The following is a 72,089-nucleotide window of genomic DNA, read 5'->3' as shown; positions in this document are numbered from 1 at the left end:
TGATTCTGCTTCAAGAACTTTCAAGCCATCCAAGGATCCTTTGAAGCTAGATCTATTTTTTTCATTTCTAGTAGTTTTATCCAGAAAACTTGAGGTAGTAATGATATTCATAACATCATTCGATTCATACATATAAAGCTATCTTATTCGAAGGTTTAAACTTGTAATCACTAGAACATAGTTTAGTTAATTCTAAACTTGTTCGCAAACAAAAGTTAATCCTTCTAACTTGACTTTTAAAATCAACTAAACACATGTTCTATATCTATATGATATGCTAACTTAATGATTTAAAACCTGGAAACACGATGAACACCATAAAATCGGATATACGCCGTCGTAGTGAAACCGGGGGCTGTTTTGGTTTGGATAATTAAAAACTATGATAAACTTTGATTTAAAAGTTGTTATTCTGGGAAAATGATTTTTCATATGAACATGAAACTATATCCAAAAATCTTGGTTAAACTCAAAGTGAAAGTATGTTTTTCAAAATGGTCATCAAGATGTCGTTCTTTCGACGGAAATGACTAGCTCTTTAGTAATTGACATGTAACTTAAATGTCCACTATAAACCTTTACTTTTTCTGTTTGGATTCTTAAATTAGAGTTCAATATGAAACCATATCAATTTGATTCACTCAAAACACATTTAAAATGAAGAAGTTATGGGTAAACCAAGATTGGATATTTTTGATCTTTTTAGCTACGGGAAATGTTTAACAAATCTATACAAATCATATCCTAACTAACTTATATTGTATTATACATGTATTCTAATATATTATGTAATCTTGGGATACCATAGACACTTATGCTAATGTTTTGACATATCATATCGACCCATGTATATATATTATTTGGAACAACCATAGACACTCTATATGCAGTAATGTTGGAGTTAGCTATACAGGGTTGAGGTTGATTCCAAAAATATATATACTTTGAGTTGTGATCTAGCCTGAGACGTGTATACACTGGGTCGTGGATTAATTCAAGATAATATATATCGATTTATTTCTGTACATCTAACTGTGGACAACTAGTTGTAGGTTACTAACGAGGACAGCTGACTTAATACACTCAAATCTTTAAAACATAATAAAAATGGTTTTAATTATATTTTGATCATACTTTGATATATATGTACATATTTGTATAGGTTCGTGAATCGATCCGTGGCCAAGTCTTATTTCCGAGGAAGGAAATATCTGTGAAAGTGAGTTATAATTCCACTTTTAAAATCTAATATTTTTTGGGATGAGAATACATGCAGGTTTTATAAATGATTTACAAAATAGACACAAGTACGTGAAACTACATTCTATGGTTGAATTATCAAAATCGAATATGCCCCTTTTTATTAAGTCTGGTAATCTAAGAATTAGGGAACATACACCCTAATTGACGCGGATCCTAAAGATAGATCTATTGGGCCTAACAAACCCCATCCAAAGTACCGAATGCTTTAGTACTTCGAAATTTATATCATATCTGAAGGGTGTCCCAGAATGATGGGGATAATCTTATATATGCATCTTGTTAATGTCGGTTACCAGGTGTTCACCATATGAATGATTTTTATCTCTATGTATGGGATGTGTATTGAAATATGAAATCTTGTGGTCTATTGTTACGATTTGATATATATAGGTTAAACCTATAACTCACCAACATTTTTGTTGACGTTTAAAGCATGTTTATTCTCAGGTGAATACTAAGAGCTTCCGTTGTTGCATACTAAAATAAGGACAAGATTTGGAGTCCATGTTTGTATGATATTGTGTAAAAACTGCATTCAAGAAACATATGTCGATGTAATATATTTCTATTGTAAACCATTATGTAATGATCGTGTGTAAACAGTATATTTTAGATTATCATTATTTGATAATCTACGTAATGCTTTTGAAACCTTTATTGATAAAATAAAGGTTATGGTTGTTTTAAAAATGAATGCAGTCTTTGAAAAACGTCTCATATAGAGGTCAAAACCTCACAATGAAATCAATTAATATGGAACGTTTATAATCAATATGAACGGGATATTTCAGTTGGTATCCGAGCGTTGGTCTTAGAGAACCAGAAAATTTGCATAAGTGTGTCTTATCGAGTTTGTTAGGATTCATTAGTGAGTCTGGACTTCGACCGTATTTTCTTTAAAAATGATTGCTTAACATTTTTGTTGGAAACTATATATTATTAGCATGTAAATATTATGTGGTATATTAATCTCTTAACATGTTTAATATTGTGTGATAGATGTCTACCTCTAGCACAAATCCCATTGACTCACCTAATAATAACGAATAGTCGAATATATATTGGCAAGATTCACAAGTTCCCGAATAACCGGAAGAAGAGGAAACGGAACCGGAAGAAGAGGAACCGGAAGAAGAGGAACCAGAAGAAGAGGAACCGGAAGAAGAAGAGGTTCCGGAGGGGGAATAGTAGGAACCACAGAACACCGGTCAAATAAAAGAAAATCCTCAACCAATGGACCAAAGTTAATAATGGTCAATGGTGTTTCCGCTAAGGAAGCAAAATATTGGGAAAATTACCAATTTTCCGATGAATCAGATCCTGATGAGGATTCTGATGATGTTATAGAAATTACCCCAACCCAATTTAAAGAGGCAAAATAAAATAATAAGGGAAAAGGCATCAAAATAGAGAAATCTGATTCCGACCCCGATGAACTTTATATGTACCGTCAACACCCGTATTTTCAATATCGTGACAATAACCCGGGAACCACTAAACCACCAGGTTTTTCTAAACCAATGTGGAAAACGACGGCTCGTATTAGAGGAACATCATATATCCCTAGAAAATTAGGAAAAAGAACCAAGTCCGAAGAAGAAGAAACCAGTGATTCAGATTAGAGGGGTGTGAGCATGTTGTGTAATAAATGTATTGTAGTGTGCTTGTACTTTTATGTTCTATGTAAAAATTGCTTGTATTGTTTGTTATTACGAATCTAAACCTTGTCTATTTTACAGTATAAAAAAAATGGACGTTAAGGGTAGACAACTGAACATTTTAGAAGACCTACCAGAGGATATGATTGAGGAAATCTTGTCTAGAGTCGATCAGAATTCATCAGCACATTTAGTTATGGCGAAATTAACTTGTCAAACATTTGAAAGACTTTCCAGAAATGCCTTAGTTTATAAAAGGCTTTCCTTTGATAGGTGGGGTATATCACTGATAGGTCAGATCATGTTGAGATTGAGAGAAATGATAAGATAAAGAGAGATTCGGTATGTAAGCATGAGACTCGATATTAGAGAGAATCGGTACAATTACATTCCACGGCTTCTAGAACTCAGTTACAATGCAAATGGCTATCTAATTAGGACTACTTAGGTTCCTTATATAGCCCTCTTCTAAGGAACCTTCAATTAAGCTTATTTCACATTAACACTATACAACTTCAGGGTCCTAACAATCTCCCCCTTAGTGTTAAATGTGAACTTTACAATATAATCCTATTTTGTAATCTAAAGGAACTTTGTTCCTCTGAAGTGAACTTTGGATTTGAATCCCTTGAGATTCTCATATCTTCGTATGTTCACTCTTGTTTTGAGACGACTTTTTAATCTTGTGAGAATGTATTTGACAATCTCAATATCTTCAGTTGAATAGCAGTTATTGATCAATCTCCATCTCATGTACTTGAAAGCATACATCAACATTTCGTCTGAGTATCTTCTGAAATCTGAGACTCTGATAAAGATCTTTGTATAATGAGAATTGACAAATACAAATCCATATGGACAGTCGCTCACTTCAAGTAAGGACATGTATCTTAGCTCTTCAATCACTTGATTTGGTGGTTTGATTCCGAGCTTTTTGTGTCCAGATTCCAATCCCAACTGAAAATCATGAACTGACATCCATCTCATCGAATCAAGAATAAACCTGTAGACTGCCTTCATTGCAGTAGCATGATATATTGTTGCAGATTCATTCAAGTTAATCAGATAGTTGTAAATGAAAATAATGTCATCCATCTTCAGTTCATCAAAATCCGCTTCTGAGAATTGGTAATCCTCATTATCCATTCTTGTAACTTGAAACAATGGCATCTTCACTCCATCCTTATTAATCATCAAAATCTTATTTATGCTTTTAATCTCTGAACTCCGCTGAATTTGAAGTTTCTCTTCATTCTTCAATTTGAATTTGTCACGAACACTCAGATAAGCTTTGAGATATTCTGGCTTCTTATGAAATTTCCATGCACCTAGAACACTCATTGATGCAGAAAGGACGAGATCAGAATCACCATAAATTCTATATGCTTGTTGTTCAATGAATGGTGAACGAAGAATATCTTTCTCTTCATCCTCACTCAGTTGGTAATTAGCATCACGTTCAAGAACAATCTCTCCAATTTGAAAAGGAACATTCAAATCGGGAGGAGTCGTGGTATCTTCTTTGCCATTAGAGAAAATCTCCTTTTCGAAGTGTATTCCAAATTCGTCAGTTGGAGATGTCAAATTAACAAATTGATGATCATTGAATTCATTGGCGACACTTGATGACCCCTTTAAAATATCTTCAATGTTGTCAAAGTTTTGATTGTCCTCTTGAGTTAACTTTTTCTCTGATTCATCAGCTAAATCCATAGTCATTAACATTCCTGAATCACCCTCTCTCTGACTTTTCGATTCATTTAGAAAACTTTTACACTGAATTTCTTCAATTTCATCACTGGAATCAGATATATCAACAACATCTTTTTCCTTCTGTTGATTGGATGTACCAGCTTCAAAAGTTGATCTTTGAAAAACACTGGACCGATAACCACCTTGTCTATTCTCCCCCTCATGAAGATTGTCGAGATCGAAATCATCATGATCAGGCATGTGAATTGGTCCAGGTGACTTGCATGGAGATAAAGGATACACTATCCTTGATTGCTCAAGATAAATCATCATAGTTTCGCAAACTTCATCAAGATCAGTTCGTTTAGCAAACTCAGCAAGATAGAGCTCCTCCACCTCATTGTCAGAGAGATACTGTAATCCATATCTATTTGAACTTCGAGAAGGTGACCTAGTTGGTGAAACAATAGTGTAACCATGAACAAAAGCAGCATCAGCAGCAACTGTTGAAGGCGACGTTGGTGGAAGTGTTTGAGTTGTCGTGAGGGCAGGTAAGGATGAGTGTGCGGTATTATTCTTATATGTAGGGCTATACATACTACTAGTCAGATTCGTGATATCCCCTTCTGATGGAGGTTGGGTAACAACCGGAGTTGTCACCGGCGAAGTTTCTTTCGAAGCATCCACCTCCATGACTTTGGTCTCATGGGACTCTGACAAAGTAGCAGGACTACCCGTCGGTTTAGTTCTCGCAGAGATATTGCTATCCCCGACTCCTGAAATCATTGATATACCATGAGGTGGCACATTTCTTTCAGTTAAAGACTCTTCCTCCAGACCCTGAGATTCAGAATCCGGAAGAGAAGTGGTTTGAACCAATGGATCACTTTCATGAACCAAGGGAACAGTCTGCTGGAAGTCTGATAAATATCCCAAAGGATTCTCATGTTGACTCGTTTCCATGGGACGCGGCAGATCTTCCTCATCAAGATAAGCCGGAACTCGAGACCTGTTGTACATTGAGGTATAGGAGGATTTCCAGTCGATACGCAGGGTGCCTTTTCAAGATTTTTCGGCTCCCCTTCGGCTGTTCTGGACTTCAATGATTGAGTTTCCTCAATCGATTGAGTCAACGCAGACTTTACTGCAGAGGAAGACTTTACTTCCTTAGATGCCGAAGCACCTTGCTTTGTAGGATTTATTATTAAGTCCTGTTTAGATTGGATGGGCTTAGTGGTCTTTTTACCATCCGTACGTTTAGATCTCTTGCCTACCGAAGCTTGTGCTTCATTTAGCGTAGGGCTTACTGTTATTCTTGGATGTGATACGGAGATAGGTGAGGGTGACCTAATTGGCTCTTGGTCTTGATCCGTATCACCAATGGTTGGAGTAACTGTTTGGCGGACGATGGGTGTCGAAGTCCTAGATCTAGTTACTCGATGGGTTGGCGGAGTCTAAATCATCTCATCAGGCATGTATCGAGTTCTCTTAGGAGAATGTTCAGGAGATGATTCAGATGCTGTTGCTGAAGTATCACTGTTTACTTCGGGTGTTGTGGAAAGGGTTGGTTCAATCCTAGTTGGACTAGGTTCCCTGATCCTCACTGGTTGAGCTTGGTGTGCTACCCTAGATCGTTTGAGGTTCACCCTAAGTGGAGGATTAGCTAGCCCAGGTGGTTGAACTACAGGTTCCTCTACAACCTCTGGGGCTGGAACCACGGCAGGTTCAACTTGTTCTTGTTGTACCGGGTTCGGAAGAGGTATTCCTACAGCCTGAAAATAAGAACGCATACGAGCGTCTTGGGGTTCAGCTAGCCTTACTAGCCAATTTGAAATTGGCGCAGTGAATTGATTATCAGACACCATAGAGGTGTTCATCTTCAGCTCTCCAAACCTTTTCATCTGTAATCCATGTGTACCTGGTACAAATATATTTGCATTTCTGCAAGCATTTATAGCATCATGGATAAAGATACAGAAAAACCTTTCGCAAGGGATGTATGAACCCCTTGGCTTATCAACTTGAGCTTGAACCAGATCCCATAAAAGCTCAGCATAGTCAGGAGTCTCTACTCTTATGAAAGAGTAGAATACTTTCAGCATTGGCACAGTCAAGCTATCAGATCCACTCCTTGTCATCAGCAAGCATCTGTTGATGATTGAGAAGATCACATACCACCTTGAGTGCAGATATTTCTTCTGAAACTTAGCTGGTGGAATGTTGGTAGCTCCAACATAACCAAGATCAAAGACAGAAGTCATCATTTGCTGAGTAGCAGGAAAAGCAGGAGCATTCTGTACAAGAGGAATTCTGAAGACCCTCCTGAAATCATCTTTAGTGAAACTCCTCCTCCCTTGAACTCCTCTTAGTTGAAATTCAAAACGAGCTTGTGTTTCCTCTAGATTTTCAGTAGTAGGTTGTGTAGCTTCCACAAACCTAATTGTTCTGTTAAGTAACTCCAGATCTGTTACAGCTACACTGGCAGTAGTATTGAGAGCAGGCCACAGTGTGTGCCTCTCTAGAATTGTTGTCCAGTAGTTGCAGGGTATGCTGGTTTCAGAGTTGATGAAGTGATTGTTCGCCATTTAGCTGTATAAATAAGAAATAGAAGACCACAAGATATTTAACAAAAAGCATATATCTCTATTCTTATTTGCCTTTGAAATCCTTTTTATATTTTTAAATTTTAAGATTTTTATGATTTTTCAAGAATATAAAAGTCTTTTATTCTCAAATATGAACAAATAATTGACAACCATGACATTCATATGATATTCATCTTAGTACAAAATCATCATGCAAAGTCAATTATATAACACAAGGACTTAGAACAACACTTAGTCAATTATTAAACACATTTCAAGCAGATTCGGTAGTTATGAAAACTTTAGATTCTGTAACCAAATAAGCTTGAGTTTTCATATCAGAAAGATATAGAATAAACATGTTAAGTGTTTGAAGATAAAAATCAGAAAATTTCAAGGTACTAAATTTCAGACTCGGTATCAAGAAAGAAAACCAGATTCGGTATCTTCAACAATTAACAGAAAGTCACTCAAACATGCATATTCTATCATATATCAAGTAATATCACAACCATGATCAGTTAACCATTCAATTACAAGTATATTAACATGTTAATTGTATGAACAAACTCGTTATCAGGATAAGAACACATTCGGTAGATACAAAATTCATCAAATAAGCAATTAAACATGTAATCAGACTCGGTCAAATAATAGATCAGTCAATTTAACTCAGATTAGACAAGATTTCATGTTGATTTTACAAATCAATTAAGTTTAATCAAAGATTAATTGAAATCGACTCAGACTCGGTATAATCAACAAGATTTCAAAAATTAAAGGTCATAATCCAGTTATTTTGATCTTTTCTGGTTGATAAAAACTTAATTATCTCAGATCTACAATTATATATCTTAAACATTGATTAAAATGAACAATTACCAAGAATTTGAAGAAACAGAATGACGAACTCGGTGGAATTAGGCAGATTCGGTATAATCAACAGACTCGGTAGGTGATTAATAACAGTAAGAGAGTAATGTTTGACTTTAACTCTCCTTTTATAGATACCGAAAGTAAAATACCGAATGGGCTTTACAGAATGGGCCTAAAATACCGGATACAGTCCAATTTTTCAAAACTTTAACAATTTAACTCCAAATTTTGACAAATTGATTTTTCCTCTTGAAATCCATTTCAATCTTTTCATGAAAAACAATTCTGAGACAATTTCTGAAAACTTTAAACTTACCGAATCTGTACTGTTGGTTGTCAGATTCGGTAAAATTCTAAAAATAGCATTTATTCAGTAAAATTTAAATATTTTTGGATTTTATCTTTTCCAATTTTTATGAATTTTTCAAAATAAGATTTGTACTTAAAAGAACTTTGAATTTTATACAAAATACAAATCTTCAGTGATACCAATTGTTGACACGGGTTGCATACTGAGATGTATACAAGCCATAGTGAATTATTTCAGTTAAAAACAAAGAAATTTTGAATTCACTTTTGAAAAACAATATTTTTGAATTATTTTCTCATATTCTCCCGTTTTCTCCCCCTCAAAATGTGATATACAAGAAAGTAAATCAGCATTTTGATTAAATTCCCAAGAAAATGAATTAACTCCCCCTTGAAATAGGATATCAATGAGTTACCTCCCCCTTGCGTAACCATTGATCAAATATATCTAGGAAGTTATCATTAATCTAAAGGCAGTCTCTTAAAGAAAAATTATCTAAAGCACTGAAACTTAGTGGCTCCCCCTAGAAAGTATCTACTCTCCCTAAACACAAGATCCCAAAAATAAGTTCCAACAGATCTAAGGAATATCAAGCACTATACTCTACCATGCCAATCTCTTTGATCAAGAAAGTTAGCCTAAGTTCATCTAAAGGTTTAGTGAACATGTCAGCTAATTGCACTTTAGTAGGCACAAAGTATAACTCTATATCCCCTTTCTCTACATGGTCCTTAATGAAATGATAACGAATATCTATGTGTTTAGTTTTAGAATGCTGAACCGGGTTGCTTGTTATTGCAATAGCACTTTATGAATCACAATAGATCGGGGTCTTAGAAATCTTAAAGCCATAGTCCAAGAGTTGAGTTTGCATCCACAAAACTTGTGAACAATAGTGAGCGGCAGCAATGTACTCAGACTCAGCTGTTGATAAAGACACACAGTTCTGCTTTTTGGATGACCAACCAACTAGTCTATTCCCCAACATCTGAATTGATCCAGATGTGCTCTTTCTATCAATATGGCAACCACCATGATCCGCATCAGTATAAGCAGTGAGATTGAAATCGGATCCATGAGTCTACCAGATCCCAAGGTTAGGTGTACCTTTAAGGTATTGAAAAATCCTAACAACCGCATTGGAGTGAGATTTCTTAGGGTTGGACTGAAAGCGGGCACAGACAGTTACGGCAAGTGTAATGTCTGGTCGACTCACAGTTAGATACATTAAAGAACCAACCATGCTTCGATAAAGCGTAATATCAAAGGGTTCCCCATTAGTATCAGCATCCAGTAAAGTCCCCATTGGGGTTGTCATTGGTTTTAAAGCAGTCATTTTAAAACGTTTTATCATATCATTGATATACTTTGTTTGACTGATAAAAATCCCATTTGGTAATTGTTTTACTTGTAACCCCAAGAAGAAAGTTAACTGGTCAAGCATGCTCATTTCGAATTTGCTGGCCATAAGGTCACCAAATTCTTTGCATAAGGCCGGGGACGTGGAACCAAAAATTATATCATCAACGTAAATTTGAACCAAGAGAATGTGACCGTGGTTTTTACGGATGAATAACATTGTATCAATCGTTCCCCGAGAGAAGCCATTGTCCAGCAAATACTTTGTTAAGGTCTCGTACCATGCACGCGGTGGTTGCTTCAGACCGTATAAAGCTTTCTCCAAGTAATAAATGTGGTTTGGATGAATGGGATCGACAAAGCCTTCTGGTTGATCAACATAGACTTCCTCTTGAAGATAACCATTCAGAAAAGCAGTTTTGACATCCATTTGAAACACCGTGAACTTCATATGAGAAGCAAATGCAAGGAAAAGACGAATTGCCTCAATCCTAGCAACCGGAGCAAACATTTCATCATAATCAATGCCCTCTTGTTGTCGATATCCTTTGGCCACAAGATGTGCCTTATTTCGAACCACAATTCCATCAGAATCCTTCTTGTTCTTGAAAATCCGCTTAACCCCTATTGGTCGTTGACCCGTTGGTCTTGGAACTAATCGCCATACTTTCAATCGTTCAAATTGCTCGTCTTGCATTGCAACTACCCAGTATGGATCTAGTAAAGCTTGAGCAACCATTGTTGGTTCAATCTTACTAAGAAAGGCTGTGAATAGACACATATTCTGAGTAGCCCTTCGAGTTGAAACTGGAGCAAATGCGTCACCAATAATAAGATCTATTGGATGAATTTTAGTCCATCGGGTGTGTGGAAGAGATTGTACATCAATTGTATCCATCGGAACATCAACCGTTGTCGATGTTGAGCCTTGATCTGCTTGATCTGATGTAACAATATCTAATGGATTCAATAGAGTATCTGGAGAAACAGCTGGAGTTGTATCAAATGATGAATCTTGATCTTGTTCAAGATTATCAATAACAGGAGGTTGGAGGGAGGATGAAGAAGAAACAGGTGAATCAGTTGTTGTTGAATCTTCATCAAAAAGACTTTGAAGAGTCTCCACAGTAGTTGACTGTGATGGTGTAACCGGTACGGCTTGAACATTTGAATCCCGTTGAGGAGTATAAAGACTATCAAACAAGATATCCAGTTCCTCTGATGTAACCGTAGGAACACCCTTCTTCGAGAAAATTGAGTTTTGAGCGAAAGAAGTAGTAGCCAGGTTAGGATCGGGTTTTGAACTGAGTTGTTCAAAAGCCATTCCCGAAAATTCATCGAACTTGACGTTAATGCTCTTTTTAATCATCTTTGTCCGCTTATGATAAACACGATAAGCAACTTTGTTCGAGGAATAACCAAGAAATATGGCCTGATCGCCATGAGGATCAAACTTTCCGGGGCTGTCAAAATCGTGAAGCACATAGCATATACAACCAAAAACACGAAAATATTTGACATTCGGGCGTCTACCATATAATAACTCATATGGAGTTTTATCAAAACGTTTGTTTACAATACAACGATTTTGGGTATAGCATGCAGTTGAAATGGCCTCCCCCCACATTTTTGGAGGTAATTTGGAGTATGCAAGCATCGTTCGTGCTGATTCGCACAACGTACGATTACGTCGTTCGACTACTCCATTTTGTTGGGGGGTCCGAGCAGCAGAGAACTGATGTTCAATGCCTTGGTCTTTCAAATAACTATCAAGCGGGTCATTCTTAAATTCCATCCCATTATCAGTTCTGATGCTCTTAACACGTTTGTTAAAAGAGCGTTGAATCTTTTTAATGAATTCAATGATAATGGCGGGGGTTTCTGAATTAGTTCGTAAAAGAAAAATCCATGTAAACCGGGTATAGTCATCAACAATGACAAGCACATGTTTCTTGCCACCGAGGCTAGAAATACGCATGGGTCCACATAAGTCCATATGCAATAATTGCAAAGACGATGAAGTACTGGGGTTTTGCTTAAGCGGATGATTAGTCCGTTTTAGCTTACCCATCGCACATAATGGACACACATGATGCTTATCATATTGAAAGGTTGGAATACCATCAACTAAATCTTTAGAGACTAATCGATTGATACCCTTGTAATTCAGGTGTGACATCCGATGATGCCATAACCATGAATTTTCTTTGGTAGAACGAGTGGCCAAACACATGGTTGCATGTGATGGTGCATCATTGAGGTCAATAGTATATAGTGAAGCACAACGTTTACCAACAAGAAGATCATTCCCTTCGGTGGATTGCACCGAGCATTATCGACGTTCAAACAAAACTTTGAGATCTCCATCGCAGAATTGGCTCACACTAAATAAACTGCACCCCAAACCCTCAACATATGAAACCCGTTTGATTGTTATGCCATTTTGCACAAAATCTCCGTAACCCGTTATTGTTGCAATCTCATCATTTCCGAATGTAACCGTTCCTAGGAATTTGTCAATGAAGTTGACAAGCAAGGATTTATCGCCCGTCATGTGTCGAGAACAATCGGAATCGATATACCAAACACAGACATCGAAACCCTGTAAATGTAAATTCCCTAGAGTTTAGGTACCCAAAGTTTCTTGGGTCCTTTTTGGTTAATACCAGCAATAAACTTTTGATTAACAACAAACTTTGGATCAATGATGAAATAATCACGTAAAGCATCATGCAGTTTAGACAATAAAGCATCATTTAAAACCACATTACATGAAGCATCATATGCAATATCAATCTTTACATCATTATCAGAAGTCTTAACACACAATTTATTCCAAGTTGATGTTTTGTTCACAGACGAAAATTGAAAAACATGAGATGATTTCCTAGGCCGACTAGCAGATTGCTTTGGTTTGTTGCTACTTTCTTAGTCGTGGACTTAGGAACCTATACAGATTTGTAATTCAAGTTTGGATTATGACCTGTGACACGAGAAACACCTTTGTTAGTTAGACGTCCAAACTTTTCAGTTGACACATGAGATGACTGATTTTGCAGAATTTCCAATTTGATTATACGTTCTTTTGCATCATACTCACTTAAATTAGGTTTAGAACTTGTGTGTGTTGTGGACTTAACTGATTTCTTTAAAAGACTCGCTTTTGAAGTTTTTGTCATAGGAATCATAGGAATCTTTTCAGTTAACACAGAACCATTTGGAGAATGAACCTTTTTAACAATATACTGAGTTGTAGAAACAACTTTCGAACCATGACTGCCAAATTGAGAACGTAGAGGATTTTTAAGAATAGTAATGGGTTTTACATCCTTAGATGTTGTTGTTCCCTTCCCCTTCTTAGTAATCCCACCAGTACATTCAAGCACATTGGTTGCAACATTAGACGTTTGCTTAAGTGTGTTAGCCTGTTTCATTTGAATTATCTTTTGTTTTAAGCTTTTAATCTCAAGACATAATTCTTCAGCAGAAACTATCACTTCACCCTCCTTAAAAGCATAAGTACATTCTTTCTTAGGCAGTGAAGGCAATTTATCACACAAAGCAAGCATTTGTTCTAATGATTGGCACTTAAGTTGCAAGTCAATATTCTCCTGTTCAAGTTGAGCTACTATACGATTCAAATTAAGTACAGCAGGCAAATGCAAGTAATAATCATGCAAAGGATCAAGTTGACTTTCAAAATCTATCAAAGGTTCAATGTTCGGTTCATCCTGAGGTTCTACTTTTTCATCTAAAGAATTTTGACCTAGAGAATCTGTCTCAAAGAAGACAGTTAGTTCATGTGCTAGGTCTTCACGGAAAACATCATCTGGACATGCAGGTAAAGTTCGTAGAATTGGTTTCACATCAAAAATTGGTTCATCAAACACCTCATCTATTGCAGTAATGCTAGAACTAGGTTTGTTAAACACTTCATTCTCAAGCATTAAAATGTATTTCTCTAGCATGAGTGTTGGGATATAAACCAGTCTACGCTTAGGCACATAATCTTCACGTTGCATGTTTTTTTCAGTTTCAACAAGATTTTTCAAGAAATCAGGATTCGATTTACCTATCTTAGCATTTATTTTTTCATACATTAAGCTAATTTTATGGTATTTCCTAGATTTACGATTTACAATAATATCATCAAAATCAGCATCAGAAGCATGTACAAAATGCGATGGTAAACCGGCTTGAAAATAAACAGAATGATATAATCCTGGAATCTTTTTGGAAGCATCTTCCAAATTTTTCGGATCTTCGTAACCCAACCCCCACTTTTCACCATGAATCGTTTTTGGTCTATTCATGAAAATTGTTTGTTTTGAAAGTTCCATATCCATGATAGCTTTGGATTGCTCTGTTCGATAGAGTTTTTCCTCATATCGAGCAAGTTGAGCTTTCATTTGAAAAGATTCTTTTGACAATAAAGAAATTTCAGTGTTCTTTTCAATTATGGTGTTTTCCAATTGAACAATTTTCTTGTTTAGTTTTGAAAGTGTGGGTTCATGTTGGTTTTTCAAATCAGAAAGATCTTTTTCTAAAAATTGAACTTTTTCTGCAAGTCGTTCCGATTTTAAACGATAATCAGTTCTTTCAACTTTAATTGGATGAATTGTCTTTTTTTGATCTTCCAACTCAGTTTCTGTAGAGTTGAGTTGGAGAGTCAATTGTTGCACATCCGTTTGCAATTTGGATGAGGAAGGTCTGGTCTCATTCATTTTGATTTTATCTTTTAAAACCTTGTTTTCAGATTTTAAGCCTTTGAATTCTTTTGACATTGAGACCAGATTCTTCATCAAGTCATTTTGCATTTTTATAAAGTCAGGTGAGATTTTAGTTGATTGTACCTCATCATCATCGGATGTTGAGTCAGAATTCTCCATTACTTCCTTAGCTTTGATGAGCTTTGTCACCTTGCAAACATTTGCATGTTCCACCTCTGAATCTGAATCGTCAGTCCAGTTAAACCAAGTATCATCAACTGGTTTTAGCTCTCCCCCAGTTTCCACAATCTTAGCCATCAACATTTTCTTCTTGTAGTAAGCTGCGTCCTTCTTCTTAGGCATCTTGCACTCACGAGAGTAATGACCAGCTTTGCCACAATTGAAACAAATTGAATCTTCCTTCTTGGAATCATCAGCACGTTGTTGTTTAGATTGATCAGCTTTCTTGTAGTACGAGGAAGATGACGAGTTTTTGCGTTGATTGCTTTATTTGCCTTTAAACTTGTGTTTGTTCAAGGCTTTTGTGAACATGGCTGCCATCTTGACTAATTCAAGGTGAGAATCATCAATATTAGAAAGATTCAAATCTTCTGAATCAGTTGATTCTTCTACAAGCACTTTCTTGGACAAGCTTTTGGAAGACGTCAACGATTTACTCTTCTTTTTGGCAATTAGGGCAAGTGGATCACCCGGAGAAGACTCTTTCCTTCCTTCTTGAAGTTTAGACACTTCAGGTTGGTAATGCATAAGAACTCCAACAAGCTCATGAATAGTCAACTTGTCAATCTCTTTAGTAGATCGAACAATGGTTCCATAAGGAAGCCAATCAGCATTGAGCTTTTTGAGAAACTTCATGTTGACTTCAGCACTTACTTTTATGATCTTGCACCTTTTCAACTCATTGAGAACACCATTGAAACGACGATAGGTATCCTTGAGTGGTTCATCAGTTTCCTGCTTGAAATCTTCATAGAATCACAGAGCCTTATTCAATTTAGTAACGTCTGACATGTCATAACCTTCTTGCCTTCGTTTGATCTCATCCCATATATCTTTTGCTATTGTGATGCTATCAACATTTTCAAACAATTCATACGGGATAGCTTGCATAACAATATTCTTTGCCTCTATGTCACCCTGAGCTCTCTCACGCTTATCACCAGAAAGTTCATAGACTGGAATTGGCATACCAGTATCCGGATGATAATCAACAACTGGACCATCTCTCAGAGAAGCCCAAATGTACTTTGCTTTCTCACCCTTATAGTCTATGTACTGAGTGATACGGTGAAGCCACTGAGTGTACTTTCCATCAAACAACACTGGAGGATGGGAATCTGATCCAATGATCAAAGTATCTTGAGTAGACATCTTGAAAATGATGTAGATTCGGTAAAGATTCAGTATTACACAATTCTAAGATGAAAAATCACAACAATCTGATCAGAATGTTAGATTCTGTGTCAGATTCGGTACTTTAGCAGATTCGGTACTGTAGCAAATTCGGTAAAGATTCTGTATATCAGATTCTGTAAAAGAAACTGATCAGAAATACAAGAGACACACCCAGATTCAGTATAGATTCAGTAATCACAAGAATTGTAGCCTGTAACCACTTAAAACAATGGATTAAGTGATACAGAAACTCAGATTCTGTATTTGATTCGGTAGTCAGATTCTGTATGAATTTGAAGTTCAAACTCAATTCAATCCTTTTGAATTAGATTCTGTAACCTTGCTGCACAAGGAAACACGTTAGTATCACACAAAATATCAAAGATACCGAAAGTATAGGATACCGAATGTCAACTGTAGCAGTTGACAATACCGAGTCTAAGTTTAAAACTTAGAAATATGATAGAATCCTTTCTCAAATCACACCAAGTAGCTGCGTATAATCAAACTGAATGTGATAGAATCACAATCACACCACAATCTGCAACACTTAAGATGAATTTAAGTAATGAAGCAGACTCGGTATGACAGTTACGATACCGAGTGTTGATCAAATCTTCAAAACTTGATGAATTGAAGAAATTGAACCGTCAGAAATGTGATTTAACACCTCACGAACACAACTGAAACCTTAAATCTTCACAAAAATCCAGAATCAAGCTTGAATTAAGCAATACCGAGAGTTTTAGCCACAAACTCTAAAAATTAACTTGATTCTCCATAATTAAAGTTAAAAAGCTGTAATGATGATCGAAACTCTTTCTAAAATACCTAATGCACCTTCGCTGAACTTATCACAAGAATCTGAACGTCAGATTATCAAATTCGATAATACCGAATGTGATTCAAAATACCGAGAGTATTCAGATTCTGTAATCTATAATCTCTGGATCGATATAGTGATGTAGAATCACTTCCTGGAAGCTCTGATACCAAATGATAGGTCAGATCATGTTGAGATTGAGAGAAATGATAAGATAAAGAGAGATTCGGTATGTAAGCATGAGACTCGGTATTAGAGAGAATCGGTACAATTACATTCCACAGCTTCTAGAACTCAGTTACAATGCAAATGGCTATCTAATTAGGACTACTTAGGTTCCTTATATAGCCCTCTTCTAAGGAACCTTCAATAAGCTTATTTCACATTAACACTATACAACTTCGCGGTCCTAACAATCACATTGGGGAGACTTTAAGTTACGACGTGTTTTCTTTAAAGCGTTAAATGCGGGGAACCCAAATGCAATTTTACGCTACGGGTTAAGAACCTATTTTGACTCAACATATCCCAACATAGGATTTCGTGAATTAGAAAGAGCTTCTAACATGCAACATAAAGAAGCATGTTATGCTTACGGGTTAGTGATGTTCGCTTCTTACCTAAGTGAGAAAAAGAACATCGGATTTCAGCTTTTAAATAAAACTTTCCCACAAGTGACGGATTCAGTAGTTAGGGTGAGAAACAAGGTTTTAAGATTATTACGAGGCTTTTGGACATTACGAAACCCTCGTCCTTTTGACGACATTACAACATGCTGCCTAGCCAATGGTCATAACGGTTATTTTCCACAAGACCAAGGATGGGAAGTCGTCTTAGTAAAACTAAAATGCATGACTTTTTTCTGGACTTATGAATTACGTGTCTTTATTTCCTTTGCTGAACAACTTGCGTATTAACTAGATTTATCTTCAAAACTGTCCTGTATCATAGTGTACTATATTTCATGTTATATGTAATATAGTGAAGTTGTAAGTTTGAAGAATATTTGTATGTGATATATTATTATAATCAGTTTTTCATATGGAATTGTAGTAGTTGAATTGAATATTAGCTACTAAGTATGAACTTAACGGGTAGGTAGTACCCGAATTTAAACTTATAAAACACTAATATGAAGAAAAAGCTTTTATAAATGAGTTCATATTATGCTACGAGATACTATTGACTACTCTTAATATTCTGTATGATTAACTTGTTTCATTTGACTATTTTGAAGGAAATGGCACCGACTACTCGACACACCTTGAATATGAGCCAAGAGGAATTTCGTGCCTTTCTTGCTTCAAACATAGCCGCAGTACAGGCCGCGCTACATACCAACAATAACTCTGAATCTAGCAATACAGCTAACGGCACAAGAAATCGTGTAGGATGCTCCTACAAGGAATTCACTGCCTGCAAACCTTCAGAATTTGATGGGACCGAAGGACCAATCGGATTGAAACGGTGGACCGAGAAAGTTGAATCGGTATTTTCCATAAGTAAGTGTGCTGAAGGAGACAAAGTGAAGTACGCTACGCATACCTTCATAGGTATTGCGTTAACATGGTGGAATACCTATCTAGAGCAAGTGGGACAAGATGCTGCTTACGCGCTACCGTGGTCAGCATTCAAGCACTTGATGAACGAGAAGTACCGTCCCAGAACCGAGGTCAATAAGCTCAAGTCAGAAATTAGAGGGTTACGAACACAGGGATTCGATATTACTTCGTACGAAAGACGATTCACAGAATTGTGCCTATTGTGTCCGAGAGCGTTCGAAGATGAGGAAGAGAAGATCGACACGTTTGTGAAAGGGTTACCGGAGAGAATCCAAGAAGATATAAGTTCACACGAGCCTGCCTCCATACAAAAGGCATGTAGAATGGCTCACAAACTATTGAACTAGATTGAGGGAAGAATTAAAGAACAGGCGGCCGAAGAGGCCAACGTGAAGCTAGTCAAAAGAAAGTGGGAGGAAAACGGTAATAAGAGTCACCAATACAACAACAACTATCCCAACAATCGCAACATCAATCGCAACTACAACAAACGGCACAACAACAACAACTACCACTACAACAATCATCCCAACAACAATAACAACTACAACAACAACAACAATCAGAAGCAGCTATGCCAAAGGTGTGAAAAGTATCACTCGGGGTTCTGTACCAAATTTTACAACAAGTGTAAAAGAAATGGTCATAGCGCGGCGAAGTGTGAGGTCTACGGACCAGGGGTTAACAGAACGAAAGGAACAAATGGTGTCGGAATGAGTAATGGCGGAGCAAGTAGTGTTGGAGCAAGTTATGCCAATGTAGTTTGTTATAAATGTGGAAACTGGGCCACATTATTAGAAATTGCCCGAACCAGGAGAACACGAATGGACTAGGCCGCGGAAGAGTTTTCAATATTAATGCGGCAGAGGCACAGGAAGACCCGGAGCTTGTTACGGGTACGTTTCTTATTGACAATAAATCTTCTTACGTTTTATTTGATTCGGGTGCGGATAGAAGCTATATGAGTAGAGATGTTTGTGCTAAATTAAGTTGTCCATTGACGCCGTTGGATAGTAAATTTTTACTCGAATTAGCAAACGGTAAATTAATTTCAGCAGATTATATATGCCGGAATTTAGAAATTAAACTGGGTAGCGAAATATTTAAGATTGATTTGATACCAGTAGAGTTAGGGAGTTTTGATGTAATAGTTGCATTGGACTGGCTGAAGGAGATGAAAGCAGAGATCGTATGTTACAAAAATGTAATTTGCATTGTACGAGAAGAAGGAGAACCCTTAATGGTGTACGGAGAAAAGGGCAACACGAAGCTACATCTTATTAGTAATTTGAAGGCATAAAAACTAATAAGAAAAGGTTGCTATGCTGTTCTAGCACACGTCGAGAAAGTACAAACTGAAGAAAAGAGCATCAATGATATTCCCGTCGTAAAAGAATTTCCCGATGTATTTTCGAAAGAATTACCGGGATTACCTCCACATCGATCTGTTGAATTTCAAATAGATCTTGTACCAGGAGCTTCACCAATAGCTCGTGCTCCTTAAAAACTCGCACCCAGCGAGATGAAAGAACTGCAAATCCAACTGCAAGAACTATTAGAACGTGGTTTCATTCGACCAAGCACATCACCATGGGGAGCTCCTGTTTTGTTTGTCAAGAAGAAGGATGGTACATTTAGGTTGTGTATTGACTACAGAGAGTTGAATAAACTTACCATCAAAAACCGTTATCCACTGCCGAGAATTGACGACTTATTTGATCAACTACAAGGCTCGTCAGTTTATTCGAAAATCGATTTACGTTCTGGATATCATCAAATGCGAGTAAAGGAGGATGATATTCCAAAAACTGCTTTTAGGACGCGTTATGGTCATTACGAGTTTATGGTTATGCCATTTGGATTGAATAACGCACCAGCTGTGTTCATGGACCTTATGAACCGAGTGTGTGGGCCATATCTTGACAAGTTTGTCATTGTTTTCATCGATGACATACTTATTTACTCAAAGAATGATCAAGAGCACGAAGAACATTTGAGAAAAGTGCTAGAAGTATTGAGGAAAGAAAAACTGTACGCTAAGTTTTCAAAGTGTGCATTTTAGTTGGAAGAAGTTCAATTCCTCGGTCACATAGTGAACAAAGAAGGTATCCAGGTGAACCAGGCAAAGATCAAAACCGTTGAAAAGTGGGAAACCCCAAAAACTCCGAAGCATATACGTCAATTTTTAGGATTGGCTAGTTACTACAGAAGATTCATCCAAGATTTCTCCAAAATAGCAAAACCCTTGACTGCATTAACCCATAAAGGGAAGAAATTTGAATGGAAGGATGAACAAGAGAAGGCGTTTCATTTATTGAAGAAAAAGCTAACTACGGCACCTATATTGTCATTGCCTGAAGGGAATGATGATTTTGTGATTTATTGTGACGCATCAAAACAAGGTCTCGGTTGTGTATTAATGCAACGAACGAAGGTGATTGCTTATGCGTCTAGACAATTGAAGATTCACGAGCAAAATTATACAACTCACGATTTGGAATTGGGTGCTGTTGTTTTTGCATTAAAGACTTGGAGGCATTATTTATATGGAGTCAAAAGTATTATATATACCGACCACAAAAGTCTCCAACATATATTTAATCAGAAGCAACTGAATATGAGACAACGCGGGTGGATTGAACTGTAGAATGATTATGATTTTGAGATTCGATACCACCCGGGGAAGGCGAATGTGGTAGCCGACGCTTTGAATAGAAAGGATAGAGAACCTATACGGGTAAAAGCTATGAATATAATTATTCGTACTAACCTTACTACTCAAATAAAGGAGGCGCAACAGGGGGTTGTAAAAGAATGAAAGTTGAAGAATGAGATACCCAAAGGATCAGAGAAGCATCTTAATATTCGGGAAGACGGAACCCGATATAGGGCTAATAGAATTTGGGTACCAAGATTTAGAGATGTGAGAGAAATGGTACTTAAGGAAGCACATAAAACCATATATTCAATACATCCCGGAGCGGGGAAGATGTATAAAGATCTCAAGAAACACTTTTGGTGGCCGGGTATGAAAGCCGATATTGCTAAATATGTAGGAGAATGTTTGACGTGTTCTAAGGTCAAAGCTGAACATCAGAAACCATCAGGTCTCATACAACAACCTGAAATCCCGGAATGGAAATGGGAAAATATTACCATGGATTTCATTACTAAATTGCCAAGGACTGCAAGTGGTTATGATACTATTTGGGTAATAGTTGATCGTCTCACCAAGTCAGCACACTTCCTTCCAATGAGAGAAGATGACAAAATGGAGAAGTTGGCGCGATTGTATTTGAAGGAGGTTGTCTCCAGACATGGAATACTGATAATGCTAAAAACGAACATATATTTCATAGCATTATTCCTCAAGAAAGACAAGCTTTTAGTTGCAATTGTTCTATTTAAAAGTGATATTCGTTTAAATAATAAAAGGTGAAGACAAAAGACAGATTCGACGAATTGAAGACGCAAACGACCAAAAAGCTCAAAAGTACAAAATACAATCAAAGAGGTTCCAATTATTGATAAGAAACGTCTCAAAATTGCAAGAGTACAAGATTCAAAATGCAAAGTACAAGATATTAAATTGTACGCAAGGACGTTCAAAAATCCGGAACCGGGACCAGAGTCAACTCTCAACACTCGACGCAACGGACTAAAAATTACAAGTTAACTATATATATAAATATAATATAATATATAATTAATTCTTAAAATTAATATATATATTATAATATATTTATAAATCGTCGGCAAACAAAGAGCCAAAGCTGGGTGAGCTGTAATTTCAAACTCCGCGAGTTGCGGAGTTTGAAGGCAAAAAATTACCCGACTCGCGGAGTTCACCTGGACTCAAATTCCTATAAAAGCTAACGCAGTTCGACGAAAAATATATCCAAAAATATCAATCTCTCTATATCTATACGTAAATATTTATATTTATATTTTAATTTTAATTTTAATTTTAATTTTAATTTTAATTTTAATTCTAATAATAAGGGTATGTTAGCGAATGTTGTAAGGGTGTAAGTCGAAATTATGTCCGTGTAACGATACGCTATTTTTAATCATTGTAAGTTATGTTCAACCTTTTTAATTTAATGTCTAGTAGCTAAGTTATTATTATGCTTATTTAAAACGAAGTAATCATGATGTTGGGCTAATTACTAAAATTGGGTAATTGGGCTTTGTACCATAATTGAGGTTTGGACAAAAGAACGACACTTGTGGAAATTAGACTATGGGCTATTAATGGGATTTATATTTGTTTAACTAAATGATAGTTTGTTAATTTTAATATAAAGATTTACAATTGGACGTCCCTATAAATAACCATATACACTCAATCGGACACGATGGGCGGGATATTTATATGTACGAATAATCGTTCATTTAACCGGACACGGGAATGGATTAATAACCACTAGAATTATTAAAACAGGGGTGAAATTATGTACAAGGACACTTGGCATAATTGATAACAAAGTATTAAAACCTTGGATTACACGCAGTCGACATCCTGGTGTAATTATTAAACAAAGTATTAAAACCTTGTTACAGTTTAAGTCCCTAATTAGTTGGAATATTTAACTTCGGGTATAAGGATAATTTGACGAGGACACTCGCACTTTATATTTATGACTGATGGACTGTTATGGACAAAAATCAGACGGACATATTAAATAATCCAGGACAAAGGACAATTAACCCATGGACATAAAACTAAAATCAACACGTCAAATATCATGATTACGAAAGTTTAAATAAGCATAATTCTTTTATTTCATATTTAATTTCCTTTATTTTATATTTAATTGCACTTCTAATTATCGCATTTTTATTTATTGTTATTGTATTTAATTCCACTTTTAATTATCGTACTTTTTAATTATCGCAAGTTTATTTTATCGCAATTTCATTATCGTTATTTACTTTACGCTTTAAATTAAGTTGTATTTATTTTTAATATTTTACATTTTGTTTTAACTGCAACTAAAGTTTTTAAAATCGACAAACCGGTCATTAAACGGTAAAAACCCCCTTTATAATAATAATATTACTTATATATATATTTGTATTTTTATAAAATAAAACTAATATAGCGTTAAGCTTTGATTAAAAGATTCCCTGTGGAACGAACCGGACTTACTAAAAACTACACTACTGTACGATTAGGTACACTGCCTATAAGTGTTGTAGTAAGGTTTAAGTATATCCATTCTCTAAATAAATAAATATCTTGTGTAAAATTGTATCGTATTTAATAGTATTTCCTTGTAAAATTTAATAGTATTTTATACCCCTTAGCATTAACATCAAGTATTTTTGGCGCCGCTGCCGGGGAACTCAATTTCTAGCTTAAAAGCCGGAAGCGCAACGCTAATATAAAGAAGAAAAAAAAGATTTTTATTTTTAGTTTGCTTTTGTAAAAATACGTTTTAAATATTCGAAAACATAAAAAGAAAACAAAAATATAAATATTTTTAAGAATTTGTTAAATATTTAAGTTTTATAAAGTTTCTTTATTTTTATTTTATAAAAATATAAGTTTTATTTATTTTGTTTTTATTTTAAACATAAAATCAAAAAACTGAAAGAAAAAAAAAACATTTATAAATCTAGTTTTAAGAGTTTTATTTATAAAATTATAAAATATTTCTATTTTAGGTTTTAAAATATAAGATTTATTAAATTTATATAAATATATTTTATTTAAAACAGAAAAATAAATAAATAAAATATAAATAAAACTGACCTGTTAAATTTAAACCTGCACCTAATCTGAATTTTCGAACCCCGCGACTCGCGGAGTTTTCCAGCTTTGGGCACCGCAACTCGCGGAGCAGCCCTGACACGGGTACACAGGAACCCTAAAAGCATTTATTACGGAGTAATTATTATTATTAATTTTTAATTAAACCCTAATTAGTTTTTGTTAATTTATTATTTAGTTTAGATTTTTAGATTTAATTTATATATTTAGTTAAATTAGTTTAATTAAATTATAAAATTAATAATTTTATAAAATAAATAATATACAAATAATATTTTTATAAAAAATTGTACTTTTTACAACTTTTAGTATATTTTTATATTTTGTCCCTTTTTAATTGTTTTAGCGTAATTTTTTGTATTTTTCGCTCGTATTTAGTTTTAATTCATAGTTTTTGCCATAGTTATTTTTATTTCTAGATTTTTAGGCTTTGCCGTAAAATCCCTTAAGTGCTTTTTCTTTAGACTAAGATATAGGTGCTTTAGAATTTTGCGACGCCTTTTTAAGTTTTAGTTCCTTTTTAAGATATTGCCATTTGGGATATAATTTTTCCTGTAAGCTTTAATATTTTTAGACACCTTTTACCTATGTATCAATTATCATTCCAATTAGTAATCTCAATTTGCGATTATAATTTTAAGTTAGTGGTAGTAATAAGGTTGGGTTAATCGAGTGTTTTTAAGTTCTATAAGTCATTTTTTTTATTTTTCGACGCCTTTTATTTTTCAACCCTTTTCTTTTTCGACGCGCTCTTTTTCTTTCTTATTTCTCGTTATTCTAGTTTTTAGGACATAGATTTTTATTCTACTTCTTATCTAAATTTCTTAAAATTACGAAAATTTATTTTAAGTGGTTAAATTGATAGACATCAAAATTTTCTGGTTCGTAGTAATAGTTAGATTTGTACATGGACCGGGTTATTGGAGCCAAACAGTCCTCAATTATATTGAGACCAAACGAATCATGCCCCTCTGCTGCATCTTTTGGCTATTCGAAACGTGGGCAAAATCAGAAAAGTCTATTAATTGGATAACTTATATAATTTTTCTTTCCTTTTAAAAACTAATAGGATATTCAGTGAATGCACCGAGCAAGAAGTTCACCACCTTTTGTACGTTCACCACCTGTAACTAGATCAAGACATTTAGCAAATATTACCGCCGTTGATTTTTCTTTAGAATCGTCATCCAGTCGACCAAGTACTCCAATTCAAATTTCCGATAATCCATTTTTTGAACCCGACCTCACAATTGAGAATCCGGAGAATATTCAGGGACAATTCATAGATCCTGAACCATTAAATTTTCCTCCGGAACCACCAATCATTCAAACAGAGATTGTTGAGGAACGAACCATTAAATCAGAATCCTCTACTGATTCCGATTCAACAAATTCAATTATGGAAGTAATGGAACCTTTAAGTATGGAAGACCGAATGAGAGCTAAACGCACTGGCCAAGGTCACGCAATTACTCATCCAGACATTAATGCGCCAGATTATGAAGTCAAAGGACAAATTCTACATATGGTGACTAATCAATGCCAATTTAGTGGTGCGCCGAAGGAAGATCCAAATGAACATCTTCGTACCTTTAATAGGATCTGCACTCTATTTAAAATCCGAGAAGTGGAGGATGAACATATATATCTCATGTTATTTCCCTGGACTTTAAAGGGAGAAGCCAAAGATTGGTTGGAATCGTTACCTGAAGGGGCGATTGATACATGGGACGTTTTAGTTGAAAAATTTCTTAAACAATTCTTTCCGGCATCTAAAGCTGTAAGACTTCAAGGAGAAATTGTTACGTTCACACAGAAACCGAATGAAACTCTATATGAGGCGTGGACAAGATTTGGAAAATTATTAAGAGGATGTCCGTAACATGGTTTAGACACCTGTCAAATAGTACAAATATTCTACCAAGGATGCGACATCACTACAAGAAAAGACATAGATATAGCAGCTGGTGGTTCTATTATGAAGAAAACCAAAACTGATGCTTACAAAATTATTGATAACACTGCTTCCCACTCACATGAGTGGCACCAAGAAAAAGATTTCGTTAGATCATCTAAAGCAGCTAGAGCCGATTCTAGCCATGACTTAGATTCCATTTTTGCAAAGATTGATGCTGTCGAGAGATGAATGGAAAAGATGACTAAGGATATACACTCAATACGAATTAGTTGTGAGCAGTGTGGAGGACCACATTTGACAAAAGATTGTCTCAGTATTGAACTAACAATGGAACAAAGAGAGAATGTTTCATATCTAAACCAAAGGCCTGGAAATAATTATCAGAATAATTATCAACCGCCAAGACCGATCTACAATCAAAACCAGAATTATAATCGAAATATTCCATACAACAACCAACAAGGTCCTAGCAATCAACAAGTATCCAACAATACTTACAACCAGCAAAGACCTAATTTTCAAAACAAACCACCAACCGATGATAAAAAGCCAAATTTAGAAGATAAGATGACGAAGCTAATTGAAACTCAAACGCAGTTTTTCACATCTCAGAAACAAACCAATGAACAAAATGCTCAAGCATTTAGAAATCAACAAGCTTCTATTCAAAACTTGGAACAAGAAGTAAGTAACCTAGCAAGGTTAATAGGTGAAAGAAAACCGGGAAGTTTACCTAGTGATACAAATGCAAACCCCCGGAATGAAACAGCTAAAGCCATTACCACAAGAAGTGGTACAACACTTAAACCACCTGAAATACCTGTAACTTCTGATGAAGCTATTCCTACTCCACAAGAACCACAACTTGATCAAGATAAGGAAAAAGAACCGGTAATTGAAAAGGTTAATGAAGATAACACAGTTAAGGATAAACCTTATGTTAAACCATACCAACCACCACTTCCTTACCCGAGTAAAATGAAAAAAGAGAAACTTGAAGCCGAGCAATCTAAATTCTTGGATATGTTTAAACAAATAAATGTAAATCTTCCTTTCATTGATGCGATTTCAGGAATGCCTAGATATGCTAAATTTCTGAAAGATCTAATCTCGAATAGAAAGAAAATGGAAGAACTCTCGGCTGTTACTATGAATGCTAATTGTTCAGCAGTGCTGTTGAATAAGATACCAGAAAAACTATCTGATCCAGGAAATTTCACAATTCCATGTTTTCTGGGTAGTCTTAGTTCAATAGAAGCATTGGCAGACTTAGGTGCTAGTATAAATTTAATGTCGTATTCACTATACGCTAAAATAGACCTTGGAGAATTGAAACCAACAAGAATAAGCATACAACTAGCCGATCGATCAATAAAATATCCTAGAGGGATAATGGAGAACATGCTAGTTAAAGTTTGTACTTTAGTATTTCCAGTAGATTTTGTTGTTCTGGACATGAAAGAAGATTCTCAAGTTCCTCTCATATTAGGAAGACCATTCTTAAACACGGCTAAAGCAATGATAGACGTGTTTGGTAAGAAATTGACCCTAAGTATAGAGGATGAGAGTGTTACCTTTTCAGTTGATAGAGCAATGCAACAACCGCAATCTGCAGATGATACATGTTATTATATTCAAACTATAGATTCACATGCAGAATTATTAGAAGAATTTCCAGAATTACAAGGAACAGGAGAATGTTCTTTAGGAGAAGGAACTGAACCAATTGATGAAGCTGAAATGTTAGCTACACTAATAGCTAATGGATATGAACCAATAATAGAAGAAATTCAAATGCTAAAAGAAGAAGACGGATATCGATATAAATCATCGATAGAAGAACCTCCGAAATTAGAGTTAAAGCCACTTCCAAACCATTTGGAATACGCTTATTTACATGGTGAATCTGAATTACCTGTAATAATATCGTCTTCTCTTACTGAAAATGAGAAATCACAACTCATTTCTGTGTTGAAAGCTCATAAACCAGCCATTGCATGGAAGATTCATGATATAAAAGGAATAAGTCCTTCGTATTGCACACATAAAATCCTTATGGAAGAAGGTCATAAAACGTATGTGCAACACCAACGAAGACTAAATCCGAATATGCAAGATGTTGTTAAAAAAGAAATAATTAAACTGCTAGATGCAGGTTTAATTTATCCAATTTCTGATAGTCCATGGGTAAGCCCAGTTCAATGCGTGCCTAAGAAGGGTGGCATGACTGTCATTACAAATGAAAAAAATGAGCTTATTCCTACTAGGACAGTAACAGGATGGCGTGTGTGTATTGATTATAGAAAATTAAATGACGCCACCAGAAAAGATCACTTTCCCTTACCTTTTATTGATCAAATGTTGGAAAGATTAGCCGGAAACAGTTACTATTGTTTTCTTGATGGATTTTCCGGATATTTTCAAATTCCAATAGCACCCGAAGATCAAGAAAAAACCACGTTCACGTGCCCTTATGGTACTTTTGCTTACAAACGCATGCCATTTGGACTTTGCAACGCCCCTGCAACCTTTCAAAGGTGCATGATGGTGATTTTTCACGACATGATAGAAGAATGCATGGAAGTTTTCATGGATGAATTTTCAGTCTTCGGTAATACTTTTGAATCATGTCTAGCTAATCTTGAACGAATGCTTATTAGATGCGAACAATCAAATCTAGTTCTTAATTGAGAGAAATGCCATTTCATGGTTAAAGAAGGCATCGTTCTTGGACATAAAATTTCAAAAGAAGGAATTGAAGTGGATAGAGCTAAAGTAGATGTAATTGCTAAACTTTCACATCCCACCAATATTAGAGGAGTTAGGAGTTTTCTAGGGCATGCCGGTTTTTACCGACGTTTCATAAAAGATTTTTCTAAAATTGCCACTCCTATGAATAAACTCCTAGAAAAGGATGCTCCATTCATCTTTTCAGATGAATGCATCAAATCTTTTAATATTCTTAAAGAGAAACTCACTAATGCGCCGATCATGATAACACCAAATTGGAAATTACCGTTTGAACTAATGTGCGATGCAAGTGATTTTGCAATGGGAGCCGTTTTAGGACAAAGGATTGAAAAACGATTTCAACCTATATATTATGCTAGTAAGACGTTACAAGGAGCACAAACGAATTATACAACTACTGAAAAAGAACTCCTTGCTATTGTCTTTGCTTTTGACAAATTTCGTTCATATCTCGTTCTAGCAAAAACGGTGGTCTATACCGACCATTCTGCTCTTAGATACCTATTTTCGAAACAAGATGCCAAACCAAGATTAATCCGTTGGATCTTACTCTTACAAGAGTTCGATATTGAAATCCGAGATAAAAGAGGAGCATAAAATCTCGCCGCTGATCATCTTTCTCGTCTTGAAAATCCTGAATTAGAAGTTCTAAATGAATCGGCCATACAAGACAACTTTCCTGATGAATATCTATTGAAGATAGATTATAATGAAATTCCATGGTTTGCAGACTATGCAAACTATTTAGTATGTGGATTCCTTGAAAAAGGATTATCGTACCAAAAACGAAAGAAATTCTTCAGTGATATAAAACACTATTTCTGGGAAGATCCACATCTGTTTAAAAGTTGTCCAGATGAAATAATATGCCGATGTGTATTCGGAGATGAAGCTAGTAAAATTTTAAACCATTGTCACACAGGACCAACAGGAGGGCATTATGGGCCTCAACTAATAGCAAGAAAAGTTTATGATGCTGGATTCTATTGGCCTACAATTTACAAAGACGCACACCTTCTTTGCAAATCCTGTGATGCTTGTCAAAGGGCCGGAAAAATAAGTCAACGTGATGAAATGCCACAAAATGTCATTCAAGTATGTGAAGTATTTGACATTTGGGGTATTGACTTTATGGGTCCATTTCCAAAATCTCATAATAATCTCTATATTCTCGTAGCCATTGATTATGTATCTAAATGGGCGAAAGCACAAGCTCTCCCAACTAACGATGCACGAGTTGTAGTCAACTTTTTAAAACGTCTTTTTGCAAGGTTTGGAACACCGAAACCTTTAATAAGTGATCGGGGTACTCATTTCTGTAATAATCAACTTGAGAAAGTTCTCAAAAGATATGAAGTAACTCATAAAATCTCCACCGCATATCATCCACAAACAAGTGGACAAGTTGAAAATACCAACCGAGCTTTAAAACGTATTCTAGAAAAAACCGTAGGATCAAATCCGAAGGAATGGTCCATTAAATTGGAGGATGCACTCTGGGCTTTTAGAACAACCTACAAAACTTCAATTGGAACCACACCTTTTAAACTCGTCTACGGAAAAGCATGTCATCTTCCAGTAGAAATTGAACACAAAGCATTTTGGGCTTTGAAGACATGTAATCTTGATTTACATGAAGCTGGACGTCTACGGTTAAGTCAACTAAACGAATTAGAAGAATTAAGACATGAAGCATACGAAAATTCATTAATCTATAAAGAAAGAACGAAGAAATGGCATGATAAAAGAATCAGAAGTTCAAAAGAATTCAAAGAAGGAGACATAGTTCTTCTTTTCAATTCACGATTCAAGCTATTTCCTGAAAAATTGAAATCAAGATGGTCTGGACCATTCACAGTGAAAAGAGTTTTCCCATACGGAACAGTAGAATTGATAAATTCAAATGGGATTGAATTTAAGGTTAATGGTCACAGAGTTAAACACTACATAGATAGTCCGATGGAATGTAACAACCCAAACCAACACCCGACAAAACCTTGTGAAAATACGAAATAAAAAAAAATTTCTGTTGCAGACCATCGGCGCGCCGCGCCATATGGCCCGCGCGCCGCGCCATATCTGGCTGTCCTCGGGACTTTTTAACCGCGAAAAGATTGACTAGTTCCCGGCACTTTTAGACAAAACGCTTTTTACCATACTACCAAATATGTAAAACTAACATGTTTCAAACATAAAATTAAAGTTTTACAAGCGGTGCCCACATCGACCGTTTTACGAGTTTAATACAAATGTACGAGTTTCGACCACCAAAAGTTTAAGTTCCAAACTACACAATGAGCATGGCGTTTGGGATTAAACTACCCAACTATCGGTCAAACTCCAAGAGCTACTAAAGCCAAAAGCGTCCCCTAGCATCAAGCGGGATCTCTAGTCCAAAACGATGCCCTTACCCTTGTCCAAAACCTAACCTATAAAATGGTAAACAACGAGAGGGTAAGCAAAGCTTAGTGAATGCAATAATTATACGAATACATATATAATTATACCTACTTGCATACACTTACACAACCCCAAACATGCTAGCAAACAACATTAGCTTATCGTCGCAATATCAAGCTATAAATCTCCAATACCACAAGCTAGCATAACAACCGCATATAAATATAACTCGAATAATATAATATGCTTACAACACAAATAACCATGGTTAACCAATAGTACAAGGGAACGGCGCTCGCGAAAACGCCATCGGTGTTCACAACATCCGTTAGGGCACTTAACACCTCGCACCACTAACCCCTAGGGTGGCACCTTAACACCTCGGCACTTCACCCCGAGTGGCATCTTAACACCTCGATGCTTCACTCATTATTTTACGGAGTGGTGTCTTAACACCTCGACACTACACTCCTAGGTGGAATCTTAACACCTCGATGCTACACTCTTCACGTGAAACGTGGTGTCTTAACACCTCGACACTACACCTTTCACGCTACAACAAATAGATACATTATATACATACGCATATAATTATTCAACTCACCTCGAAGTCTTCGTGTAAGATAACCGCACTTGCAACGTCAATGTAACGTACCTATTCCATTTTAGCACATAATCAATTCACAACTCAAGTCGGTCAAGCAACTCACTTAACAATCTAGAGTCTTTTGACCCTAAGTGCAATCCCGACCCATTTTGCACCTTTAACCCTAATAATGGGTTAACTTCACCAAAAACCCTAACTTTAGCCAATTAAGGTATTAACACACTTTTAACCACGAAGTTAACTCGTTTTCATACATGCAAGGCCACTTAGGTCATTAAAGACCCATTTGACCGATTTCAAGGTCAACACACCCATTTGGGTCATCCAAACCCAAATAACACCCATTCACATATCATTAAGGTGTTCTAGTACATAAACTAACCAATTTAGGTTCATAATCTAATTTAACACTTTGAAAACCCTAATTGGTCATCCTTGAGTCTTCATGACCCAAATTCCCCAAGAAACCCCTAATTTACTAGCAAATGGGTTTTATGAGTCTTAATAACCCAAACTCTAACCCCTAATGCAATTAAAGTAGAATATTGGGTTTTATAACTTACCAACACAATCACCACGTAGCTATCGACTAGATGAACAACTTTAGAACTTGCACCAAGACCCGATTCAACCTCCTTCAAGCTCTAATGAAGCTTTCTCACTCAAGGATGCACTCTCTCACTAGAAATTGAATTTGAGAGGATAAGGTTGTTGGAAGTGGAGTGAATGAAGCTCCAAAACTGATCCAAGGTATTAAATTCGGGCTCCAAAGTGAATTGACTAAAATGCCCTCCAATTGTCTAATTAAAAGGAAAAGAGGATTCTGTCACAGACAGATGGCGCGGCGCGCCACTAGGCCGCGCGGCGCGCAACCCTCCCAGTCCAGCTTCTTTTGCCTTTTAAAATATATACAACCAAACCCCGATTCAAGTACCGCACAATACACTTATATACACATATGTACACTACGAATACTCGGGTCTTACAACTCTCCCCCACTTATTCGGATTGCGTCCTCGCAATCCAAGCCGCATGACACGAGGGAAGATAAACCAACACGAACTCTTCGGGTTCCCAAGTGAACTCGGAACCTTTACTTCGTCGCCATTGAACCTTGAAAGTTTTCACCTCTTTATTTCTCAACATTTTCACCTTCTCGTCAAGGATAGCAATCGGTTCCTCGACATATTCTAACTTGTTGTTTAGCTCGATCTCGTCTAAAGGCATCCATGAGGAATCATCCGCAAGACACTTACGGAGGTGGGAAACATGAAATGTATTATGGATCCCCGCAAGCTCTTCGGGTAATTCCAATCGATATGCAACTTCACCAACACGAGCTAAAACCTTGAATGGCCCAATAAACCGAGGAGCTAACTTTTCCCGTTTTCGAAATCGAATAATACCCTTCCATGGCGAAACTTTAAGCATCACCATGTCGCCTTCTTGAAATTCGATCGTTCGCCTACGTTTGTCGGCATACGACTTTTGCCTATCTTTAGCCTTCTTCAAATGTTCCCGAATAATATCAATCTTGTTGTTCGTCTCCAAAACCAAATCGGTACTGCCGATCTCTCGTTGACCCACTTCTCCCCAACAAACGGGAGTTCGACACCTACGCCCATAAAGCATTTCGTAAGGTGGCATCCCGATACTAGTATGATAACTATTATTGTACGAGAATTCCACCAAAGGCAAATGCTCATCCCAACTACCACCGAAGTCAATGATGCACGCTCGTAGCAAATCTTCCAAAGTTTGATTCGTACGTTCGGTTTGACCGTCCGTTTGAGGATGATACGCCGTGCTCAACTTCAATTTCGTACCCATATCTTCATGAAACTTTTCCCAAAACCGAGATGTAAAACGGGTATCTCGATCCGAAATAATAGATATAGGAACCCCATGACGAGCGAACACTTCCTTGATAAACAACTTAGCCAAGGTCTCCGACGATATCGCTTCTTTAATGGGAAGAAACAAAGCGCTTTTTGTCAATCGGTCAACTATAACCCAAATCGAATCGAATTGGGTTATCACCGTTTTAGGTAACTTTGTAATGAAATCCATGGTAATGTGTTCCCATTTCCATTTCGGGATTTCTAACGGTTGCAATTTACCATACGGTTTTTGGTGTTCGGCTTTTACTTGCAAACACGTGACGCATTGCTCAACATACTTCACAACATCACGCTTCATGCCCGGCCACCAATAATCTTTCTTCAAGTCAAGGTACATTTTCGTCGCGCCCGGATGAATGGAATATTTTGACTTATGTGCTTCATCAAGTAGCACCCGTCGGTAATCACCCATCTTAGGCACCCACACCCTTCCTTGAAAGGACAACAACCCACGCGGACCCATAGTAATAAACTCCGATTGGCCCACGATTCGCTCCGTATGCTTGTTGTGAACATAAGCCTCTATTTGAATCTCAACAAGCTTTTCAAGAAAATCGTTGGTAATAATCAAACGTAACGACCCCACTTTTATCGCCGGATGTTGACTCTTTCGACTCAACGCATCCGCTACCACATTCGCCTTACCCGGATGATAAAGTATTTCACAATCGTAGTCTTTCACCACATCCATCCACCTACGTTGGCGATAATTCAAATCTCATTGATTAAAGAGATGTTTCAAACTCTTATGATCCGAATAAATCGTACACTTGACACTATACAAGTAATGGCGCCAAATTTTCAACGCATGCACTACCGCCGCCAACTCAAGATCATGAGTCGGATACCTCGTTTCATGTTCCTTTAATTGTCGAGAGGCATAAGCGATGACCTTACCTCTTTGCATTAGAACACACCCGAGACCATTTAAGGAAGCATCACAATAAACCACCATGTCTTCAACACCTTCCGGTAACACTAACACTGGAGCCTGACATAACTTCTCTTTTAACAATTGAAAAGCAATTTCTTGCTCGTTCTCCCAAACAAACTTCGCATTCTTCCTTGTCAATTTCGTCAACGAAGAAGCGATCTTAGAAAAATCTTGGATAAACCGACGATAATAACCGGCCAACCCGAGAAAACTTCAGATTTCCGTAGGCGTAGTCGGTCGCCCCCAACTCTTCACCGTTTCGATCTTCCCCGGATCTACTTGAATACCGTTTTCGTTCACGATATGACCAAGGAATTGAACTTCCCTTAGCCAAAATTCACATTTGGAGAACTTTGCATACAACTTCTCCCTTCGTAGCGTCTTCAATATTCACGCAAATGATGTTCATGTTCGTTCATACTTTTTGAGTAGACTAGTATGTCGTCAATGAACACTATTACCGACTTGTCCAACATAGGTTGGCACACTCGGTTCATAAGATCCATGAATGCCGCCGGTGCATTCGTAAGACCAAAGGGCATAACTACAAACTCATAATGCCCGTAACGCGTTCGAAAAGCCGTCTTCTCTATGTCTTCCTCACGGACCCGCATTTGGTGATAGCCGGACCGTAGGTCGATCTTAGAGAAATACGTTGCACCTTGAAGTTGATCAAATAAATCGTCAATCCTAGGTAATGAATAACGATTCTTGATCGTCACTTTATTCAACTCCCGGTAATCAATGCACATACGCATACTACCATCTTTCTTCTTCACAAATAACACCGAAGCGCCCCATGGCGAAGCACTCGGTCGAATAAAACCCTTCTCGAGCAACTCTTGGGTTTGATTTAACAACTCATGCATTTCCGTTGGTGCTAAACGATAAGGAGTTTTAGCAATGGGAGTAGCTCCCGGAACCAACTCAATACGAAACTCAACTTGTCTTTCCGCCGGAACACCCGGTAATTCGTCTGGAAAGATGTCTTCGAATTCACTAACAACCGGAATTTCACGACTAGGTGGTAGCTCATTGCGAGTATCAACAACATGAGCAAGAAAAGCCATGCCACCACTAACAAGGAAACGACGTGCCCGTGCAAAAGTGCATATCGGTACAAGTCTCCTTCGCTTATCGCCATGAATAATTAATTCTCCCCCACTTGGGGTCTTCACCCGAATGAATTTATCATGGCATGCAATATTGGCTCTATTAAGATCGAGCCAATCCATACCAATAACAATATCAAAATCACCCAAAGTCATCGGAATAAGATCGATCTTAAACGTTTCGGAACCAAATACAACATTACAATTCTTACACATATCAACCACTAGCGCCGTCTTGCCATCCGCTATTTCAACTTCTACCGGATGACTTAACTTAACTAGCGGTTTATTTAACTTAGGCACAAATCGAGGCGACACAAAGGACAAATTAGCCCCACTATCAAAAAGTATCCGTGCCGGATTAGAGTTAACTATGAAAGTACCTGAGACGACTTCATTGGATTGCTTGGCCTCATCATTGGTCATCAAATAGTTGCGACCCCTAGCCGTACCCGCCGCCTTCTCTAGACGCTTAACATTATCGTTGCGCAAATCGGGACACTCCGGCTTCTTATGCCCTTCTTTACCGCAATTAAAACAAGTGAGCTTGTTTCCGGAAGATGGTTTTGGACAATCACGAGCCATATGACCCGCTTGCCCACAATTATAGCACGTAAAAGTAAAACCACCGGAAGCGCCCTTCTTCACGCTATTGACACTTTTGGAACTTTTCTTGTTCTTTTTGTTCGAAAAGTTTGAATAGCTCGAACCTTCACTTTTTCTCTTGCCAAAAGTAAAACCACTCTTTCTTAAGATGAGCGACTCGAAACCTTTGGCCATGTCAAACAACTCATCAAAGCTTTTCACTACGTTCACACTAATCTTATCTTGATAGTTGTCATTCAAGGTTCGATAGAAATCTTCCTTCAACATTTTATCATTCCCGACGTACTCCGGGCAAAATTGGGTCTTGGACAAAAACACGGATTTGAGAGTGTTCAAATCCATCGACCCTTGCCTCAAGGAACGTAACTCGTCCTTAAGCCTAGTAAGATCGGCCGAAGTTCGGTATTCCTTGAAAAATTCGGACTTGAATTCATCCCAAGTGAATTCCATGCATTGCTCTTCACCATAAACTTGGAGCTTTGCGTCCCACCACAACTTGGCATCGCCCCTCAACATACTACACCCGTACCTTGTCCTCTTATCGAGAGGACATTCACAAGTACGGAAGGCCCCCTCCATATCGGAGATCCAACGGGCGCTCTTAAGAGGATCTCTTTCACCATCAAAAGAGGGAGGTTGAGAGTCCTTGAAATTCTTATAGAAAAAGTCCCGTCTTCCCACATTATCTTCGCGGAGAACGGCCTTAACTTGCTCCTTTACCACATTGACTAATTGCTCGTCAATCGTATCTAGGAACATCTTCTTAACGTCCTCGAGAAAAGCTTCATGATGCCTTTTCAAAATGGCCTCAACCTTGGCCGTAAACTCGACTTCTTCACTAGTACCTCCGCCGTTGATATCATGCCCGTTTCTCATCTTCATTCTATAAGACGGAATAGATTAAACAACGAGACGAAAAGGATTTAACACATAAGTATATACATATACACCACACTACCCATCTTGCTCAACAATCGTCGTACATTGCTCGTTCGACACGATTTGCGCCCGTAACAATGGTAGCTAATCATTGTTACGCGTGCACGTCGCATTAACTTGCTAGTACAACGTCCATCTCGCTCGATGCTCGCTAAACATACATAACAAATAGCACATGATTAGTTTACATAAACCTATGCATAAACCAATCCCGATCCGACCCAAAGTCCTACAAGTCCCGCATAAACGCGCACACAAAAAGTCTAAGTCTAGGCGCCTATCTCAAGTCACCTAAATCCCTTAGACCATGCTCTGATACCACTTGTAACAACCCAAACCAACACCCGACAAAACCTTGTGAAAATACGAAATAAAAAAAAATTTCTGTTGCAGACCATCGGCGCGCCGCGCCATATGGCCCGCGCGCCGCGCCATATCTGGCTGTCCCCGGGACTTTTTAACCGCGAAAAGATTGACTAGTTCCCGGCACTTTTAGACAAAACGCTTTTTACCATACTACCAAATATGTAAAACTAACATGTTTCAAACATAAAATTAAAGTTTTACAAGCGGGGCCCACATCGGCCGTTTTACGAGTTTAATACAAATGTACGAGTTTCGACCACCAAAAGTTTAAGTTCCAAACTACACAATGAGCATGGCGTTTGGGATTAAACTACCCAACTATCGGTCAAACTCCAAGAGCTACTAAAGCCAAAAGCGTCCCCTAGCATCAAGCGGGATCTCTAGTCCAAAACGATGCCCTTACCCTTGTCCAAAACCGAACCTATAAAATGGTAAACAACGAAAGGGTAAGCAAAGCTTAGTGATGCAATAATTATACGAATACATATATAATTATACCTACTTGCATACACTTACACAACCCCAAACATGCTAGCAAACAACATTAGCTTATCGTCGCAATATCAAGCTATAAATCTCCAATACCACAAGCTAGCATAACAACCGCATATAAATATAACTCGAATAATATAATATGCTTACAACACAAATAACCATGGTTAACCAATAGTACAAGGGAACGACGCTCGCGAAAACGCCATCGGTGTTCACAACATCCGTTAGGGCACTTAACACCTCGCACCACTAACCCCTAGGGTGGCACCTTAACACCTCGGCACTTCACCCCGAGTGGCATCTTAACACCTCGATGCTTCACTCATTATTTTACGGAGTGGTGTCTTAACACCTCGACACTACACTCCTAGGTGGCATCTTAACACCTCGATGCTACACCCGAGTGGCATCTTAACACTCGATGCTACACTCTTCACGTGAAACGTGGTGTCTTAACACCTCGACACTACACCTTTCACGCTACAACAAATAGATACATTATATACATACGCATATAATTATTCCACTCACCTCGAAGTCTTCGTGTAAGATAACCGCACTTGCAACGTCAATGTAACATACCTATTCCATTTTAGCACATAATCAATTTACAACTCAAGTCGGTCAAGCAACTCACTTAACAATCTAGAGTCTTTTGACCCTAAGTGCAATCCCGACCCATTTTGCACCTTTAACCCTAATAATGGGTTAACTTCACCAAAAACCCTAACTTTAGCCAATTAAGGTATTAACACACTTTTAACCACGAAGTTAACTCGTTTTCATACATGCAAGGCCACTTAGGTCATTAAAGACCCATTTGACCCATTTCAAGGTCAACACACCCATTTGGGTCATCCAAACCCAAATAACACCCATTCACATATCATTAAGGTGTTCTAGTACATAAACTAACCAATTTAGGTTCATAATCTAATTTAACACTTTGAAAACCCTAATTGGTCATCCTTGAGTCTTCATGACCCAAATTCCCCAAGAAACCCCTAATTTACTAGCAAATGGGTTTTATGAGTCTTAATAACCCAAACCCTAACCCCTAATGCAATTAAAGTAGGAAATTGGGTTTTATAACTTACCAACACAATCACCACGTAGCTATCGACTAGATGAACGACTTTAGAACTTGCACCAAGACCTGATTCAACCTCCTTCAAGCTCTAATGAAGCTTTCTCACTCAAGGATGCACTCTCTCACTAGAAATTGAATTTGAGAGGATAAGGTTGTTGGAAGTGGAGTGAATGAAGCTCCAAAACTGATCCAAGGTATTAAATTCGGGCTCCAAAGTGAATTGACCAAAATGCCCTCCAATTGTATAATTAAAAGGAAAAGAGGATTCTGTCACAGACAGATGGCGCGGCGCGCCACTAGGCCGCGCGGCACGCAACCCTCCCAGTCCAGCTTCTTTTGCCTTTTAAAATATATACAACCAAACCCCGATTCAAGTACCGCACAATACACTTATATACACATATGTACACTACGAATACTCGGGTCTTACATGGAATTCGACAACGAAGTTAATCACAATTTCGATACCACATCTAACTAAGTGTGGGGAGAATCAAGTCTTTAAAGGATAATATGTATTTCTGTTAGAGTTAGATTGTCTGTTTTCGTGTAGTTCTCGAAAATGGAACCCGAATGGTCTTTCCCTAGCAGACCCTAAAGAACTAGTCTTCTCCCCCCATTCTGAATTTTTATTTTTTTTTAGGTTTTTACGAAATGAAGACTGCCTGTGAACTAAACCATGGTCTAATGCTACACGCTTTGATCACTAAACGTAATAATGACACACTTCCGAGTGAAATAGTATCAGTAATCAGAGAAAGATTGGACGGAGTAAGAAAAGAATCCAGATACGAAGATAATAAGTTACAATTTGGTAAAGGAAAATCAAAATCCGCAGCAAAAAGAAGAGCACGACACCTTGAAAGATGTCACAAATGCGGTAAATGGTCACATGGAGGTAAATGTTCAAATAATCAAACCTATTCAAACACCGAATTTGTTACTTTATGCAGAGACGGACCGTTCATATGTTTAGAAGAAAAAACACTGAATGCTCGAGGTTACGCCTATGTAGCCATGGAAAATCAATTAAACCGACTATCTTATGAATGGGATAGATTATATCACTAAGAATACTATCTCACAGGTAAGTCTGTACAGTTTTTATTTTTTATTTTTATTTTTAACCTTTTGATAATAAACGCTAATTTGTTCGCTATAAAGTATTAAATTGGTATTGAATAAAATTAGGTTTGGCGACCGAAATTATTGATATCATTCAAAAATTTATTACATCACTGCGAAATTTAACGTTTATTCTTAAGGTATAAATATCTTTAATCAATCAACCCAAAATATTTCAAAAATTCGTCATGAGTTAAATTAGGTCATGGAACCGAAATTACTTTACCGAAAAGAGGGGCGCATATTTTTGATAATATTTGATTGATTAAAGTGGGATAAAAGCCAAAAAAGATTTTTAATTTTATTTTTACCATGTTTTTAAAATTAATATATAAATCTTAAATTAATATTGTGAACTTTGTAAGATCAATATATTTAAGTTTGTCAATATTTGAAAAATTTTAATATTTTTAATATAAGTTTGTATGTATAACAAAAAAATTAAATATAAGTTTGGTGTGAATTTATAATATGAATTTTTAATTAAGTTTGGTGTGAATTTAAAATTTTATGCATTTTAAATTTAAGTTTGGTGTGAATTTAAAAACAAAAATTTACTTTATTTCGCTAAGTTAAAAATATAATTTTTAAAATTCGTCATAAGTTGATGACTAGGTCTTTGAACCGAAATTGCTTTACCCGAGGGAGGGACGAGAACTTTTATTATCATTATTTTTAATCTTATTGACTTAAAGTATGCCAAAAACATTTAAAAAACCCAAAAATCTTAGTTTTTAAAACAATCGATACAAAAAACAAATTTTAAAATTTTGTCGAGAGACGGACTAGGACATCGATCCGAAACGACCTCGTCCTAAAACAAAGGAAAACAAAATTTTAAATTTATTTTATATTTGTTTTATAAGTTAAGGCTTATTAAAAAAATATATATATGGTCGCGAATCGTGGAGTTTTTTAGAACACAAACACCGCAAGTCGTGGAGTTTGCAAAATCCAGAAAAAATAAAAAGCTGAACGAACAGATCAGTCCACAAAACCCAACTCAAAAATACTGCGAAAAAAACACACAAACACATCACAAAATTGAATTTTTTCACCGAAAATCATCACATTTTTTACTAAAATCATGTTGAGAAGGATGCTATCAAGGAATTACTCAAGAAAAACGGTAAATTTCTACACCTAAACACCATTTAATCCGAAAATTAGTGTTCTTGAGCAATTTTATACCCAATTCGATTTTGATGCTTTTTAGTGTAATTATGCTTAAATTTCTTATGTATTATGCTTGTATAACCTAGATTGATGCTATTTAACATGATTAGAAGCCTTAAACTTCAAATTTTGAGTAATCTAGGGTTTGTGTTCTTGAGCAATTTAGGGCTTTTTGATATAAACAGGTTATGGCCAATTTTTATCATGAATTGTTGCTAAATTAAGTAGTGTAACATATTTAGGTAGTTAAATGATCCAAACTTTGAGCCTAAACATGATTTTGAGAATTAAAGTGGACTTTTTCAAGTCTAAAATTCATGAACTTGATTTTTAAGAGATAATGCCATTTGAAACTTGTTTAATTGCTAGTAATGATTATTTTGACATGTTATTTGAGTTGAATGCTTATGAACTTGGCGAACATTTTCGTATATGCTTATTTGAAAAAGTGTAGATTTGATAAATATATGAAAATGAGCTTAAGTTTGATATAAATTGAACATGTCATTGTAATTATTTTGATTGATGATTTTGTTGACACTAATGCATATTTAGATGCACAAAAATTGTGTTTGATGTGTTTTGCAGACTGAAAGGGGTGAATCTTCATCCCAAGCTCGCAATGCTCCTGCTGAGAATGCGGAACAACAGGAGGTGGATAACTACTACAAACAAGATATACCTCATCCAGTTATGACATTTTCTGATATGCACTTGGAAGATTTGCACCCGAACTTGAGATTTGACAGACGTTGGATAGATTATCCAAAATACCAAAGGGGCTTGCATACTCTTCATTCTAAAGCTGTTGAAGTACCTAGGGTAATAGAATGGGAACCGTTAGAAGCTGTAGAATTGGCCGGGCCAATTAGGGAATTACTTACACAGAGGTATGGTAATTCTACTTTTAACGATTGGGTACGATTATTCAGCATGCGTAGACCTGTATATAAAGTATGGTGTGAAGAATTATTGTGTAGTATAGAAATAAATGATCGGGTAGCTAGTTTAACCGATTGATCTTTTATTTGATTTTTGTTAGGAGGTTCGATGCGCCACATGTCTCTACTAGACATGGCTCAAGCCTTACGTATATATACGCCTGAGGAGTTAGTATCTGCCGATTGTAGAGGGTTGATATTGAACGGTAGGAAAATTGATGAAAATTTTGATTCGCATGGTGTATGGAGTCAAATGACTAGCCATCACCGATTTAAAGGGGAAATTACTCTTATTTGGATATAGATAGAGCAGAGTTAAGAGTAATTCATAGGTTTTTAGCTAATTCGATTACACAAAGAGGTAAGAATAAGGAAAAGGTAAATGAACAGGATTTGTTTTACCACATGTGTATTCGAGACCCACAAAGCGCTGTAAGTATACCTTATTGTGTTGGTTATTATTTATCAGCTATGGTTAGGGGGATGAGGCCGCATAGCATAATAAGAGGTGGTATATTTATTACTTTGATTGCTGAATATCTCGGTGTAGATATAAGTCGGGGGGATTATTAGTCGAAGAACCAGAACCCCGCGATACAATAGGTTTAAATGTATACCATAGTACGAAGGTTTTGAAGAGGCGAAATAACTCCGCAGTACAATACCATAGTAGACATCCACAGGTTGAGAGAAACCAACAGCCAGGAAATGTGGGAGGGGGAAATGAAATGACAGAAATGCAAAGGTTTATAGCTTCACAAGAGTATGAAAATGCTAGACATCGAGCATTTGAAGATTAGCAAGTTCATCAAAACCAAATCATAGCTCATTGCCAACATGTAGGTAGAAACTATATTCCTACTCCATCGCCCGTATTTCCTCCCTGGTCTATAGAGATCCAACCACCGTATCCTACGTATAACCCAGCCGAAGCATTTTATAACACATATGGTTATGCATGGAACCCCTACTGGTATCAGTATCATCCCTAGTTTACTTAGTTTTATTTATTTTATAATTTGTAATGTTGATACATTTAATACTTATGTTAATATTGTAATAGTTTTTATAATTTTCTAATTTTTTTTATTAGATTTTAATAATTTTTGAATGTGGGGTAATATACCAAACTTCAAAAATATGTATATATGTTTGCAGTTTATCTTATGTACACAACAGGGTAAAACAACGCATTTTTAAAGACTGGCATTAAGTTCAGCAAAAGCAACTAATTTTGACGACAATATGCAAAATAAATGTGATATAACAACAAGACGGAATGAACAAATGATATGCACCATTTATCATTCAGCAAACAAACACAAATATGTTTGGAAACTTTGGTAAAATTTAATCATTTCTACGCTAATCACCCTCAATAATTTAAATTGTTACTAATTTCTTGCAAATGAGGGCATTGCAAGATCTTAAGTGTGGGAAGGGGTTAAATTCTTTCGGATTTTTAAAATTTTTTATCTTAAACACTTGGTTACCATTAAAAATACTAGTAAAGCAGTAGTTGTATTAGAATCTAGTGCTCTCTGATAATAAAGAACAACCCTAGTCTTATATACTGACTACCCAATTCTAGTAAAATTTTTCAAAATTTTCAATTAAATGAACTCAAAATCATGTTTATACATAATTATGAATGATAAAATTAGGTATTAACACCGAAATTATTGTTACCTCGAAAAGGACATAAATTGAGAAACAAACCAAAATGTTAAAATTCATTTAAATGGAATAGAGGACAATAAAAAAAAAGCCAAGTGTGGGAAAAATTACCTAGTTATCTTAAACATATGTCACATATTTCTGTAACAAATAATTGAAAATACTTTTGTTTTGGACTAAATTAACTGTTTTACCCGATTTACTGTAATGAAAGATGGATATACACGATGAATCAATTCCATCATTAAAAGGAAGTAAAGTCTTTCGAAAAAGACACGCGCTTCTTGATTTAGGTCATGAAGTTGTCGTCCAGACCAGCTGTAGGTTGATGAAAAATCTAGAAAAGTCATCTCTAAAATCAGCAGGAAATCCACGGACCTCAGCATAAAACAGGGTCGCCAAGTGGTCAGATTTATCCTAACCATGAGAAGGATTTATCTTGTACAATGGGGGGCACCGTGCAAATTAGCTTGATAAGACTAATGATTCAGATCCCCAGAAAGGATAATCTCCTTAAAGATTAAAAATCAGCTTATAAGCCTGATATTACTCAATCCTTGAGATTGACCTTAAAGATTGAGAATTCAAACTCATGGAATTCAATGATATCTAAACTCGAGCTTGAACGAGAAAAATATTTTGATCAAATTACAAACCGATTTGTTTTCTGAAAACCCATTTTCAATGCGTTCATTACCATTGAACGTAAAATCCTAGGAATTCACCTGGAATTCATTAGGTCACCTGAACTAAATCGGGTGTCAACCGTAAGAACGGTGGTTGCATAGCATGGTCAAAGACAGGACCTTGTGCCAGACCGAAAAATCATAAGGGTGAGCTTTACTATTACTCCTACCAAGGATAGTAATTGCGTCCGACACATTATAGACCATAATTAAAAGCATGTCAGGGGACATTGCCTTAACAGTTGCTTGTTCAACGCTTTCCTTTACAGCCGGACGGTAGTTTATCGAAAGGTAATATACGGGACAAGTGAACTGGACGTGTTGCTTTCCTAATACAAGGTTAGCAAGTGGGTAACACAAAACCACAAGTGTTGAGCTAAAATTTTCAAATCTGAAACCCACACAACCCATAAAAATATTTTGCAAACACCGGTGAAAGGTTATTCCGGAAAACTTATCTAGGGTAAAAAACTAGATTTAATTTTCAAAAGATCAAATGTTTTCATAAAGATCCAATTTCCTTAATGGATCTAAATTTTATAGTCATGTGGGACTGTAAACCATATTGCTACTACCATTGTTTATACCGCCGTATAGAAATCACTGATGTACAAAGTGTGAAGAATAAAGAAGTGATTCTAGTATTTCAAGACTATATTGCTTGAGGACAAGCAACGCTCAAGTGTGGGAATATTTGATAATGCTAAAAACGAACATATATTTCATAGCATTATTCCTCAAGAAAGACAAGCTTTTAGTTGCAATTGTTCTATTTAAAAGTGATATTCGTTTAAATAATAAAAGGTGAAGACAAAAGACAGATTCGACGAATTGAAGACGCAAACGACCAAAAAGCTCAAAAGTACAAAATACAATCAAAGAGGTTCCAATTATTGATAAGAAACGTCTCAAAATTGCAAGAGTACAAGATTCAAAACGCAAAGTACAAGATATTAAATTGTACGCAAGGACGTTCGAAAATCCGGAACGGGGACCAGAGTCAACTCTCAACACTCGACGCAACGGACTAAAAATTACAAGTTAACTATGTATATAAATATAATATAATATATAATTAATTCTTAAAATTAATATATATATTATAATATATTTATAAATCGTCGGCAAACAAAGAGCCAAAGCTGGGTGAGCTGTAATTTCAAACTCCGCGAGTTGCGGAGTTTGAAGGCAAAAAATTACGCGACTCGCGGAGTTCACCTGGACTCAAATTCCTATAAAAGCCAACGCAGTTCGACGAAAAATATATCCAAAAATATCAATCTCTCTATATCTATACGTAAATATTTATATTTTAATTTTAATTTTAATTTTAATTCTAATAATAAGGGTATGTTAGCGAATGTTGTAAGGGTGTAAGTCGAAATTCTGTCCGTGTAACGCTACGCTATTTTTAATCATTGTAAGTTATGTTCAACCTTTTTAATTTAATGTCTCGTAGCTAAGTTATTATTATGCTTATTTAAAACGAAGTAATCATGATGTTGGGCTAATTACTAAAATTGGGTAATTGGGCTTTGTACCATAATTGGGGTTTGAACAAAAGAACGACACTTGTGGAAATTAGACTATGGGCTATTAATGGGCTTTATATTTGTTTAACTAAATGATAGTTTGTTAATTTTAATATAAAGATTTACAATTGGACGTCCCTATAAATAACCATATACACTCAATCGGACACGATGGGCGGGATATTTATATGTACGAATAATCGTTCATTTAACCGGACACGGGAATGGATTAATAACCACTAGAATTATTAAAACAGTGGTGAAATTATGTACAAGGACACTTGGCATAATTGATAACAAAGTATTAAAACCTTGGATTACACGCAGTCGACATCCTGGTGTAATTATTAAACAAAGTATTAAAACCTTGTTACAGTTTAAGTCCCCATTTAGTTGGAATATTTAACTTCGGGTATAAGGATAATTTGACGAGGACACTCGCACTTTATATTTATGACTGATGGACTGTTATGGACAAAAACCAGACGGACATATTAAATAATCCAGGATAAAGGACAATTAACCCATGGACATAAAACTAAAATCAACACGTCAAACATCATGATTACGGAAGTTTAAATAAGCATAATTCTTTTATTTCATATTTAATTTCCTTTATTTTATATTTAATTGCACTTCTAATTATCGCATTTTTATTTATTGTTATGGTATTTAATTGCACTTTTAATTATCGTACTTTTTAATTATCGCAAGTTTATTTTATCGCAATTTCATTATCGTTATTTACTTTACGCTTTAAATTAAGTTGTATTTATTTTTAATATTTTACATTTTGTTTTAACTGCAACTAAAGTTTTTAAAATCGACAAATCGGTCATTAAACGGTAAAAACCCCCCTTTATAATAATAATATTACTTATATATATATTTGTATTTTTATAAAATAAAACTAATATAGCGTTAAGCTTTGATTAAAAGATTCCCTGTGGAATGAACCGGACTTACTAAACACTACACTACTGTACGATTAGGTACACTGCCTATAAGTGTTGTAGCAAGGTTTAAGTATATCCATTCTCTAAATAAATAAATATCTTGTGTAAAATTGTATCGTATTTAATAGTATTTCCTTTTAAAATTTAATAGTATTTTATACCCCTTAGCTTTAACATCAAATACCCGTCTCTATTATCTCTGATAGGGATGGTAGATTTGTTTCAAGGTTCTGGCAGACGTTGCAACAAACTCGTCTAGACATGAGTACTGCCTATCATCCACAAACTGATGGGAAGAGCGAAAGGACGATACAAACGCTTGAAGACATGCTACGAGCATGTATTATTGATTTCGGAAACAGTTGGGATCGACACCTACCGTTAGCAGAATTTTCCTACAACAACAGTTATCATTCTAGTATTGAGATGACGCCGTTTGAGGCACTTTATGGTAGAAAGTGCAGGTCTCCGATTTGTTGGAATGAAGTAGGGGATAGACAGATTACGGGTCCGGAGATAATACAAGAAACTACCGAGAAAATCATCCAAATTCAACAACGATTGAAAACCGCCCAGAGTCGACAAAAGAGCTACGTGGACAGTAAAAGAAAAGATATAAAGTTTGAAATTGGAGAAATGGTCATGTTTAAGGTTTCACCTTGGAAAGGCGTTGTTCGATTTGGTAAACGGGGGAAACTAAATCCAAGGTACATTGGATCATTCAAGATTATAGATCGTGTCGGACCAGTAGCTTACCAACTGGAGCTACCTCAACAACTCGCGGCTGTACATAACACTTTTCACGTCTCGAATTTGAAGAAATTTTTTGCTAAAGAAGATCTCACTATTCCGTTGGACGAAATCCAAATCAATGAAAAACTTCAATTCATTGAAGAACCCGTCGAAATAATGGATCGTGAGGTTAAGAGACTTAAGCAAAACAAGATACCGATTGTTAAGGTTCGATGGAATGCTCGTAGAGGACCCGAGTTCACCTGGGAGCGTGAAGATCAGATGAAGAAGAAATACCCGCATCTATTTCCAGAAGATTCGTCAACACCTTCAACAGCTTAAAATTTCGGGACGAAATTTATTTAACGGGTAGGTACTGTAGTGACCCGAACTTTTCCATGTTTATATATTAATTGAGATTGATATTTACATGATAAAATGTTTCCAACGTGTTAAGCAATCAAACTTGTTAAGATTTGATTAAATGAAATAAGTTTCATATAGACAATTGATCACCCAAGTTGACCGGCGATTCACGAACGGTACAAATTTGTAAAAACTACATGTTGTGGTATATATAGACATATATATATGGTTGACATGAGATTATGATGAGTAAGTATCTCACTAAGTATATTAACAATGTGTGATATACATAAGAAATGAGATTACTAAGTTAAGAAACTCGAAATGATATATATAACGATTATCGTTATGATAACGTCTACTAAATACATATGTATCATATTAAGATATTGATACACTATATTTAACATGATAAAATGATATTTAAATATATCATTAAGTGTGTTAACAATGAACTACATATGTAAAAACAAGACTACTAACTCAAGAATTACGAAACAAGACTTATATGTAACGATTATCGTTGTAACGATATTTTAATGTATATATCATATTAAGAGATATTCATAACATCATAATATCATGATAATATAATAATTTAACATCTCAAAACATCTATATGAACAAAAAAACAAATAAAGATTGTGTGACATTATAAAGTGTTGTAAGTCAAAGCAAAATAAATATTTAAAAAAAATTAAAAAAATTGATATAATAAACATTTATTAACCTGCTGAAACTCCAACTTTAAGGCCTCTAGATCTCAAAACATCGAAATGGATGAAACTAAAACCATTAGTTCCTCTCCATTCGGTTGGTGGGAATGGCACAACAGTTGTTTTCTTAGTAAACATGAGTTTGTACTCATGTTGGATATGTTTGGTCCGGAATTGTAGCGGACTATCAACTACAGTAGCATTAGAAATACAAAATAAGCCCCATTCCCTAATGAGGTTATCAAATTTGGCCTTAAGGAAGTTACGGATGTTGATTACAATCTTAGCGCCCTAATATGGAGAAAATAAACGTAGAAAAGAAGATATAAAAAAAATTCTAAAATGAAACGAGAATTAAGAAATTTATATATATAAAAAAAAATGAACACAAACCTCCTCATCCGAGACGATTAGCTCCAAAGTGGGCTTGCCTTCATCGTAACCATATCCTAGCTTTTGAAGGAGACGAACGGCTTTAATTTTTATGGTAAAATTAACTTTCCGTCCGTCAATCTCTGAAACCTGAATTATGTACTTGGATGTGGCCATTATTTAAAACTATAATGAAAAGAAACAAAAGTTAGAAAATAATCATTCAAAAAACATCAAGATTATTGAAGTTGAATGAAAAAAATTAAACCTGATATTTTTCGTTTGGCAACCGAGAGATAATTTGAATTCAAATTAACGAATATGATTTTGAAAATAATGGTATAATGGGCGGGTTAATTGTGTGAAAGATGTGTGAAGTAGAGTTATGTTGGTAAGTGTGTGCACTTGAGTGTATTTTTGAGAAAAAAACAACCTTCTCACCACTTTCTATACAAAAAGGTATTTTTGAATTAAAACTGATAAAAAAAATAGCAACAAATAGTGTACTCCCTCCGTCCCATTTCAAATGTCCACCTTTCCATTTTGGGTTGTCCCATATCAAATGTCCACTTTGGATTTCAACCAATCAGAAGAGGTTATTTTGGAGAGAGAAGATTTCTGATTGGTGGAGAATGAAGTTAGTGGGATTTTCTAAAACTGTGTGCAAAAAGTAAGTGGACACTTGTAATGAGACGGAGGTAGTATATGTATAGATTTTTTGTGAGACAAACTTCTCTCCTACATGGCCCGTAAATTAAGGGTTGAATGACATGTGGACACAAGCTTACCGATTTATATGTATACTAGATTTAAGAGCTCGTACGTTGCAAGGAGACTCTTTATCAAACTAAATTGAAACGTAAAATGTTTTATCATTTAACGTTATGAGAAAGACAGTCTCACAAGTACCGTTGTGCATGAAATAAACATAACATGTTCAAGTTTTTTTTATATAAACACATTGATGTTGTTTAACAAAGAAAAACTAAAAATTTGTTTTGGTCTCAATGTTAAACATAAGATTAATGTAAAACGGTTCTATGTTATTTCGGTACAAACATCAGTATATACAAACACAAGCTTAGTATTTCTAACGATTAGATGTATGCTATGTTTACAGTGACGAAACATTAAAAATTTATAGTATTTTTATTGAAAACTTATGTATTCAAAATATCATTATTGTAAACGTTATAAATGAATACAATTACAATTCAACAATTAATTGTTTATAGTGATTGTTACTAAGATTTATGTACTTGCTCTATAGCACTAAAAATGGATATATTTTGAATAAAATCGTTATATTTTGAATAAAATCGTTACATATTCATTCAGGTACGTAGAATAACGATACTAATTATGAAATAGGAAAAAGTGTAAGAATTACCAATGACATCATGGGTAATCCTGATTCTTACAAATATAATCAAATGTAAATTAAAACCGGTTCGTTATTGGCTCATTATCTCCATATCTCCATTGTATGTAAGCTTGTCTCTCTGATTTTTCTTGATACGACATACATCTAATAGATAGATTCATCTTATTATAAGACTTAGCACTACAATCCTTATAGTAAAATCTCAGTTATAGATAAAAAGTAACACAACTGAATTATAAACGTCAAGATTTGCAAGGTATAGCCATATTAAGATTCAAGTTAGAAGCCATAATTCTTTACCCAGCTTCTGTTTCAAGTGCCCACAGCCTTGATCTTTCTGACGACATGTAACAACCTACCGTTGATCATGTTTCAGAACCTATAACATTCTACTGATTATATTATGAGCCCGTAAATAGATGAAATTATCATTCAATATAATGTGATATGATAAGTATATGTTACAAATATGTATACCTATGTTATCGTCGTTTACATATAATTAAAACATTAGCATTTATAAATGATAGCATTTATATAAATGATAACATTAGAGAGTAATGATAGTTCTATACTTGTATAAAACAATGTAGTAGATATAAATTCTATCTTATAAATATGTATATGTAAATGCCATAAGAGTAGCATGAATTTATGAACCCATGCATTTAGAGTTGTAATGAACATAGTTGTAATGAACAAAATGAATACAAAATTATATGAACCCAAGCACTTAGAGTTTTAAATTAACGTGCAGCCTACTAAAACATTTCCTTGCTTTGTCACCATATATGTGAGACTCTGGAAGTTGATCGACATCATAGTTTAGTGACCCCTGTAAAATATACAAATCAAAAATCTCATTCGACAAAGGGAAATGTTAATTTCACGATTGAATCATTAGGATAACATCAACAAAAAGGGTAAAGCATGTTTACAATATTAAAACTGTCATTTTGCAAATGGTTGGTTTATGTCAGGCTCACTTAGGTAAAAAAGGGTTAGATTAAAAGTTTAAATGCTACATGTACTATGTATTCGGTATGAGTTGAGTCCGTATAAGTTTAAATAAAGTAGCCACCAGATGATTTGTTTTTTATTATTTTTTTCAGTAAACACATGCGAAGTACTTTTGTGATGTACACATGTTTATAACTTTTTCTTTTCAATGTTATGAAAAAAGCCATATAGTTTAAACAAATTAGTCAACTTATGCCCTTGCAAAATACTTACAGTGTCAATGAAGCAAACAGGTCGGGAGTCGAGAAACTTAGTGCTGCATTGTATTTTACGCAATCCCCAGCAGCGGTGTCGAAAGAAACATCAGTACCAACTGCTACTGTATTGTTTCCAGCTACCCCCGAGAAGTTGACTACGGGTCTAGCGGTCAAATCGATGTTGGTACAGATTCCTGCATACTCGTGCAAGTATTGAAGTTCATTTGCAACAAAACTTGCAGTGAGGTTTACTTGAAGGTTCTCAAATGTTGCTCACAACAACACCCTTATACATGTATTCGATTCAGATACACAATTAACAAAAAAGGGAATTTAATGGATACTTTTCCATATCTCTGATCAAGAACAATATAGCTGAAGATGGTTTTCAGTCCAGGTGCAGCTTCATCTACTGTGATAGTCGTCAATAGCTACATTGCAGCAAATCGTTAGCCATAATAATTATTTTAGTAACAGATTTTTTGATAACTGTTTCAGTCAAAGATGAGATAAAACTGTTTCAGTTGAATTTTAAAGCAGCTGAATATAATTATATTAATTACCTTTGGCATTGTATCTTAGGATGGCCAGGGAAAAGGGTCGGAAACGTCGCACGATTTACCGGTTAAGGAAAAGCGTCACAAACAATCACATGATTTACCAGTTAGGGCGCGTAAATATGAGTAAAATAGGGACAAACACTAATAGGTAAAAAAAAATTCGCATTCAAGCAGCTTCCTCTCGATATACAATATTACATTAACAAATATTTGCAGAAAACATTAAGGCTGCGCACGTTCATGGTCACACATATAATCACTGCCAAAACTCATTTTTGAAATAAACAACTTAACAAAGATAGAAACAAAGACTTTGAATTCATATGAAAACTTTTTTAATGATAAGTTTAATCCCCTAGAAACCAAAAAACACAAATAGTATATAACCATCTTTTGTACTTCTTTTTGATTGACTACATAGGTGGTATCGTATAAATTAGATTCCATCAGTAAACTATAACTATTCATTACAAAAACGAAAATCGAAACCAATTTTACCGTATTGAAATTAAAATACGAAAACGTCACCTATTTAAAGCTTGTTGATGTGAGGATTAAATATCGTCCGGCCTTTCATCAAAGAAGACGACGACGCTATTGCTTGACCACCGACGACGACACTATTCTTTGCACGATTAAATATGGAACGCGGGAGTTGAAATCAGTGGTGAGGATTCAATAGTCCAGCCTTTCATCTGATAGATCGTGCAAAGACAATTATATATCGATCACAGTAGATGAGATCATTTGTGTGGATTCAATCGACCTCTGCTTTTTGATTTCGGTTGCTGATCCAAGTTGAGGGGAGGTTTGTGGTCAACGGTTTTTTTTTTATTTTTATTATATGAAACCCTAGTATAAAATGAAGCAGACCCCTATTTCTTCTTAACTCTTCCGTATTTTTATTTGAAGGCTTCCACGTGTTAATTTTGTGTGATTAGTGTAATTAATTAGGATTAATCTGGTACTACGTAATTACATGTCAGCAAATCCTTCACATTTATAAAATGTTATAGATAGATTATAGATAGATTATAGATAGATAGATAGATAGATTATAGATATAGATATATATATATATATATATATATATATATATATATATATATATATATATATATATATATATATATATATATATATATATATATATATATATATATATATATATAAGAGCAGAATCTATGGGGAAGTAACCAATCGGGGGAATCAAAATTTTTTTTTTTTTTCGTTTTTTTGGAATTTTTTTTCAGGCATCAAGATTATACGAAAATATGAACATTTAAAAAGACACTTCGTGATGAATGTTATTATTTAGGCGGAAAAACGATCGACAAACATAACATTCAAGATAATATTGATCGTGAAGAATTTTAACGTTTTTTCATGTTTTGTGAAGTATTTTTTTGTCAAAATTTAGCCCGATTTAGAGTTTAAGGTTTAGAGTTTAGGGTTTAGTGTTTTGGGCCTAAACCCAAAACACTAATTCCTAAACCGTAAACCCTAAACTCTAAACCGTTCGTGTTAAAAATAAAAAGGTATAAAAGGAATTTTCAATTCTCCATATCCTAAAATCTCGTATACTCCATAGTATTCAGAATTTTAATTAACAATTTTTATTAACAATTTAATTAACAACCCCAAAATAACTACAACTGCTCATTTTTATTTTTATTCTCAACAAAAAATCACTTACAGTTGGATATGATACGGAGTATTAATTAATCACATATTTCAAATATGCCATGAATGCATAGAAAAAGATCGATATTGTTTGCACTAGAAATTTGGTGATGCACAATACATGTATATTCGTCAACCAACACGCACTACAAGAAAATGATGAATTAAAGATGACACTAAACATCCAGTCGTCCCCAAAAGAAAAAAAAAGGACAAATAATGTCCCAGCTTTTTCTAAAACGTTTGACCAGTTTTGTTGGGACGACATGTAGGGACGACATGTCGTCCCCAAAGAAATTACCTTTTTTTATTTTTTTTTATTTGGCCAAAACTGGCTCGAAAAAGTGAAAAAATTCCCGCCAAAATTTTAGGGACGACATGTCGTCCCTAATAGTCGTCCCAAGAAAAAAAATTATTATTTAATTGTTTTTGTATTTCTGAAATATCTTGTAGATTGACCTCACGACCTTCACTAATAGGTCTGCTTGGATTTGTTGGTGGTGCATATGGATTATGAGGGTGATTCATAGTGTTAATATTAAGAAAGGCTTACTTGAATGTGTAAATAGAAGGAACAAAACTGGGTATAAATAGAAGGTGATTTTCCACCAAAAGTTAATTTAGCGCCAAAAAATTATCCGCCCAAAGTTTCCCACCAAATATAACGGGGTTTAATTGGGATTTATAGTTTAATTAGGGCTTGATAGTTTAATTAGGTCTTGATAATTTAATTAGGGCTAAAGTTTCCCGCCAAACTGGATCGTTTAGGAGTTGTTGCAGTCACGACTTAGATTAGGATTTAATTAGGGTTTAATTATGATTTAATTTGTATAATTTATAAGTAATTACAAAAAATATTTAAGTGATTAGAAATGATTATTAATTAATTATATAAGATGTTTATCACGACGATATGTCTAAACGAATTTTTTATATATGTAAATATATATATATATATATATATATATATATATATATATATATATATATATATATATATATATATATATATTATATAACGGCGTAATGTAATAAAAGTATAACGACTTATTATAAAAAATAATTTTTTAACGATTTTATAAAATATTAAGTTTAAAAAATTTGAAAGTTAAATTAATAATTATATACCACTTGATACTTACATATACTTATATATAATTACACTTTATTTAATATATAAGCTAAATATCTTACTTTATATCCAAAATTTGTTGTAATACTTCTTTAGGATGGATAGGTGGCTAGATGGTGGAAGAGACCAAAGGATTGTGGAAGTCGGGGTCAATTCTTTGTGTGCCGAACGATGGAAGAACGCCAAAAGTCGTCAAAAAAGTATTTCGTGGCTAATAATGGGTACGAACTTCCCAATAACCTTCGTGACCAACTAAAATGTCCCGTTCTTATTGATTAAAAACGTTCCATATTAATTGATTTCGTTGCGAGGTTTTGACCTCTATATGAGACGTTTTTCAAAGACTGCATTCATTTTTAAAACAAACCATAACCTTTATTTCATAAATAAAGGTTTAAAAAGCTTTACGTAGATTATCAAATAATGATAATCTAAAATATCCTGTTTACACACGACCATTACATAATGGTTTACAATACAAATATGTTACATCGAAATCAGTTTCTTGAATGCAGTTTTTACACAATATCATACAAACATGGACTCCAAATCTTGTCCTTATTTTAGTATGCAACAGCGAAAGCTCTTAGTATTCACCTGAGAATAAACATGCTTTAAACGTCAACAAAAATGTTGGTGAGTTATAGGTTTAACCTATATATATATCAAATCATAACAATAGACCACAAGATTTCATATTTCAATACACATCCCATACATAGAGATAAAAATCATTCATATGGTGAACACCTGGTAACCGACATTAACAAGATGCATATATAAGAATATCCCCATCATTCCGGGACACCCTTCGGATATGATATAAATTTCGAAGTACTAAAGCATCCGGTACTTTGGATGGGGTTTGTTAGGCCCAATAGATCTATCTTTAGGATTCGCGTCAATTAGGGTGTCTGTTCCCTAATTCTTAGATTACCAGACTTAATAAAAAGGGGCATATTCGATTTCGATAATTCAACCATAGAATGTAGTTTCACGTACTTGTGTCTATTTTGTAAATCATTTATAAAACCTGCATGTATTCTCATCTCAAAAATATTAGATTTTAAAAGTGGGACTATAACTCACTTTCACAGATTTTTACTTCGTCGGGAAGTAAGACTTGGCCAATGGTTGATTCACGAACCTATAACAATATATAAATATATATCAAAGTATGTTCAAAATATATTTACAACACTTTTAATATATTTTGATGTTTTAAGTTTATTAAGTTAGATGTCCTCGTTAGTAACCTACAACTAGTTGTCCACAGTTAGATGTACATAAATAAATCGATAAATATTATCTTGAATCAATCCACGACCCAGTGTATACGTATCTCAGTATTGATCACAACTCAAACTATATATATATTTTGGAATCAACCTCAACCCTGTATAGCTAACTCCAACATTCACATATAGAGTGTCTATGGTTGTTCCGAAATATATATAGATGTGTCGACATGATAGGTCGAAACATTGTATACGTGTCTATGGTATCTCAAGATTACATAATATACAATACAAGTTGATTAAGTTATGGTTGGAATAGATTTGTTACCAATTTTCACGTAGCTAAAATGAGAAAAATTATCCAATCTTGTTTTACCCATAACTTCTTCATTTTAAATCCGTTTTGAGTGAATCAAATTGCTATGGTTTCATATTGAACTCTATTTTATGAATCTAAACATAAAAAGTATAGGTTTATAGTCGGAAAATTAAGTTACAAGTCATTTTTATAAAGGTAGTCATTTCAGTCGAAAGAACGACGTCTAGATGACCATTTTAGAAAACATACTTCCACTTTGATTTTAACCATAATTTTTGGATATAGTTTCATGTTCATAATAAAAATCATTTTCCCAGAATAACAACTTTTAAATCAAAGTTTATCATAGTTTTTAATTAACTAACCTAAAACAGCCCGCGGTGTTACTACGACTGCGTAAATCCGGTTTTACGGTGTTTTTCGTGTTTCCAGGTTTTAAATTATTAAGTTAGCATATCATATAGATATAGAACATGTGTTTAGTTGATTTTAAAAGTCAAGTTAGAAGGATTAACTTTTATTTGCGAACAAGTTTAGAATTAGCTAAACTATGTTCTAGTGATTATAAGTTTAAACCTTCGAATAAGATAGCTTTATATGTATGAATCGAATGATGTTATGAACATCATTACTACCTTAAGTTCCTTGGATAAACCTACTGGAAAAGAGAAAAATGGATCTAGCTTCAACGGATCCTTGGATGGCTCGAAGTTCTTGAAGCAGAATCATGACACGAAAACAAGTTCAAGTAAGATCATCACTTGAAATAAGATTGTTATAGTTATAGAAATTGAACCAAAGTTTGAATATGATTATTACCTTGTATTAGAATGATAACCTACTATAAGAAACAAAGATTTCTTGAGGTTGGATGATCACCTTACAAGATTGGAATTGAGCTAGCAAACTTGAAAGTATTCTTGATTTTATGTAACTAGAACTTGTAGAATTGATGAAGAACACTTAGAACTTGAAGATAGAACTTGAGAGAGATCAATTAAATGAAGAAAATTGAAGAATGAAAGTATTTGTAGGTGTTTTTGGTCGTTGGTGTATGGATTAGATATAAAGGATATGTAATTTTGTTTTCATGTAAATAAGTCATGAATGATTACTCATATTTTTGTAATTTTATGGGATATTTCATGCTAGTTGCCAAATGATGGTTCCCACATGTGTTAGGTGACTCACATGGGCTGCTAAGAGCTGATCATTGGAGTGTATATACCAATAGTACATATATCTAAAAGCTGTGTATTGTACGAGTACGAATACGGGTGCATACGAGTAGAATTGTTGATGAAACTGAACGAGGATGTAATTGTAAGCATTTTTGTTAAGTAGAAGTATTTTGATAAGTGTATTGAAGTCTTTCAAAAGTGTATAAATACATATTAAAACACTACATGTATATACATTTTAACTGAGTCGTTAAGTCATCGTTAGTCGTTACATGTAAGTGTTGTTTTGAAACCTTTAGGTTAACGATCTTGTTAAATGTTGTTAACCCAATGTTTATAATATCAAATGAGATTTTAAATTATTATATTATCATGATATTATCATTTATGAATATCTCTTAATATGATATATATACATTAAATGTCTTTACAACGATAATCGTTACATATATGTCTCGTTTAAAAATCATTAAGTTAGTAGTCTTGTTTTTACATATGTAGTTCATTGTTAATATACTTAATGATATGTTTACTTATCATATTAACTATATATATATCCATATATATGTCATCATATAGTTTTTAGAAGTTTTAACGTTCGTGAATCACCGGTCAACTTGGGTGGTCAATTGTCTATATGAAACATATTTCAATTAATCAAGTCTTAACAATTTTGATTGCTTAACATGTTGGAAACACTTAATCATGTAAATAACAATTTCATTTAATATATATATATAAACATGGAAAAGTTTGGGTCACTACAGTACCTACCCGTTAAATAAATTTCGTCCCGAAATTTTAAGCAATTGGAGGTGTTGACGTATCTTCTGGAAATAAATGCGGGTATTTCTTCTTCATCTGATCTTCACACTCCCAGGTGAACTTGGGTCCTCTACGAGCATTCCATCGAACCTTAACAATTGGTATCTTGTTTTGCTTAAGTCTTTTAACCTCACGATCCATTATTTCGACGGGTTCTTCGATGAATTGAAGTTTTTCGTTGATTTAGATTTCATCTAACGGAATAGTGAGATCTTCTTTAGCAAAACATTTCTTCAAATTCGAGACGTGGAAAGTGTTATGTACAGTCGCGAGTTGTTGAGGTAACTCAAGTCGGTAAGCTACTGGTCCGACACGATCAATAATCTTGAATGGTCCAATATACCTTGGATTTAATTTCCCTCGTTTACCAAATCGAACAACGCCTTTCCAAGGTGCAACTTTAAGCATGACCATCTCTCCAATTTCAAATTCTAAATTTTTTCTTTTAATGTCAGCGTAGCTCTTTTGTCGACTTTGGGCGATTTTCAACCGTTGTTGAATTTGGATGATCTTCTCGGTAGTTTCTTGTATAATCTCCGGACCCGTAATCTGTCTATCCCCCACTTCACTCCAACAAATCGGAGACCTGCACTTTCTACCATAAAGTGCTTCAAACGGCGCCATGTCAATGCTTGAATGGTAGCTGTTGTTGTAGGAAAATTCTGCTAACGGTAGATGTCGATCCCAACTGTTTCCGAAATTAATAACACATGCTCGTAGCATGTCTTCAAGCGTTTGTATCATCCTTTCGCTCTGTCCATCAGTTTGTGGATGATAGGCAGTACTCATGTCTAGACGAGTTCCTAATGCTTGCTGTAATGTCTGCCAGAATCTTGAAATAAATCTGCCATCCCTATCAGAGATAATAGAGATTGGTATTCCATATCTGGAGACGACTTCCTTCAAATACAGTCGTGCTAACTTCTCCATCTTGTCATCTTCTCTTATTGGTAGGAAGTGTGCTGATTTGGTGAGACGATCAACTATTACCCAAATAGTATCAAAATCACTTGCAGTCCTTGGCAATTTAGTGATGAAATCCATGGTAATATTTTCCCATTTCCATTCCGGGATTTCGGGTTGTTGAAGTAGACCTGATGGTTTCTGATGCTCAGCTTTGACCTTAGAACACGTCAAACATTCTCCTACGTATTTAGCAACATCGGCTTTCATACCCGGCCACCAAAAATGTTTCTTGAGATCCTTGTACATCTTCCCCGTTCCAGGATGTATTGAGTATCTGGTTTTATGAGCTTCTCTAAGTACCATTTCTCTCATATCTCCAAATTTTGGTACCCAAATCCTTTCAGCCCTATACCGGGTTCCGTCTTCCCGAATATTAAGATGCTTCTCCGATCCTTTGGGTATTTCATCCTTTAAATTTCTCTCTTTTAAAACTCCTTGTTGCGCCTCCTTTATTTGAGTAGTAAGGTTATTATGAATCATTATATTCATAGATTTTACTCGAATGGGTTCTCTGTCCTTCCTGCTCAAGGCATCGGCTACCACATTTGCCTTTCCCGGGTGATAACGAATCACAAAGTCGTAATCATTCAACAATTCAATCCACCTACGCTGCATCATATTCAGTTGTTTCTGATTAAATATGTGTTGAAGACTTTTGTGGTCGGTATATATAATACTTTTGACCCCATATAAGTAGTGCCTCCAAGTCTTTAATGCAAAAACAACCGCGCCTAATTCCAAATCATGCGTCGTATAATTTTGTTCGTGAATCTTCAATTATCTAGACGCATAAGCAATCACCTTCGTTCGTTGCATTAATACACAACCGAGACCTTGCTTTGATGCGTCACAATAAGTCACAAAATCATCATTCCCTTCAGGCAATGACAATATAGGTGCCGAAGTTAGCTTTTTCTTCAATAACTGAAACGCTTTCTCTTGTTCATCATTCCATTCAAATTTTTTCCCTTTATGCGTTAATGCAGTCAAGGGTTTTGCTATTCTGGAAAAGTCTTGGATGAACCTTCTGTAGTAACCAGCTAGTCCTAAAAACTGGCGTATGTGTTTCAGAGTTTCGGGGTTTCCCACTTTTCAACAGTTTCTATCTTTGCCGGATCCACCTTAATACCTTCTTTGTTCACTATGTGACCGAGGAATTGAACTTCTTCCAACCAAAATGCACACTTTGAAAACTTAGCGTACAATTCTTCCTTCCTCAATACTTCTAACACCTTTCTCAAATGTTCACCGTGTTCTTGGTCATTCTTTGAGTAAATAAGTATGTCATCAATGAAAACAATGACAAACTTGTCAAGGTATGGCCCACACACTCGGTTCATAAGGTCCATGAACACAGCTGGTGCATTAGTTAAACCAAACGGCATGACCATAAACTCGTAATGACCGTAACGTGTTCTGAAAGCAGTCTTTGGAATATCATCTTCTTTCACCTGCATTTGATTATACCCGGAACGTAAGTCAATCTTTGAATAAACAGACGAGCCTTGTAGTTGATCAAATAAGTCGTCGATTCTCGGTAGTGGGTAGCGGTTCTTGATGGTAAGTTTGTTTAACTCTCGGTAGTCGATACACAACCTGAATGTACCATCTTTCTTCTAGACAAACAAAACAGGAGCTCCCCACGGTGATGTGCTTGGTCGAATGAAACCACGCTCTAAAAGTTCTTGTAATTGGCTTTGCAGTTCTTTCATCTCGCTGGCTGCGAGTCTGTAAGGAGCACGAGCTATTGGTGCAGCTCCTGGTACAAGATCTATTTGAAATTCAACGGATCGATGTGGGGGTAATCCCGGTAATTCTTTCGGAAATACATCGAGAAATTCTTTTGCAATGGGAACATCATTGATGCTCTTTTCTTCAGTTTGTACTTTCTCGACGTGTGCTAGAACAGCATAGCAACCTTTTCTTATTAGTTTTTGTGCCTTCAAATTACTAATAAGATGTAGCTTCGTGTTTCCCTTTTCTCCGTACACCATTAAGGGTTTTCCTTTTTCTCGTATAATGCGAATTGCATTTTTGTAACAAACGATCTCTGCTTTCACTTCTTTCAACCAGTCCATACCGATTATCACATCAAAACTCCCTAACTCTACTGGTATCAAATCAATCTTAAATGTTTCGCTAACCAGTTTAATTTCTCGATTCCGACATATATTATCTGCTGAAATTAATTTACCATTTACTAATTCGAGTAAAAATTTACTATCCAAAGGCGTCAATGGACAACTTAATTTAGCACAAAAATCTATACTCATATAGCTTCTATCCGCACCCGAATCAAATAAAACGTAAGCAGATTTATTGTCAATAAGAAACGTACCCGTAACAAGCTCCAGGTCTTCCTGTGCCTCTGCCGCATTAATATTGAAAACTCTTTCGCGGCCTTGTCCATTCGTGTTCTCCTGGTTCGGGCAATTTCTAATAATGTGGCCCGGTTTTCCACATTTATAACAAACTACATTGGCATAACTTGCTCCGACACTACTTGCTCCGCCATTAATCGTTCCGACACCATTTGTTCCTTTCGTTCTATTAACCCCTGGTCCGTAGACCTCACACTTCGCCGCGCTATGACCATTTCTTTTACACTTGTTGCAAAATTTGGTGCAGAACCCCGAGTGATACTTTTCACACCTTTGGCATAGCTGCTTCTGATTGTTGTTGTTGTTGCGGTTGTTATTGTTGTTGGGATGATTGTTGTAGTTACTGTTGTTGTTGTTGTTGTTGTTGGGTCGTTTGTTGTAGTTACGATTGATGTTGCGATTGTTGGGATAATTGTTGCGATTATTATTGTAATTGCTGTTGTTGTTGTATTGGTGATTCTTATCACCGTTTTCCTCCCACTTTCTTTTGACTTGCTTCACATTGGCCTCTTCAGCCGTCTGTTCTTTAATTCTTTCCTCAATCTAGCACTAGTTTGTGAGCAATTCTACATGCCTGTTGTATGGAGGCGGGCTCATGTGAACTTATATCTTCTTGGATTCTTTCCGGTAATCCTTTCACAAACGCGTCGATCTTCTCTTCCTCATCTTCGAACGCTCCCGGACACAATAGGCACAATTCTGTGAATCGTCTTTCGTACGTGGTAATATCAAATCCTTCGGTTCGTAACCCTCTAAGTTCTGTCTTGAGCTTATTGACCTCGGTTCTGGGACGGTACTTCTCGTTCATCAAGTGCTTGAATGCTGACCACGGTAGTGCGTACGCATCATCTTGTCCCACTTGCTATAGATAGGTATTCCACCATGTTAACGCAGAACCTGTGAAGGTATGTGTAGCGTACTTCACTTTGTCCTCTTCAGTACACTTACTTATGGCAAACACTGATTCGACCTTCTCGGTCCACCGTTTCAATCCGATCGGTCCTTCGGTTCCATCAAATTCCAAAGGTCTGCAGGCAGTGAATTCTTTGTAGGTGCATCCTACACGATTTCCTGTACTACTAGATCCAAGGTTATTGTTGATATGTAGCGCAGCCTGTACTGTGGATATGTTTGAAGCTAGAAAAGTACGGAATTCCTCTTCATTCATATTCACGGTGTGTCGAGTAGTCGGTGCCATTTCCTTCAAAATAGTCAAATGGAACAAGTTAATCATACAGAATATTAAGAGTAGTTAATAGTATTTCGTAGCATAATATGAACTCATTTATAAAAGCTTTTTCTTCATATTAGCATTTTATAAGTTTAAATTCGGGTAGTACCTACCCGTTAAGTTCATACTTAGTAGCTAATATACAATTCAACTACTACAATTCTATATGAAAAATTGAATATAATAATATTTCGCGTTCAAACTTTTATACAATATTTTACAAACTTACAATACCGCTTATTTTACATAAAGCATGAAATATAGCACACATTAACTTTGATACAAGATAGTTGTGAAGATAATTCTAGCTAGTACACAAGTCGTTTAGCAAAGGCAATAAAGACACGTAATTCATATGTCCAGAAACAAGTCATGCATTCTGGTTTTACTAGGACTACTTCCCATCCTTCGTCTTGTGGAACATAACCGTTATGGCCGTTGATAAGACAGTGTGTTGTAACGTCGTCAAAGGGACGAGGGTTACGTAATGTCCAACAGTCCCGTAACAATCTAAAAACCTCATTTCTTACCCCAATTACCGACTCCGTTACTTGTGGGAACGTTTTGTTTAATAGTTGTAGCCCGATGTTCTTTTTCTCACTTTGGTGAGAAGCGAACATTACTAACCCGTAAGCATAGCATGCTTCTTTATGTTGCATGTTAGCCGCTTTTTCTAAATCATGAAGTCCTATATTCGGATACATTGAGTCAAAATAATTTCTTAACCCGTTGCGTAAAATAGCATTTGGGTTCCCCGCAATATATGCGTCAAAGTAAACACATCGTAACTTATGGGTTTCCCAATGTGATATCCCCCATCTTTCAAATGAAAGTCTCTTATAAACCAAGACATTCTTGGAACATTCTTCGAATGTCTTACAAACTGATTTCACCGTATATAGTTGTGCCGAAGAATTCTGACCGACTCTAGACAAGATTTCATCAATCATGTCTCCGGGTAGGTCTCTTAAAATATTGGGTTGTCTATCCATTTTGTTTTTTTATACTGTAAAATAGACAAGAGTTAGATTCATAAAAAAAAAATACTTATTAATACAAACAATTTTTACATATATCATAAATCATAAGCACACTATATCACATATATTACACCACACGAATACAACTATCTTATTCCGACTCGCTCGTTTCTTCTTCTTCAGTTTTGGTTCGTTTTGCCAAGTTTCGAGAGATATATGATGTTCCCCTAATACGAGCTGTCGTTTTCCACAACGGTTTAGAAAAACCTGGTGGTTTAGAGGTTCCCAGGTCATTGTTACAACTTAAGGGCTTCGGGGGTTGACGATACATATAAAGTTCATCGGGGTTGGAATTAGATTTCTCTATTTTTATGCCCTTTCTCTTATTATTTTCTTTTGCCTTTTTAAATTCAGTTGGGGTAATTTCTATAACATCATTGGAATTCTCGTCAGAATCCGATTCATCGGAGAATTGGTAATCCTCCCAATATTTTGCTTCCTTGGCGAAAACACCATTGACCATAATTAACCTTGGTCGGTTGGTTGAGGATTTTCTTTTACTTAACCGTTTTATTATTTCCCCCACCGGTTCTATTTCCTCCTCCGGTTCCTCCTCTTCCGGTTCTGATTCTTCTTCCGGTTCTGATTCTTCTTCCGGTTCTTCTTTGGGAACTTGTGAATCAGTCCAATATATATTTGACTCTTCGTTATTATTAGGTGAGTCAATGGGATTTGTGCTAGAGGTATACATCTATCACACAATATCAAACATGTTAAGAGATTAATATATCACATAATATATACATGTTAATAATATATAGTTTCCAACAAAAATGTTAAGCAATCATTTTTAAAGAAAACACGGTCGAAGTCCAGACTCACTAATGCATCCTAACAAACTCAATAAGACACACTAATGCAAATTTTCTGGTTCTCTAAGACCAACGCTCGGATACTAACTGAAATGTCCCGTTCTTATTGATTAAAAACGTTCCATATTAATTGATTTCGTTGCGAGGTTTTGACCTCTATATGAGACATTTTTCAAAGGCTGCATTCATTTTTAAAACAAACCATAACCTTTATTTCATAAATAAAGGTTTAAAAAGCTTTACGTAGATTATCAAATAATGATAATCTAAAATATCCTGTTTACACACGACCATTACATAATGGTTTACAATACAAATATGTTACATCGAAATCAGTTTCTTGAATGCAGTTTTTACACAATATCATACAAACATGGACTCCAAATCTTGTCCTTATTTTAGTATGCAACAGCGGAAGTTCTTAGTATTCACCTGAGAATAAACATGCTTTAAACGTCAACAAAAATGTTGGTGAGTTATAGGTTTAACCTATATATATATATCAAATCATAACAATAGACCACAAGATTTCATATTTCAATACACATCCCATACATAGAGATAAAAATCATTCATATGGTGAACACCTGGTAACCGACATTAACAAGATGCATATATAAGAATATCCCCATCATTCCGGGACACCCTTCGGATATGATATAAATTTCGAAGTACTAAAGCATCCGGTACTTTGGATGGGGTTTGTTAGGCCCAATAGATCTATCTTTAGGATTCGCGTCAATTAGGGTGTCTGTTCCCTAATTCTTAGATTACCAGACTTAATAAAAAGGGGCATATTCGATTTCGATAATTCAACCATAGAATGTAGTTTCACGTACTTGTATCTATTTTGTAAATCATTTATAAAACCTGCATGTATTCTCATCTCAAAAATATTAGATTTTAAAAGTGGGACTATAACTCACTTTCACAGATTTTTACTTCGTCGGGAAGTAAGACTTGGCCACTGGTTGATTCACGAACCTATAACAATATATACATATATATCAAAGTATGTTCAAAATATATTTACAATACTTTTAATATATTTTGATGTTTTAAGTTTATTAAGTCAGCTGTCCTCGTTAGTAACCTACAACTAGTTGTCCACAGTTAGATGTACAGAAATAAATTGATAAATATTATCTTGAATCAATCCACGACCCACTGTATACGTATCTCAGTATTGATCACAACTCAAACTATATATATTTTGGAATCAACCTCAACCCTGTATAGCTAACTCCAACATTCACATATAGAGTGTCTATGGTTGTTCCGAAATATATATAGATGTGTCGACATGATAGGTCAAAACATTGTATACGTGTCTATGGTATCTCAAGATTACATAATATACAATACAAGTTGATTAAGTTATGGTTGGAATAGATTTGTTACCAATTTTCACGTAGCTAAAATGAGAAAAATTATCCAATCTTGTTTTACCCATAACTTCTTCATTTTAAATCCGTTTTGAGTGAATCAAATTGCTATGGTTTCATATGGAACTCTATTTTATGAATCTAAATAGAAAAAGTATAGGTTTATAGTCGGAAAAATAAGTTACAAGTCATTTTTGTAAAGGTAGTCATTTCAGTCGAAAGAACGACGTCTAGATGACCATTTTAGAAAACATACTTCCACTTTGAGTTTAACCATAATTTTTGGATATAGTTTCATGTTCATAATAAAAATTATTTTCCCAGAATAACAACTTTTAAATCAAAGTTTATCATAGTTTTTAATTAACTAACCCAAAACAGCCCGCGGTGTTACTACGACGGCGTAAATCCGGTTTTACGGTGTTTTTCGTGTTTCCAGGTTTTAAATCATTAAGTTAGCATATCATATAGATATAGAACATGTGTTTAGTTGATTTTAAAAGTCAAGTTAGAAGGATTAACTTTTATTTGCGAACAAGTTTAGAATTAACTAAACTATGTTCTAGTGATTACAAGTTTAAAACTTCGAATAAGATAGCTTTATATGTATGAATCGAATGATGTTATGAACATCGTTACTACCTTAAGTTCCTTGGATAAACCTACTGGAAAAGAGAAAAATGGATCTAGCTTCAACGGATCCTTGGATGGCTCGAATTTCTTGAAGCAGAATCATGACACGAAAACAAGTTCAAGTAAGATCATCACTTGAAATAAGATTGTTATAGTTATAGAAATTGAACCAAAGTTTGAATATGATTATTACCTTGTATTAGAATGATAACCTACTGTGAGAAACAAAGATTTCTTGAGGTTGGATGATCACCTTACAAGATTGGAAGTGAGCTAGCAAACTTGAAAGTATTCTTGATTTTATGTAACTAGAACTTGTAGAATTTATGAAGAACACTTAGAACTTGAAGATAGAACTTGAGAGAGATCAATTAGATGAAGAAAATTAAAGAATGAAAGTGTATGTAGGTGTTTTTGGTCGTTGGTGTATGGATTAGATATAAAGGATATGTAATTTTGTTTTCATGTAAATAAGTCATGAATGATTACTCATATTTTTGTAATTTTATGAGATATTTCATGCTAGTTGTCAAATGATGGTTCCCACATGTGTTAGGTGACTCACATGGGCTGCTAAGAGATGATCATTGGAGTGTATATACCAATAGTACATACATCTAAAAGCTGTGTATTGTACGAGTACGAATACGGGTGCATACGAGTAGAATTGTTGATGAAACTGAACGAGGATGTAATTGTAAGCATTTTTATTAAGTAGAAGTATTTTTATAAGTGTATTGAAGTCTTTCAAAAGTGTATAAATACATATTAAAACACTACATGTATATACATTTTAACTGAGTCGTTAAGTCATCGTTAGTCGTTACATGTAAGTGTTGTTTTGAAACCTTTAGGTTAACGATCTTGTTAAATGTTGTTAACCCAATGTTTATAATATCAAATGAGATTTTAAATTATTATATTATCATGATATTATCATGTATGAATATCTCTTAATATGATATATATACATTAAATGTCTTTACAACGATAATCGTTACATATATGTCTCGTTTAAAAATCATTAAGTTAGTAGTCTTGCTTTTACATATGTAGTTCATTGTTAATATACTTAATGATATGTTTACTTATCATAGTATCATGTTAACTATATATATATATATATATATATATATATATATATATATATATATATATATATATATATATATATATATATATATATATATATATATATATATATATATATATCCATATATATGTCATCATATAGTTTTTACAAGTTTTAACGTTCGTGAATCACCGGTCAACTTGGGTGGTCAATTGTCTATATGAAACATATTTCAATTAATCAAGTCTTAACAAGTTTGATTGCTTAACATGTTGGAAACACTTAATCATGTAAATAACAATTTCATTTAATATATATATAAACATGGAAAAGTTCGGGTCACTACACCAACCGCCACCGGATGTTGAACAGAATCTCTGGGACCCATTTGTGGACTTGATGAAATGTCCCATTTTTATTAATTAAAAACATTCCATATTAATTGATTTCGTTGCGAGGTTTTGACCTATATATGAGACGTTTTTCAAAGACTGCATTCATTTTTAAAACAAACCATAACCTTTATTTCATAAATAAAGGTTTAAAAAGCTTTACGTAGATTATCAAATAATGATTATCTAAAATATCCTGTTTACACACGACCATTACATAATGGTTTACAATACAAATATGTTACATCGAAATCAGTTTCTTGAATGCAGTTTTTACACAATATCATACAAACATGGACTCCAAATCTTGTCCTTATTTTAGTATGCAACAGCGGAAGCTCTTAGTATTCACCTGAGAATAAACATGCTTTAAACGTCAACAAAAATGTTGGTGAGTTATAGGTTTAACCTATATATATCAAATCGTAACAATAGACCACAAGATTTCATATTTCAATACACATCCCATACATAGAGATAAAAATCATTCATATGGTGAACACCTGGTAACCGACATTAACAAGATGCATATATAAGAATATCCCCATCATTCCGGGACACCCTTCGGATATGATATAAATTTCGAAGTACTAAAGCATCCGGTACTTTGGATGGGGTTTGTTAGGCCCAATAGATCTATCTTTAGGAATCGCGTCAATTAGGGTGTCTGTTCCCTAATTCTTAGATTACCAGACTTAATAAAAAGGGGCATATTCGATTTCGATAATTCAACCATAGAATGTAGTTTCACGTACTTGTGTCTATTTTGTAAATCATTTATAAAACCTGCATGTATTCTCATCCCAAAAATATTAGATTTTAAAAGTGGGACTATAACTCACTTTCACAGATTTTTACTTCGTCGGGAAGTAAGTCTTGGCCACTGGTTGATTCACGAACCTATAACAATATATACATATATATCAAAGTATGTTCAAAATATATTTACAACACTTTTAATATATTTTGATGTTTTAAGTTTATTAAGTCAGCTGTCCTCGTTAGTAACCTACAACTAGTTGTCCACAGTTAGATGTACAGAAATAAATCGATAAATATTATCTTGAATCAATCCACGACCTGGTGTATACGTATCTCAGTATTGATCACAACTCAAACTATATATATTTTGGAATCAACCTCAACCCTGTATAGCTAACTCCAACATTCACATATAGAGTGTCTATGGTTGTTCCGAAATATATATAGATGTGTCGACATGATAGGTCGAAACATTGTATACGTGTCTATGGTATCTCAAGATTACCTAATATACAATACAAGTTGATTAAGATATGGTTGGAATAGATTTGTTACCAATTTTCACGTAGCTAAAATGAGAAAAATTATCCAATTTTGTTTTACCCATAACTTCTTCATTTTAAATCCGTTTTGAGTGAATCAAATTGCTATGGTTTCATATTGAACTCTATTTTATGAATCAAAACAGAAAAAGTATAGGTTTATAGTCAGAAAAATAAGTTACAAGTTGTTTTTATAAAGGTAGTCATTTCAGTCGAAAGAACGACGTCTAGATGACCATTTTAGAAAACATACTTCCACTTTGAGTTTAACCATAATTTTTGGATATAGTTTCATGTTCATAATAAAAATCATTTTCTCAGAATAACAACTTTTTAAATCAAAGTTTATCATAGTTTTTAATTAACTAACCCAAAATAGCCCGCAGTGTTACTACAACGGCGTAAATCCGGTTTTACGGTGTTTTTCGTGTTTCCAGGTTTTAAATCATTAAGTTAGCATATCATATAGATATAGAACATGTGTTTAGTTGATTTTAAAAGTCAAGTTAGAAGGATTAACTTTTATTTGCGAACAAGTTTAGAATTAGCTAAACTATGTTCTAGTGATTATAAGTTTAAACCTTCGAATAAGATAGCTTTATATGTATGAATCGAATGATGTTATGAACATCATTACTACCTAAAGTTCCTTGGATAAACCTACTGGAAATGAGAAAAATAGATCTAGCTTCAAAGGATCCTTGGATGGCTTGAAAGTTCTTGAAGCAGAATCATGACACGAAAACAATTTCAAGTAAGATTTCCACTCGAAATAAGATTGTTATAGTTATAGAAATTGAATTAAAGTTTGAATATGATTATTACCTTGTATTAGAAATATAACCTACTGTAAGTAACAAAGGTTTCTTGATCTTGGATGATTACTTGGAATGGATTTAGAAAACTTGGAAGTAAACTTGCAATCTTGAAAGTATTCTTGATTTTATGAAACTAGAACTTTTGGAATTTATGAAGAACACTTAGAACATGAAGATAGAACTTGAGAGAGATCAATTACATGAAGAAAATTGAAGAATGAAAGTGTTTTTAGGTGTTTTTGGTCGTTGGTGTATGGATTAGATATAAAGGATATGTAATTTTGTTTTCATGTAAATAAGTCATGAATGATTACTCATATTTTTGTAATTTTATGAGATATTTCATGCTAGTTGCCAAATGATGGTTCACACATGTGTTAGGTGACTCACATGGGCTGCTAAGAGCTGATAATTGGAGTGTATATACCAATAGTACATACATCTAAAAGTTGTGAATTGTACGAGTACGAATACGGGTGCATACGAGTAGAATTGTTGATGAAACTGAACGAGGATGTAATTGTAAGCATTTTTGTTAAGTAGAAGTATTTTGATAAGTGTCTTAAAATCTTTCAAAAGTGTATGAATACATATTAAAACACTACATGTATATACATTTTAACTGAGTCGTTAAGTCATCGTTAGTCGTTACATGTAAATGTTGTTTTGAAACCTTTAGGTTAACGATCTTGTTGAATGTTGTTAACCCATTGTTTATTATAACAAATGAGATGTTAAATTGTTATATTATCATGATATTATGATATATAATATATCTTAGTATGATGTATATACAGTTAAATGGTGTTACAACGATAATCGTTACATATATGTCTCGTTACGAAATCATTAAGTTAGTAGTCTTATTTTTACATATGTATTTCATTGTTAATACACTTAATAATATATTTACTTATCATTTAACATAATTAACCAAGTGTATCAATATCTTAATATGATTCATATGTACCTAGTAAGACGTTGTTATAACGATAATCGTTATATATATCGTTTTCGAGTTTCTTAAATTAATAGTCTCATTTTTATGTATATAACTCATTGTTAAAATACCTAATGAGATATATACTT

General features: G+C 35.0%; 1 protein-coding gene and 1 long non-coding RNA gene across 2 annotated transcripts; both read right to left on the bottom strand.

Annotated features, from left to right (window-relative positions):
- Window positions 1-48,937: 48,937 nt before the first annotated feature.
- LOC139854347 (uncharacterized) lies at window positions 48,938-49,604 on the bottom strand. Its single transcript, XM_071843653.1, has 3 exons — window positions 49,449-49,604; window positions 49,070-49,346; window positions 48,938-48,954 (listed from the first exon to the last, which is right to left on the bottom strand). Exons 1-3 carry the CDS (start codon window positions 49,602-49,604, stop codon window positions 48,938-48,940), a joined length of 450 nt encoding a protein of 149 aa, XP_071699754.1.
- Window positions 49,605-51,404: 1,800 nt separating this feature from the next.
- LOC139853190 (uncharacterized) lies at window positions 51,405-53,438 on the bottom strand. Its single transcript, XR_011761300.1, has 2 exons — window positions 52,045-53,438; window positions 51,405-51,646 (listed from the first exon to the last, which is right to left on the bottom strand). It is a non-coding gene; the product is annotated as an uncharacterized lncRNA (long non-coding RNA).
- Window positions 53,439-72,089: the final 18,651 nt, after the last annotated feature.

This window comes from Rutidosis leptorrhynchoides, chromosome 6, assembly GCF_046630445.1.
Source record: "Rutidosis leptorrhynchoides isolate AG116_Rl617_1_P2 chromosome 6, CSIRO_AGI_Rlap_v1, whole genome shotgun sequence".
NCBI lineage: Eukaryota > Viridiplantae > Streptophyta > Magnoliopsida > Asterales > Asteraceae > Rutidosis > Rutidosis leptorrhynchoides.
This window is presented reverse-complemented; position numbering and strand designations above follow the sequence as displayed.

Excerpts from the sequence above, each read along its gene's own strand:
- LOC139854347 (XM_071843653.1), bottom strand. The coding sequence starts at position 49,604 with ATGGCCACATCCAAGTACATAATTCAGGTTTCAGAGATTGACGGACGG. Across the intron at positions 49,347-49,448 it reads TAATCGTCTCGGATGAGGAG|GGCGCTAAGATTGTAATCAA; the intron begins GTTTGTGTTCAT and ends TCTCCATATTAG.